Source organism: Salvelinus namaycush, chromosome 27, assembly GCF_016432855.1.
Source record: "Salvelinus namaycush isolate Seneca chromosome 27, SaNama_1.0, whole genome shotgun sequence".
NCBI classification, from domain to species: domain Eukaryota; kingdom Metazoa; phylum Chordata; class Actinopteri; order Salmoniformes; family Salmonidae; genus Salvelinus; species Salvelinus namaycush.
In genome coordinates, this window is record NC_052333.1 from 36,988,939 (window position 1) to 37,049,886 (window position 60,948).

At 42.5% G+C, this 60,948-nt stretch overlaps 3 protein-coding genes, 3 non-coding genes and 1 pseudogene across 6 annotated transcripts in view; 1 reads left to right on the forward strand and 6 right to left on the reverse strand.

Annotated features, from left to right (window-relative positions):
* Positions 1–7,024, forward strand: part of LOC120022556 (N(G),N(G)-dimethylarginine dimethylaminohydrolase 2-like) — an 11,966-nt gene extending 4,942 nt beyond the window's left edge. The window contains exons 4-6 of the mRNA XM_038966506.1: positions 2,812–2,931; positions 5,547–5,690; positions 6,020–7,024. Coding sequence (XP_038822434.1) covers positions 2,812–2,931; positions 5,547–5,690; positions 6,020–6,136 — 381 coding nt within the window. The 3' untranslated portion in view covers positions 6,137–7,024. The remainder of the gene's footprint in view (positions 1–2,811; positions 2,932–5,546; positions 5,691–6,019) is intronic.
* Positions 7,025–13,380: 6,356 nt separating this feature from the next.
* LOC120022607 (40S ribosomal protein S5) lies at positions 13,381–16,772 on the reverse strand. Its single transcript, XM_038966580.1, has 6 exons — positions 16,682–16,772; positions 15,511–15,620; positions 15,010–15,219; positions 14,135–14,263; positions 13,680–13,778; positions 13,381–13,507 (listed from the first exon to the last, which is right to left on the reverse strand). Coding segments are annotated over exons 1-6 (618 nt in total). The 5' UTR covers positions 16,683–16,772; the 3' UTR covers positions 13,381–13,438.
* Positions 13,873–14,003, reverse strand: LOC120022881. The gene has a single exon (XR_005472655.1). It is a non-coding gene; the product is annotated as a small nucleolar RNA SNORA3/SNORA45 family (small nucleolar RNA).
* On the reverse strand, positions 14,724–14,850 carry LOC120022876. Its single transcript, XR_005472650.1, has one exon. It is a non-coding gene; the product is annotated as a small nucleolar RNA SNORA65 (small nucleolar RNA).
* Positions 15,310–15,441, reverse strand: LOC120022882. The gene has a single exon (XR_005472656.1). It is a non-coding gene; the product is annotated as a small nucleolar RNA SNORA3/SNORA45 family (small nucleolar RNA).
* Positions 16,773–20,767: 3,995 nt separating the features above from the next.
* LOC120022656 (lysosomal thioesterase PPT2-A-like) lies at positions 20,768–32,352 on the reverse strand. The gene is made up of 8 exons (XM_038966641.1): positions 31,863–32,352; positions 29,993–30,146; positions 28,680–28,775; positions 28,453–28,560; positions 26,462–26,545; positions 25,096–25,180; positions 22,074–22,128; positions 20,768–21,966 (listed from the first exon to the last, which is right to left on the reverse strand). Exons 1-8 carry the CDS (start codon positions 32,037–32,039, stop codon positions 21,823–21,825), a joined length of 903 nt encoding a protein of 300 aa, XP_038822569.1. The 5' UTR covers positions 32,040–32,352; the 3' UTR covers positions 20,768–21,822.
* Positions 32,353–34,006: 1,654 nt separating this feature from the next.
* On the reverse strand, positions 34,007–52,148 carry LOC120022405 (annotated as a pseudogene).
* Positions 52,149–60,948: the final 8,800 nt, after the last annotated feature.

Here is a 60,948-nt window from a genome sequence, read left to right on the forward strand (position 1 = left end):
CGGTCCCTGAAGACCCTTTCTCGCCTGAAGGCTCTCCTCAGCACAAGTGCTTCTTCATCCACCACATCTCGCACGAATGGGCATGCCATTGTCAGAGCAGAAAGGAACACACAATTTTGGGCCTTCATATAGGCTAGTGGCCACACCTGGTGCTGGGGGGGTGGGCAAAAGAGGGCGATGCCTTATAACGATGACTTGGTTGTACTGATTGCTGGGAAAATAAAAAAAAACTTAGAAAGATGCCACCGTCCTGTGTGCTCACAATAAGAGCTCATATGTCATGGCTCACTTGACTTTACGAGAATATACCTAATTTTTATTTTGAGCTGTGTCATCTTCTTGGAGCTGGGGGAGGAAAGAAAAATAATGATTAATACATTTGTGTTAGAGTTAGCATACAGTGTACATTGAAGGCATATCTCACCTCCCTCTCAAGTTTTTTTATTTCAAGGTCCAGTTTCCTAATTGTCCTCTTTTTTATTTCAGACTCCAGTGCAAGATTTTCCATCTTTTTCTTCTTGTACTGAATGTCTATGTCTGCCAGTTCTATTTGGCGCCGGAGGTGGTTGCCATACAACTTTCTGATAGCTTGTGAGCTCTATGAACACAATACAATTAGCGCAGCTGGAATTTGGCAGGATGTGGTGTCCTTTTATTAATACGCACTATGTTGCCAGGCTGGTTTTCCCACTGTATAGCATCTGGGTCCTGTAAAAGAAATTAGATTTTTTGATTTTGATGAGGACTCCTCACCATTGTAGAGTAAATAGTACTTTCACAGTCTTAACATGATACCTCATGCCTTCTGGAATCCAGAGAGATGGTCTCCTCCTCATCATCGTCTCCATCATGTGCTGTTGCTGCTGCACTGGGGCCTTCACCCTATCACATTTAATCGGATTCATATTGAAGCTAGTAGACAAGACATGCCAGGCCTACAGTATGCCTTTGATGGAGTACTCACTGGATCAGCATCGTCTGGTGCTTGTGCTGGTGGCTCTAACAGGAACACAGTGCTGCCAGACACTGCAAGGCAATAGGTAAACCAAAGTCAGACAGTCCAAATTGATTCAATATGAATGTGGTTGTATCCCATGTAGAGATGGAAGGACATACCTTGAATGAAGCGGGTGGCATCTTGGGAGGAACCTATGCTCGTCTCTTTCCCCCCAGGGATCCCCTCTAAGACGGGCCTGCCTTTATTTAGCTCCAAGGCCATGTCCTCTGCTGGGGTAAGGTCAGCCTTTGGTGACCCACCACCCGTGCCTTGTCTGTGGGTATTCTTTTTCACTGCTAAAACAGTACAGACAATGTGTGAGCAGGCACCTTCTGGGTACAATATATGCTTGTGCTTTGTTAAATATTAGTCAGGGACCATACCATTCTGCAGAATGTTCTTGTATTTGATTTTGACCTGCTGCCATGTCCGTTTTGGCCCGTTCATGTTTAATCTACACACACACACACACACACACACACACACACACACACACACACACACACACACACACACATTTAATGGAGTCACACTGCAAAAAATTACTTGGTATTTTTGTCTTGTTTTCAGTAAAAATATCAAACAATTTATCATAGCTTTATACAGTGTGATGGAGTTACTTTACACAATTTCACTCATATCTGCAGTGCATTTCAATTAAAAATTTAACCGTTTCATAATTACAGTACAACTGCATTTTTGGAGATGTGAATTAAATATTTGAATTGTAATTGTGATGTTTCAGCGGAGCGGTGAGTGTGTAATTGTGCACTACTTACGCATTCAGGCGGTCTGCAATACTTTGCCACGCTTTTTCTCTTTGCTTTATCACTGTGGCGGTGTTGCCTTCTTAATTATATCTTTTACCTCCTCGTATGCCTCCATGAGGATTTGTGCTTCCGACGGGGAAAAGTACGCGGCTCTAGTTGCCATGGTAAATCAGTTAATCTGTGATCTGTGGCGGGGTCTATTTGAGTGAGCCGTGAGCGCGCACCTATCCAGGATTGGTTTCACCTGGCTTAATGAATCCGTGTCTGCTCATCCTGGCTTGGTCTTTGTGCAACCAATTAAGCCTGGACGCACATGTTTTGGCTTCATTGAGCTCAGCTGAGTCATTTATCCCGGATGTCTTAATTCTACTTTTGTGCAACAGGCCCCAGGTGGCTATTGTATTATGAGATTCATGGCTCAAAGACAGCTTGCTCTTCCATCATTTATGTCCCCATTGGTCAGGGATGGTGGTGATCATACCAGGAACCCTCTTGAGATTTTACATGGTCCACAGTAGTGCCATTAGTATTGATGGCTTCCTCTTGCTAAGTGCATTTATGGCAAGTTATGTGTGTGTATATCTGTCCACGTGTGCGTTCACTTGTGTGAGAAAGCGACAGATGGGAAAGTATGAATCTACAAAATGCATACTTAATTTTCTACCATGCTCCTGTAAACTAGACAAAATTAGATTTTTCACAGTCAGGTCTGTTTATTTTAATGGACTTATAATGGTCGTTAATACCATAACCTGTTGGATTTCGATATTCAATATCACTCAGGGTGTGGCGTGCAAACTACACCATTGTGTTTGTCTGTCTGCTTTCCTGGTGTTGCTTTACATGCAATATTTAGAGTATTTATTATCTAATCTATCTGATGAATTACTTGATTTGATGTCCAAGTACATGACCATATTAAAAAGTAATTCAAAGATAAATAATTTTCTTTGGGTCCCTGTGTACACAATAAGAATAACATTTTAGAATCTACACCATTTTATAGGCCACTTAATGTTCTTACCATCTCTGTCCTCGTTTTAGGACTTTACTGTGTCCACGGTGCCAGTGTGTGAGGGAACTCGTCTAAAGAACATATGCTCTATGGGTGGTCCTGATACTATCATCATCAGCAACAGTGATGGGGCCAAGAAGACCCTCCGGGTGAGTGTCAGAGAGAAAGATGGTGAACTAATATACTGTGTAAGTCGGAAGATTACATACTCTTAGGTTGAAGTCATTAAAACTCGTTTTTCAACAACTCCACAAATTTCTTGTTAACAAACTATAGTTTTTGCAAGTCGGTTAGGACATCTACTTTGTGCATGACACAAGTAAATTTTCCAACAATTGTTTACAGACAGATTATTTCACTTATAATTCACTGTATCACAATTCCAGTGGGTCAGAAGTTTACATACACTAACAGGCTGACTACACCAGCGTGAGCGTTGCAAAATAAATTTAGAAATCTATATTATTCAATTATTGCACCACACGGCTTGCGCGCACCAACGAGCGTCTGCGTTGCCAAGGTTAAAATAGAAGTCAGTTCTATTCGTGACGCAGATCGCGCTGCAAGTCCTGCCTCTCCCATCTCCTCATTGCTTTATAGAAGCAGGTACCCACGTGCCATCTCCTCATCGGTTATACCCACGTGGGTGATTGAAAGACGAAATAAGTCAGTGGCGGTAATGCACCTAATTTAGAAAGTTGCCAATCGCAATATAAAGTCCAGAGAAGAAAAAGCCTGGAAGGAGGAGAGATGACTAGAAACAATTCAGATGACCGTTTTATGTGTGGATTAATTGTCGGATTAGAGGACTTTGTGCATTTCAGGTAAAATAACAACTCAATGTTTGTCCCAGGACAAATTAGCTAGCAACAGCAAGCTAGCTAAATAGGACAAATTAGCTAGCTAGCTAAATTGCCATATATTTTTAATGCTTTTCGATCTGTCCCCAAATTAATGTAATTGGTTCAGAGTTTGTTTTTGGTATTTTAACCTGCGTGTCGTGATCGCGTTTGGTGTGGTGGGACAAAATAAATTTATGCACGATGGCGCACGTGCGCAGCTGGTTTGGGTTCTGTAAGTTGACTGTGCCTTTTAAACAGCTTGGAAAATTCCAGAAAATGACATCATGGCTTTAGATGTCAATTAGCCCATCAGAAGCTTCTGAGTCAATTGGAGGTGTCCCTGTGGATGTATTTCAAGGCCTACCTTCAAACTCAGTGCCTCTTTGCTTGATATCATGGGAAAAACCTCAGGAAAAAAAATTGTAGACCCCCACAAGTCTGGTTCATCCTTGGGAGCAATTTCCAAACGCCTGAAGGTACCACGTTCATCTGTACAAACAATAGTACGCAAGTATAAACACCATGGGACCACGCAGCCGTCATACCGCTCAGGAAGGAGACGCGTTCTGTCTCCTAGAGATGAATGTACTTTGGTGCGAAAAGTGCGAATCAATCCCAGAACTACATCAAAGGACCCTGTGAAGATGCTGAAGGAAACGGGTACAAAAGTATCTGTAGCCACAGTAAAACGAGTCCTATATCGACATAACCTGAAAGGCCTCTCAGCAAGGAAGAAGCCACTGCTCCAAAACTGTCATTAAAAAAAAAGCCAGACTACGGTTTGCAACTGCACACGGGGACAAAGATTGTACTTTTTGGAGAAAGGTCTGGTCTGATGAAACAAAAATAGAACTGTTTGGCCATAATGACCATCGTTATGTTTGGAGGAGAAAGGGGGATGCTTGCAAGACGAAGAACACCATCCCAACCATGAAGCACAGGGGTGGCAGCATCATGTTTTGGGGGTGATTTGCTGCAGGAGGGACTGGTGCACTTCACCTAATAGATGGCATCATGAGGAAGGAAAAGTATGTGGATATATTGAAGCAATATCTCAAGAGATCAATCCGGAAGTTAAAGCTTGGTCGCAAATGGTTCATCCAAATGGATAATGACCCCAAGCATACTTCCAAAGTTGTGGCAAACTGGCTTAAGGACAACAGTCAAGGTATTGGAGTGGCCATTAATCCTCAATCCTATAGCAAATTTGTGGGCAGAGCTGAAAAGGCGTGTGCGAGCACGGTGGCCTACAAACCTGACTCAGTTACACCAGTTCTGTCAGGAGGAATGGGCCAAAATTCACCCAACTTATTGTGGGAAGCTTGTGTAAGGCTACCTGAAACATTTGACCCAAGTTAAACAATTTAAAGGCAATGCTACCAAATACTTATTGCGTGTATGTTAACTTCTGACCTACTGGGATTATGATGAAAGAAATAAAAGCTGAATTAAATAATGCTCTATTCTGACATTTCACATTCTTAAAATAAAGTGGTTATCCTAACTGACCTAAAAATTTTTACAAGGATTAAATGTCAGGAATTTTAAAATAAGTTTAAATGTTGTTGGCTAAGATGTATGTAAACTTCCGACTTTAACTCTACATTCTGCTTGCCACAACCAACTGCCATTCAGACATGCAAAGTGATCGACTGAAAATTCTCCGTCTCCAGCCCAGTATTTATGTCACTGCTCAGATGAATAATGTAAATGATAAAGCAAGCTTTGTTGGGCTGTCTTTAAAATGTTATTGTGTTTAGAGCCCTATTAGCCTACATTACCCAAGTGTATTTGGTCCCCATCCGGAAATGATTGGCTCTTGCCCAGTTCAGCTTCTCCCTGTGTGGGCTACTCAAATGTGAACAGATCCTGGCCCCTGCTGTCATGCTAATTTTGTTAGCACCGCCTCTGTGTTTGTGTAGATGATGGAGCAGCTGACTGATCACCACTACGAAGTGCTCACGGTCCCGGATGGCGCAGCAGCTAACTGTGTCTATGTCAGGGGCCCCTCCAAAGTGGACTACCTGCTTCACCCGCCCACTGAGGAGTGCCTTGACAGTGTCCCTGTGAGTGAACAGCTGTCTTTAGGCTACTTTACGAAGCTATACTTTTTTTATATCCACTGTATTGGGTCTTTGGCATATAAGAGAAACAATTTTATTTTCAATACAAAATCCCCCTCCACTCAATCCTAAATGTGCCATGATATAGGCATTAATTTTCCACCCTGCTGCAATACACCATGAAATAATCACATGAAGTGCACTCGTATAGAACAAGGAACGCAAGATGAACAGCAGGCGAAACACAAAAGCTTGTCAAGGACACCGGCTGAAGCTTCTCCCCATAAATGGGAATGTAATAAAACTGTATTCTCTCCACCCCCACCCCACAGGCTTTCCAGAAGCTGACAGACTACACCCTCCTCCCTACAGCGTGCAGCGAGGCCTCCAAGCTCGGCGGCCATCTATCTTCATTCTGCCTACTTATCAATAGGAAGCCACACTTCTGAATACCCTTCCCTGCTCCCATAGTAAACACATAGGCCTTCATTGGCTATAGGAAAATACAAATGTGAACATAAAGAAAATGGCCAACTGTTGGGCCGGGGGCTAAAGGGAAAAGTCTAAACTGTGTCCTTGGGACATCCCAACTCTGACGTCACCCCATTTTGAAGTTGCCATTTTAAAACTGTTACGGTAAGGGCTAAGGTTAGAGGTATGGTTAAGGATAGGTAAATTGTATGGTTTAGGGTAGGTAGGGACGTCTCAAGGATCCCGGATAGCACTAACTGGGGCTAAAGAGGGTTCAATGTGCATATTCTGCACAACTGCTCTCCCTTCTGTGGAAAGAGTTCAGTGTGGCTTGAGGAACTTTAATAGGCTCTAGATTTGAAATGTAGGCGTACTGTATACGGGCCCGGCTCTACAGAGATGCTCTCTGGAGACAAAAGCATAGCCAACTCAGTTTTATGTCCCTATATTATATAACAAGACTTGCTGCGATTATCCAAAATGTCTAATCCATCCTCCGAACCACACTCTCTGCGCTCAAGAGTAAGTAGGCTGTTACGTTGCGGCCATAGAAATATAATCCATAGAAGGGACTTGCCACCTCTAACCCTGGCAATTTGACTGGTGAACACATGGGTACACTCACAGTGGCTGCCAGTCCTGACATAAATGGGCACGTTCGTTGTATAGATTCTGTCTATGGTTGTATAGGCCTTTTGAAAATGTCGAAATACAATCGTGGGAAAAAAATAGTTTGTCAAGTAAATTACCAGTGGCGACCTGTCATACAGGGCAGGTAGGGAAGAGCACTTTTGTTGTTGCATGTTATCAGTTTGCAAACAATGAAAAAAAAAAAATATATATAATTGAGTAAATAAAGCTGCATACAAACATGGTCTCCTTTTTGCTTTCTTAAGGCAGATCCAAAATGCAGGTGTTTCAGCCTAGCTCAGTGCTTTCTGTGGTGTAGGGACAGCCCATGGAAAATACAGAGCGTAGGGGTTCGTAATCTTCTAGTTGCGCCGTGATTGGTTCAGTGTTCTCACTCATGGGGACAATATGGCACCACAATCTACAGGGAGAGCTAAAGTTCAAGCCCTCTTGGGTGCCGCCATAGATTTACATTAGAAGTGCCCATTAGAAGGCTCAAGGTCATTGGCCACAGATAAAATTACGTCAAATCACGTTATAGTGTTGAGTCATCCGCATACATAGACACACTTACTCAAAGCCAGTGGCATGCCGTTAGTAAAGATTGAAAAACGTAAGGGGCCTAAACAGCTGCCCTGGGGAATTCCTGATTCTACCTGGATTATGTTGGAGAGGCTTCCATTAAAGAACGTCCTCTGTTAGACAGGTAACTCTTTATCCACAATATAGCAGGGGTGTAAAAGCCATAACACATGTTATGTGTATTTTGTTATATGTATCATGTTATATTTCCAGCAGACTGATTGATCATGTCAAAAGCCACACTGAAGTTTAACAAAACAATATTATCATCAATTTCTCTCAGCCAATCATCAGTCATTTGTCTAAGTGCTGTGCTTGTTGCGGGAAGTCCATTGTCAATTGGTTTCCTGTAAAATAGCATTGTATCTGGTCAAACAAATTATTTTCCAAAAGTTTACTAAGGGTTGGTAACAGGCTGATTGGTCAGTTATTTGAGCCAGTAAAGGGGGCTTTACTATTCTTGGGTAGCGGAATGAATTTTGCTTCCCTGAAGGCACACACTTTGTAGTATGTTTTAAATTGAAGATGGCAAATAGTGGGAATATTGTCCGCTATTATCCTCAGTAATGTTCCATCCAGGTTGTCAAACCCCGGTGAATTGTCATTGATAGACCACAATTTTTTCACCTCTTCCACACTTACTTTACGGAATTCAAAAATACAATTCCTGTCTTTCATAATTTGGTCAGATATACTTGGGTGTCAGTGTTTGTTGCTGGCATGTCATGCCTAAGTATGCTAATCTTGCCAATGAAAAATCATTAGTGGTTGGCAATATCAGTGGGTTTTGTGATGAATGAGCCATCTGATTTAATGAATGATGGAGCAGAGTTAGCCTTTTCTCATTTATTTTTGTTTCATAGTACATTTTTAGTTTAGTCACATGATTTCTCAATTTGTGAGTTTGCCAATCGGTTGTACTACCAGACTTCTTTGCCATACCTTTTGCCTCATCCCTCAAACATACCATTTTTCAATTCCTCATCAATTCAAGGGTGTTTAACAGTTTTTACATGGGTGCATGCTTATTAGTAACTGGAATAAGCAATTTCATAAATGTGTCAAGTGCAGCGTCTGATTGCTCCTCATTACACACCACAGACCAGCAAATATTAACATCAACATATGAATCACTACAAAACTTATTGTATGACCTCTTATACACTATATTAGACCCAGCCTTTTGAACTTTGGTTTTCCTAGACATGGCTACTATATTGTGATCACTACATCCTATGGATTTGGATACTGCTTTAAAGCTAATTTCTGCAGCCTTAGTAAAGATCTGATCAATAGATGTTGATGATTTAATTCCTGCGCTGTTTGTAAGTACCCTGTTAGGTTGACTGATAACCTGAACCAGGTTGCAGCCAATGGTTACAGTTTGATGTTTTTTCTTGAGTGGGCAGCTTGATGAAAGCCAGTCAATATTTAAATCACCCAGAAATTATACAGTGGCAAGAAAAAGTATGTGAACCCTTCGTAATTACCTGGATTTCACAACAATAGACAGTGTGCTTAAACTGATAACACAAATTCTTGTATTTGTGTTGTATATATTGAATACTATTCACAAGAAGCATTGCCTGGTGTGAACCATGCCTCGAACAAGAGATCTCAGAAGACCTAAGATTAAGAATTGTTGACTTGCATAAAGCTGGAAAGGGTTACAAAAGTATCTATAAAAGCCTTGATGTTCATCAGTCCATGGTAAGACAAATTGTTCAGCAAAGGTTCAGCACTGTTGCTACTCTCCCTCGGAGTGGACGTCCTGCAAAGATGACAAGAGCACAAGGCAGAATGCTGAATGAGGTTAAAACGAATCCTAGAGTGTCAGCTAAAGACTTACAGAAATCTCTTGAACATGCTAACATCTCTGTTGACGAGTCTACAATACGTAAAACACTAAACAAGAATGGTGTTCATGGGAGGACACCACGGAAGAAGCCACTGCTGTCCAAAAAAAACATTGCTGCATGTCTGAAGTTTGTAAAAGTGCACCTGCATGTTCCACAGCGCTACTGGCAAAGTATTCTGTGGACAGATGAAACTACAGTTGAGTTGTTTGGAAGGAACACACAACACTATGTGTGGAGAGAAGAAAGGCACAGCACACCAACATCAAAACTTCATCCCAACTATAAAGTATGGTGGAGGGAGCATCATGGTTTGGGGCTGCTTTGCTGCCTCAGGGCCTGGACAGCTTGCTATCGTCAGAAAAACGATTTCCTAAGTTTATCAAGACTTTTTGCAGGAGAATGTTAGTCTATCTGTCTGCCAATTGAAGCTCAACAGAAGTTGGGTGATGCAACAGGACAACGACCCAAAACACAGAAGTAAATCAACAGAAGAAAATAAGCCTTCTGGAGTGGCCCAGTCAGAGTCCTGACCTCAACCCGAATGAGATGCTGTGGGATGACCTCAAGACAGCAGTTCCCACCAGACATCCCAAGAATATTGCTGAACTGAAACAGTTTTGTAAAGAGGAATGGTAAAAAATTGCTCCTGACCGTTGTGCAGGTCTGATCTGCAACTACAGAAAACGTTTGGTTGAGTTTATTGCTGCCAAAGGAGGGTCAACCAGTTATCAAATCCAAGGGTTCACATACTTTTCCCACCCTGCACTGTGAATGTTTACACAGTGTGCTCAATAAAGACATGAAAACGTATAATTGTTTGTGTGTTATTAGTTTAAGCAGACTGTGTTTGTCTATTGTTGTGACCTAGACGATCAGATCCCATTTTATGCAGAAATCCAGGTATTTCCAAAGGGTTCACATACTTTTTCTTGCCACTTTACCTCTGTTGATATCACATACATTATCAAGCATTTCACACATATTATCCAGATACTGACTGTTAGCATTTGGTGGTCTATAGCAGCTTCCCACAAGAATGGGCTTTAGGTGAGGCAGATGAACCTGTAGCCATATTACTTCAACAGTATTTAACATGAGATCCTCTCTAAGCTTTACAGGAATGTGGTTCTGAATATAGGCCGCAACACCGCCCCCATTGGCATTTGTCTTTTCGGTAGATGTTATAACCATGTATTGCTACCACTATCATCAAAGGTATTATCTAAGTGAGTTAAAGAGATCGTCAGAATGAGTGTCATCTGTTACAAGTTAATACCTTTATGAACCTTGTTTCATAGAATGTTATTATGGGCTATTTTTTTTTAGCACTTTTCTGGGTTGGTTGATTGTTTTTAATGCTTTACTGGGAAGCTTTTCAGAGGTAGACTTACTCATGTTATTTATATTTGAGCTGATAGTGCACCGTGTGCTGCTCACCGTGGACTTCCTACTAGGGAAAGGAAATCAGGCACTGCCTCAGTGCTAGCCGCAACTCTGGTTCATAGGCACATGATTACTGCATACAATAGCTGTAGGATCAGAGGTGTTCAGGGCAGTTAGGGGGACATAAATTAAGTTACTTACATTGCGTCTGCCAACACCCCTGAGATAATGTACATTTAATTCAGCATTTAGACAACTGCGGTATAACGGTAGGGATTAACTGAGCCTTGAAATTCGCGGACAGTCTAGGAGCCAAGATGATTTGGATGGATTCCATCATCCCTATAGAATATTGTGTTCCCAGAAGGTGTCAAAGTGATCTATAAAAGGGATTACAACCGAGCTACAGTAGTATTTTAGCCACGTGTGTAATGCCAGTAGCCTGCTGAATCTTCCACACCCGCAGCCCAAAGATGGTACCGGACCCGAATTTGGCCACATTTAAAATCTTCCCGTACTAGAATTAGTTCTTTAAATCTATTTTAATAAGGTCAGAGCTGGCCCTTGTCATTTGACCCCACATGGACTATGAGAGCGTCACCTACCAGCGTGTCGTAGAACAGCCGGAAGCAGGCTTGTAATGTCCTGTACTCGTGCTCCTGGGTAGCACAGGGGTTTTGCCCCGGGAACCCAAGATGTTTCTTACAATAGAGCTGCCGATGACAACAGCTGAGGTCCAGACGTTCTTTCGCATCAAGTTTTTTGCAAACCCCGAGGACCGAAGGGCCCGAACCAGCTGTAGTATCCATCGCAGATGAGGAATGGGCAGATCTCTAAGGCAGCCTCACAGTCTGATGAGGGCAAGTGTTGCAACAGAGGACAGAATAGTAACAGTATATACACTGCTAAAAAAAATATAAAGGGAACACTAAAATAACACATCCTAGATCTGAATGAATGAAATATTCTTATTAAATACTTTTTTCTTTACATAGTTGAATGTGCTGACAACAAAATCACACAAAAATGATCAATGGAAATCAAATTTATCAACCCATGGAGGTCTGGATTTGGAGTCACACTCAAAATTAAAGTGGAAAACCACACTACAGGCTGATCCAACTTTGATGTCATGTCCTTAAAACAAGTCAAAATGAGGCTCAGTAGTGTGTGTGGCCTCCACGTGCCTGTATAACCTCCCTACAACGCCTGGGCATGCTCCTGGTGAGGTGGCGGATGGTCTCATGAGGGATCTCCTCCCAGACCTGGACTAAAGCATCCGCCAACTCCTGGACAGTCTGCGGTGCAACGTGGCGTTGGTGGATGGAGCGAGACATGATGTCCCAGATGTGCTCAATTGGATTCAGGTCTGGGGAACGGGCGGGCCAGTCCATAGCATCAATGCCTTCCTCTTGCAGGAACTGCTGACACACTCCAGCCACATGAGGTCTAGCATTGTCTTGCATTAGGAGGAACCCAGGGCCAACCGCACCAGCATATGGTCTCACAAGGGGTCTGAGGATCTCATCTCTGTACCTAATGGCAGTCAAGCTACCTCTGGCGAGGACATGGAGGGCTGTGCGGCCCCCCAAAGAAATACCACCCCACACCATGACTGACCCACCGCCAAACCGGTCTTGCTGGGGGATGTTTCAGGCAGCAAGAACGATCTCCACGGCGCCTCCAGACTGTCACATGTGCTCAGCGCGAACCTGCTTTCATCTGTGAAGAGCACAGGGCGCCAGTGGAGAATTTGCCAATCTTGGTGTTCTCTGGCAAATGCCAAACGGCCTGCACGGTGTTGGGCTGTAAGCACAACCCCCACCAAAAACTGCATTTTTCATGTGGTCACCACCTGCAGAATCACTCCTTTATTGGGGGTGTCTTGCTAATTGCCTATAATTTCCACCTTTTGTCTATTCCATTTGCACAACAGCATGTGAAATTTATTGTCAGTGTTGCTTCCTAAGTGGACAGTTTGATTTCACAGAAGTGTGATTGACTTGGAGTTACATTGTGTTGTTTAAGTGTTCCCTTTATTTTTTTGAGCAGTGTATATATATTTATTTTACACTCGGCAGTCCCGTTCTGTGAGCTTGTGGCCTACCACTGCACGGCTGAGCCGTTGTTGCTCCCAGATATTTCTACTTCAGTAACAGCACCAGTTGACCAGGGATGCTCTAGCAGGGCAGAAATATGAACTGACTTGTTGGAAAGGTGGCATCCCATGACAGCGCCACATCATAAGTCACTGAGCGCTTCAGTAAGGCCATTCTACTGCCAATGTTTGTCTATGGAGATTGCGTGGCCGTGTGCTCGAATTTATGCACCGCCAGCAACTGGTATGGCTAAACTAGCTGAATCCACTAATTTAAAGTGGTGTCCACATACTTTTGTATACATAGTGCAGTAACTCAAAATAAACTGGCCTCGTTTGTCACAGTACTTAGGTGTTGTTGCGAAGTCCTCATTAGCGATAAAGCACTGATATTTACCTTTTACTTGAGTAGTCCAATCAGTAGTATGCACCTAAAATGCAGCATTATATTCAAGTAACTACATATCTGGTGACTCAGTTGAAACAAGTGAACTCAAGTTCTACACATTAAGCATTTTAGTGTAGCTTTTGAATGTGATGATTATTGCTCTACTAAGTAGATCAAATAAATGAATTTAAAACCTTTGACTCATTCCTCAACTGTCCTGTATTCAGGCCTTTATAAGTGTTACTAAACACCATACCACATTCAACTTTTTTTTAAACAATGGAAGTTCTCAAATTTATTTCCTCATTTTCTTTTTTTTTTTAGAAAGGAACAAACAATTTTAACGGTTGGACTTGGCGACCCTCTCCAACTCGTCCTTCTTCTTGATGGCGTAGGAGTTGGAAGAACCCTGACAAAACACAATCAACACATTGATCAACCCTGAATAAATTGACACGAACACTGGTGAACAAAACCCAACATAACAGCAGACTAGAAAAATCTGATTAAAACTGGTTCGAAATCAAATCTGTATAATACTGAAATCGCAATTGAGACTACACTTTCAACAAACGTCTCACCTTAGCTGCGTTGATCAGCTCATCGGCAAGGCACTCTGCGATAGTCTTGATGTTCCTGAAAGCAGCTTCTCTTGCTCCAGTGCATAGCAGCCAGATTGCCTGAGAGACAGGAGGCAAGACAGTGAGCAGCCATAAACAGAATATAAATAAACTATGTTGTGAATCTTTACAACAAAACAAGTCAAAATGTAGGTTCTGTATCTGAGCTGGTGATTGACTGGGCCACAAGAGACTACAGCCAATGAATAGGCAAAGATGTTTACTCTACGAGCACTCTAGCACACCAGGACAATGAGTTTGTAACGGCGTGACTCTAGCCTCGTGTACACAAAAACAAAATGTACAAACAAGTTTTATATTCCTTGTAACGTCACTTGTGATGTAGCCTAGATTTGGCAGTGAACCAAGTGGCAACAGGCAGAGTTGGAGGAGAATGTGGCAGCAGTCTCCTTCACCTGGTTGACTCTACGCAGAGGGGACACGTCCACGGCTTGCCTCCTCACGGTACCAGCACGACCAATACGGGTGGAGTCCTCACGGGGCCCGCTGTTTATGATGGCATTGACGAGCACCTGCAGGGGGTTCTGAGAGGACAAGGCAGAGGGAAGACAAGGTCAACCACCACAACCGTACTGGAATCCATATTCAGGGGTACAAATTTCACAGGCAAAGACTCCGAGCGTACCGTTGGATTCGACATTTTGAACATTGAGATATTAAAGACATGATAGATCAGACGCCTAGTATATTAAGGAGTGAAAGACTGGGTCTCTGTAGAAAGACATAGCTGTGGAATGTGTTGGGTGACAAGAGAGCAACGTGTTGATACAGGGGAGACAGATGGACATCTGTGGATTAGATGGAGGGGTTGAGGTCAGGAGGTGAGGACAGATTCTCTTAAAGCTTCTCTAGTGTCCATGAGTTATTTACTCTGAAAAATAAGAACCCAACAGTACATATGGGACATAGATGACCAGTAAAATTGGGGTGATAACAATAACAGGAGAGTAGGCATGGACTTAAGTAGAACAATTTCCATGTGGCGTTTGTTCCAGGCCTTTCGGCACAGAGTTGCCCATTTGTTTAGGCAGCCCTGCTTCCTAGAGCTGGGTCTATCTGAGCCTCCACTGGATTATACTCAGTCACTAAAATAGACCAGCATAGTGGCGGGAGGCTGACAGGCATGGAGTTCAAGGCTAAGTCCGCATCTCAAATGGGACCCTATTCCCCATTTAGTGCACTAGTTTTGACCAAGGACCATAGTAGTGCACTATGAAGGGGACGGGGTGACATTTGGGACGCAAAAAACAATGTTGAATAAGGTACGTACCTCCCCGGTCAGCAAGTGGATGATCTCGAAGGCGTGCTTCACAATGCGACAGGTCATCAGCTTCTTGCCGTTGTTGCGGCCATGCATCATCATAGAGTTGGTGAGACGTTCCACAATGGGGCACTGGGCCTTGCGGAAACGCTTAGCTGCATAGCGGCCTCCAGAGTGTGGCAGGTACTTAGCGTACTTCTCCTTCACAGCAATGTAATCCTGAGTTGAAGGAAAAAGCATCATCAATACTAGTTCCCTTCCCAATAACTAAGGTTTCAACGTCCAGGTTAACAGGGAATACATAGATGTTCATGTTTCTGAGCTGGTGATTGACTGGGCCACATGAGACTACAGCCAATGAATATGCAAAGAAGTTTACTCTGCGAGCACTCTAGCACACCAGGACAATGAGGGTCGTAAAGGCGTGACTCTAGCCTCGCGTACACACAAAAAAACAAATAATTATGTTTTATAGTGCCTAGTCACAAGTCAAACATTGAAATGCCCTACTTGCAGGGAGATGTCATTGATCTGAACATCGTCTGTGCTCCATTTCCCGAAGAGCTTGATTTCTGGCGTTTCAGCCACTGCAGGGGCAGTCTCCCACGACTCTGAAGTCACTAATGAAAAACAGATGATTTGGTCCGGTTATATTGATTGATTTAATTACGAGAGTTAAGGTACCACAATGTCTGACCCCAGTTCCATGGCAAAAGACCTTGTAATAATGGTATCCCACACTAATCAATGCTTACTAAATTGTAATTATTTCACCACTGTGCCACATTTATTGCCTACCTCCCTTATCTTACCTCATTTGTACACTGTATATAGACTTTATCTATTGTATTATTGACGGTATGTTTATTCCATGTGTAACTTGTTTGTCACACTGCTTTGCTTTATCTTGGCCAGGTCGCAGTGTAAATGAGAACTTGTTCTCAACTAGCCTACCTGGTTAAATAAAGAATACATTTAAAAAAATATATTTAAAAAATAACCACATCACGGCTCAACTAGTTAGCATAATGCTAGAGGAAATGAGAAACGGCTTCATCAACATCAGCAAGGAATGGCTGCCACTGTTAGTAACACACGAATAACTAGTTAACTTGCTAGCCAACGTTATCCATTATACAGTCAACATTAGTGATGTTAGCAACGTGGGCTGGGCTACACACGGACAGCATAAATATATTGGTTTAAGTAGTTAACGTTAAATTATGTTATTTGAAACAGTCGGGATAAAACGTAAAGGCAATGTGAATGAGCGCAGACACCCGACAGTAGGCCCAAAAGGCTAAAGTTAGCCCGAGTCAACTAGCGAACGATAGTTATATGGCTAATGTCATTATGAGCAAAACATGAGATAAACATGTTTAACACCAAACTGAACATCTTGCATAGCAACAATGTTCCGAGTGGTCCCGGGAGGACGCTAAATAGGTAGGTAGCTAGTTAGCAATGTCGCACGTGCTAGCATGAAGTTAATCTGCCCCGGCTGAAGGAATTTGAGCAGAGAAAAAAAAAAACACTCGGATGATTTAAAAACGACTTTGGACAATAAACTGATATACTTCTGACTCAAAGTCAAACAAGCAATGTTACACGTACGATAGTTGGACATTGTGCTTTTTCATGCAATTTTGGGCTTGAAAATTGTAACATTTTTTTCACTCACTTGTGTCTGCCGTTCTGCACCACACTTCTCAAAGCCGGAAAAGGGCCTGTTCAGGGCGCATCAAACAGATATACAGTGAGGCGGAAATGAGGCATCTAGATTGCAAGGCTTTTATGGAATTGTAGTTCAATGGCAGAAATCCCATCTCCGATATGTACAGTGCATTCGGAAAGCACTCTGACCCCTTTACTTTTTCCATATTTTGTACGTTACACCATATTCAAAAATGGATTAAATGGCTTTTTCCCCCCTCATCAATATACACACAATACCACATAATGACGAATCGAAAACAGGTTTTAATACATTTCTGCTAATTTATTAAAAATAAAGAAACCGAAATAGCTTATTTGCATAAGCATTCAGGCCATTTACTATGAGACTCGAAATTGAGCTCAGGTACATTCTGTTTCCATTGATCATCCTTGAGATGTTTCTACAACTTGATTGGAGTCCACCTGTGGTAAATTCAATTGATTGGACATGATTCGGAAAGGTACATACCTGTCTATATAAGGTCCCACAGTTGATAGTGCATGTCAGAGCAAAAACCAAGCCATGAAGTTGAAGGAATTGTTCGTAGAGCGCAGCGACAGGCTTGTGTCGAGGCACAGATCTGTGGAAGGGTACCAAAACATTTCTGCAGCATCGAAGGTCTCCAAGAACACAGTGGCCTCCATCATTCTTAAATGGAAGAATTTTGGAACCACCAAGACTCTTCCTAGAGCTGGCTGCTCAGCCAAACTAACCAAACGGGGGAGAAGGCCCTTGGTCAGAGAGGTGACCAAGAACCTGATGGTCACTCTGACAAAGCTTCAGAGTTCCTCTGTGGAGATGGGAGAACCTTCCAAAAGAACAACCATCTCGGCAGCACTCCCCCAATCAGGCCTTTATGGTAGAGTGGCCAGACGGAAGCCACTCCTCAGTAAAAGGCATATGACAGCCTGCTTGGAGTCACCTAAAGGACTCTGAACATGAGAAACAAGACTCTCTGGTCTGATGAAACCAAGATTTAACTCTTTGGCCCGAATTCCAAGCGTTACGTCTGAAGGAAACCTGGCACCATCTCTATGGTGGTGGCAGCATCATGCTGTGGGTATGTTTTTCAGCGGCAGGGACTGGGAGACTAGTCAAAGGTGCTTCAACAAAGTACTGCGTAAAGGGTCTAAAATACTTATGCTATGTCTTTTTATTTGCCAAAAACTTATACAAACCAGCTTTTGCTTAGTCATTATGGGGTACTGTGTGTAGATCGATGAGGGGGGGGAAAGCAATTTAATCAATTTTAGAATAAGGCTGTAATGTAACAAAATGTGGAAAAAGTCAAGGGGTCTGAATACTTTCTGAATGCACTGTTTAAGACTTCACAGGTCATTTGATTTATCAGGTGCAACAGATGCACTCGTGGAACAAAACCGTTTGTTTCGTATGAGAACATTGAGCCTACAAGTCCTTTGTGAGCTAACTACAGTTGAAGTCGGAAGTTTACATAAACCTTAGCCAAATACATTTAAACTCAGTTTTCACAATTCCTGACATTCAATCCCAGTAACAATTCCCTGTCTTAGGTAAGTAAGGATCACCACTTTTATTTTAGAAATGTCAGAAATAGGAGAGAATTATTTTTATTAAATACAGAGCGTTGCACCGTGATTGGCTCAGTGTTCTGTCACTCATGGGGACACTACATCACCACCAAGTCTAAGGGTAGACATAAAAAATTCTAGGCCCTTGGGTGCTGCCATAGAGTTACATTAGAAGTGCCCATTCAAGAAGGCTCAAGGTCATTGGCACAGATTAAATGTCAAATCACGTTACATGTACAGTAGCTTTGATTGGACTGATCATGTCAACATCATACTTTCAAAATCTTAGCTAGCAGTCATCATCATGAATCAAGTTGACAATCTACTGGCAAATCCTTTTTAATCCTTGTCATATGAAAGCGGTCTAAGGCACTGCATCTTAGTGCTAGAGGCGTCACTACAGACCCCGGCTCGATTCCAGGCTGTATCACAACCGGCCGTGATTGGGAGTCACATAGGGCGGCGCACAATTGGCCCAGCGTCGGCCAGGTTTGGCCGGGGCAGGCCGTCATTGTAAATAAGAGTTTGATCTTCACTGACTTGCCTAGTTAAGTACAGGTTATATAAAAATAAATGAGAAATAATGAAGAGAAAGTATAGATAAAACGTATTGGTGATCATCGGCCATTGGACATAAGCATTACACAACGAGTTGGAAATTGCAAATTCAACAATGAGTGGTTTGGAAGGAATCAGTGACAGTGGCTAACTCCAAAAGCATTGCAAAGCAATCACTCGCCTGCTATTCAGTGGAGTGGCTGTGTGGTCCCAAATCTGTGATTAAGGGTCTCGTTTCCAAATTTAAAATGATAAACATTCAACATTGGCCATGCTGTCAATGAAGCATAATTTGTGCTGCGCTCAAAACAACTGTTAACTCAGAACTGTGAAAACTTGACTTCAGTGAGTTCAAGACAACTGGGAAGTCGGGAATAAACGAGCTCCGACTGGGAATTGGAAATCCGGCCTCTTTCTAGAGCTAGGATCTCAGACCAGCCACCCGGACAGCTGATGAATCTGTGGGTTTGCACAACCAAAGAATTTCTGCAAACTGTCAGAAACCGTCTCAGGGAAGCTCATCTGCGTGCTCGTAGTCCTCACCAGGGTCTTGACCTGACTGCAGTTCAGCGTCATAACCGACTTCAGTGGGCAAATGTTCAACGTCGAACTGTACCAGGCAGATGACAGACAGCGTGTATGGCGTTGTGTGGGCGAGCGGTTTGCTGATGTCAACGTTGTGAACGGAGTGCCCCATCGTGGGGTTATGATATGGGCAGGCATAAGCTACGGACAACGAACACAATTGCATGTTATCGATGGCAATTTGAACACACAGACATAATGTGAAGAGATCCCGAGATCCATTGTCGTGCCATTCTTCTGCCGCCATCACGAAAATGCACAGCCCCATGTTGCAAGGATCTGTACACAATTCCTGGAAGCGGAAAATGTCCTAGTTCTTCCATGGCCTTCAGCGTATTTGTATATTTTTACCCCTTTTTCTCCGGTATCCAATTGGTAGGTAAAGTCTTGTCTCATCGCTGCAACTCCCGTACGGACTCGGGAGAGGTGAAGGTCGAGAGCCATGCGCACTCCGAAACACAACCCAACCAAACCACACTGCTTCTTGACACAATGCCCGCGTAACCTGGAAGCCAGCCACACCAATGTGTTGAAGGACACACCGTACACCTGGCGAATGTGTCAGCGGCCACCACAGGAGTCGCTAGAGCGCAATGGGACAAGGACATCCCTGCCGGCCAAACCCTCCCCTAACCCGGACGACGCTGTGAAAGCCTGGACTCAAACCAGGAGCTCTAGTGACACAGCTAGCAACTGTGATGCAGTGCCTTGCGCCACTCGGGAGCCTTAAGTGTATTTAGATAACTTTTTTGGTTTGGCTAAACCGTTTACAATCCCTTTAGAGTTGCTTGCTGGCTAGCTACAGTGGTTAGCTGGCTAGTTAGCTACAGTAGGTAGCTACTGCCATCAGTTGTTATATTTGACCTATTATACCATTTGTAGAATACATAGTGGCATTTGAATATAGCTTGGGAAAAGGGAATCCGAACACAATGTGGACACGGTAGACATATTTACAGCCGAAGGGATGGTCACCGTCAGAGCATTAAAACCCTTGTAATTTTGTCTTATGTTGCACCTACCCCACATTTTCCAAGAATAGCCTTATGTTACTAAATGAATCCAGAGTATTTTCAGATTTTGTTATCAACAAATGCAGACGAAAGTACAGTAAATGTAAAATGCACAAATTCAAGCGTAACATTTGGATTCAGTCTTGTGAACTGTTGTGTCCTCACCTTTGGTCTAATGATTTCCCCATTACCTTCAAACTGTTCCCTTTCAATTGCTACTATGGTTATGCATTTAACATTTATTCTGTAAGAAACATTTCAATTTACCCCAATAGGCCAATTCTCACAAGTGTTAAACCTTAACAGATAAATGCAATGTAAAGAACTCACAGAACACAGAAAAGTATTCCTTTTAGTAATCTATTGATTTATGCAATGTCAATTTTAAAACTTCCCTTAGAAGCAGAACATAAACCAGGAAGTGTGTGACAATATTAAAATACACACTTAATACTGCAATGTCAACGATAAAAATATAACAATCTGAGTCTCATTTTAAGTTCACATCAAATTACATTTTAGCAGATAACATTTTCAATCTTTGTGCAATGCTTGCCGTCTTAATTCACATTGTAACTTAGTGAAATTACTCTATCGTAAAGGCAATCCCCTGTGTCATACAATAAAAACACCTATAACAAACAGTCAAGTTAAAAATAAATCATTCCTTTGACAAAAACACATAGGTTTGATCAAAAGCCTGAGATACCTAATTGCAACGAGAGGTACAGGTATGTCACATACATTATGCTCAAGTGGACAGGTAAATTACCTCCTGGCACTCTACTCCCCTTCCATCCATTCCTAAAACCTCCTTCCTTTCTCATTCTTTGGTCTCCAGTAGCTCTTCCCTTTTTTCTATCCACTCCCCCCTTTTAGCACAATCACTAGAGGCAGTGTGCCATAGCACTTCAGTTTGTAAACACATAATGGAACACAGAGACATGGGTAACACAAAACTAATGGCATGATTTCTACTGCAGCGGTCTGCCGGGTGGCTTAGCAATGACCAACGGTTTACTTTACAGGTTAAAAAGACATTTGTTAACAGCTAAAACCAATGGTAAAAGTCACTTTAGCAATGAGATGAACTGAGCAGTGGGTCTGCAAATGTACCGGATGTCACTCAGTCAGGCACTGTTGTGTGATACCTCAAAGTATGTGTGGGTAAAACACACACACACACACACACACACACTAGGGTAAGGATGTTGAATCATTCTCACAGAAATGTAAGAACATAAGATGTAGTTCACAATGAAAGTTTCACACACAGTGGAAATATGAGTGCCACACTGCAGAAGTAAAACTTTGTGCATGAGTAGGTGTGTGCGTTTCACTGTCACGATCGTATGAAATGGGACTGTTCTTGTGATGCTGTTTGGTGGAGTAGTCAGCTCTAGACAAGCCACTTTTCAATGCAGGCGTTGAACACTGTGTAATTGGAGTGCCAATTGATGTGCTCTACTCCAGCCATGGAGCACAGGAACAGGTCCCCGCGAGCATTTAGGGTCTTCAGGCCAAACACATCTCTCAAATAGAACTGGGAAAGAAGAAGAGTGCAAGGAATCGTTATAAGATAACGGCAAGCATCAATACACATAGCATCTTGTGTCATATTTAGGCACAACCATGGTCTAAAATACTTACATCCTGGTCCTTTATCTCAACGACAGTCTCGTTGTCATCGAAAAATCCAAACTGACTAAAAAGTAAAAAAGAAGGGAGGGAACCAGTGAGTGGATGACCTTGAATGAATAACATACACATACACAGTTGAAGTCGGAAGTTTACATACACCTTGGCCAAATACATTTAAACTCCGTTTTTCACAATTCCTGACATTTAATCCTAGTAAAAATTCCCTGTCTTAGGTCAGTTAGGATCACCACTTTATTTTAAGAACGTGAAAATTCAGAATAATAGTAGAGAGAATGATTTATTTCAGCTTTAATTTCTTTCATCACATTCCCAGTGGGTCAGAAGATTACATACATTCAATGAGTATTTGGTAGCATTGCCTTTAAATTGTTTAACTTGGGTCACATGTTTTGGGTAGCCTTCCACAATAAGTTGGGTGAATTTGGGCCCATTCCTCCTGACAGAGCTGGTGTAACGGAGTCAGGTTTGCAGGCCTCCCTGCTCGCACACGCTGATGGCCACTCCAATACCTTGACTTTGTTGTCCTTAAGCCATTTTGCCACAACTATGTAAGTATGCTTGGGGTCATTGTCCATTTGGAAGACCCATTTGCGACCAAGCTTTAAAGTCCTGACTGATGTCTTGAGATGTTGCTTCCAAATATCCACATACTTTTCCTCCTCAAGATGCCATCTATTTTGTGAAGTGCACCAGTCCTTCCTGCAGCAAATAACCCCCACAACATGATGCTGCCACCCCTGTGCTTCACAGTTCATTGAGTTTGAAGGTAGGCCTTGAAATACATCTACAGGTACACCTCCAATTGACTCAAATTATGTCAATTAGCCTATCAGAAGCTTATAAAGCCATGACATCATTTTCTGGAATTTTCCAAGCTGTTTAAAGGCACAGTCGACTTAGTGTATGTAAACTTCTGACGCACTGGAATTGTGATTCAGTGAAATATAAGTGAAATAATCTGTAAACAATTGTTGAAAAAAATTACTTGTCATGCACAAAGTAGATGTCCTAACCGACTTTCCAAAACTATAGTTTGTTAACAAGAGTGGTTCAAAAACGAGTTTTAATGACTCCAACCTAAGTGTATGTAAACTTCCGACTTCAACTGTTTGTGTGTGTGCATGTATTACACACACACAATCAGCAAAAAAAGAAATGTCCCTTTTTCAGGACCCTGTCTTTCAAAGATAATTGGTAAAAATCCAAATAACTTCACAAATCTTCATTGTAAAGGGTTTAAACACTGTGTCCCATGCTTGTTCAATGAACCATAAACAATTAATGAACATGCACTTGTGGAACGGTCGTTAAGACACTAACAGCTTACAAACGGTAGGCAATTAAGGTCACAGTTATGAACTCTGAAAAACACCAAAAGAAAGATGCCCAGGGTCCCTGCTCATCTGCGTGAACGTGCCTTCGGCATTCTGCAAAGAGGCATGAGGACTGCAGATGTGGCCAGGGCAATAAATTGCAAAGTCCGTACTGTGAGACGCCTAAGACAACAGGGAGACAGGACGGACAGCTGATCGTCCTCGCAGTGGCAGACCACGTGTAACAACACCTGCACAGGATCGGTACATCCGAACTTCCCACCTGCGGGTCAGGTACAGCATGGCAACAACAACTGCCCGAGTTACACCAGGAACGCACAATCCCTCCATCAGTGCTGACTGTCCGCAATAGGTTGAGAGAGGCTGGACTGAGGGCTTGTAGGCTTGTTGTAGGCAGGTCCTCAGACATCACCGGCAATGTCGCCTATGGGCACAAACCCATCGTCGCTGAACCAGACAGGACCGGCAAAAAGTGCTCTTCACTGACGAGTCGCGGTTTTGTTGTCATTGCAGGCAATCTCAACGCTGTGCATTACAGGGAAGACATCCTCCTCCCTCATGTGGTACCCTTCCTGCAGGCTCATCCTGACATGACCGTCCAGCATGACAATGCCACCAGCCATACTGCTCATTCTGTGCGTGATTTCCTGCAAGGCAGAAATGTCAGTGTTCTGCCATGGCCAGAGAAGAGCCCGGATCTCAATCCCATTCAGCACGTCTGGGACCTGTTGGATCGGAGGGTGAGGGCTAGGGCCATTCCCCCCAGAAATGTACAGGAACTTGCAGGTGCCTTGGTGGAAGAGTGGGGTAACTTTCACAGCAAGAACTGGCAAATCTGGTACAATCCATGAGGAGATGCACTGCAGTACTTAATGCAGCTGGTGGCCACACCAGATACTGACTGTTACTTTTGATTTTGACCCCCCCTTTGTTCAGGGACACATTCCATTTCTGTTAGTCACATGTCTGTGGAACTTGTTCAGTTCATGTCTCAGTTGTTGAATCTTGTTATGTTCATACAAATATTTACACATGTTAAGTATGCTGAAAAGAAATGCAGATGACAGTGAGAGGACGTTTCTTTTTTTGCTGTGTATATATATATATACACACACACAAAAGTATGTAGACACCCTTTCAAATGAGGGGATTCGGCTATTTCAGCCACACCCGTTGCTGACAGTTGTATAAAATCGAGCACACAGCCATGAAATCTCTATAGACAAAGAACTTGACTGGCCTGCACAGAGCCCTGATCTCAAACGTCTGTGGGATGAATTGGAACACCGACTGCGAGCTGGGCCTAATCGCCCGACCTCACTAATGCTCGCAGCTGAATGGAAGCTAGTCCCTGCAGCAATGTTCCAACATCTAGTGGAAAGACTTCCCAGAAGAGTGGAGGCTGTTATAGCAGCAAAGGGGGGAGGGGAACAACTCCATATTAATGCCCATTATTTTGGAATGAGATGTTTGACAAGCATACTTTTGGTCATGTAGTGTATAATCTCTCTAGGAACCAAATGCCTCATACATTAAAGTGGAGAGAGAAGATTCTTCTTAGAGGTGTCCATTTAAAACAAAACACATCTTGTTAAGCAGATAGAATGGAAACAATGCTTTAACAGAATATAGATTAGTAAGAATATTACACTCTTTAGGAAAGAGTAACTACTCACCTGGACTGCCAAGGTGTGATGACTCCATCGTCTGGCCCCCCGATTAAGACCAGCTTCTTGATACGTAGGAAGTTCTTCTTCCACACTGTGTGAAAGAGAGATAATATCACATCCTATCTACACTGCCTCCAGAAATGATTCATACCCCTTGAATTATTCCACATTGTTGTTACAGGCTGAATTCAAAATTGATTATAACATATTTGTTTTTTTACCCTAACCTATCTACACACAATACCCCATACTGATAAAGTGATAATGTGTGAGATTTTTGCAAATGTATTGAAAATGAAATACAGAAATATCTCATTTACATAAAGTATTCTACCCCGAGCCAATACATGTTAGAATCACTGTTGGCAGCGATTACAATTGTGAGTCTTTCTGTGTACGTCTACAAGCTTAGCATACCTGGATTGTGCAACATTTGCCCATGATTATTTTCAAAATTCTTCAAGCTCTGTCAAAGTGGTTGTTGATCATTGGTAGACAACCATTTTCAGGTCTTGCCATAGATTTAAGTATGAACTGTGATTCTGGTGGAAAGCAGACAGCCAGGTTTTCATCTAGGATTCTGACGGTGCTTAGCTCCATTCTGTTTTGTTTTTTTATCCTGAAATGCTCCCTAGTCCTTAACCATTACAAGAATACCCATAACATGATGCAGCCACCACTATGCTTGAATATATGGAGAGTGGTACTCAGTAATATGTTGTGTTTGATTTCAATGTCTGCTTTTTATTTTATATTTTGACCCATTTACCAATTGGTGCCCTTCTTTGTGAGATATTGGAAAACCTCCCCTGTCTTTGAGGTCGAATCTGTGTTTGAAATTCACTGCTCGACTGAGGGACCTAGATACGTGTATGTGTGGGGTACAGAGATGAGGTAATCATTCAAAAATCATGTTAAAAACACTTATTGCACACAGAGTGAGTCCATGCAACTTTTTAAACAAATGTTTTACTGGTGAATTTATTTAGGCTTGCCATAAGAACTGGGTTGAATAATTACTGAAGACTTTTCACCTTTCAATTTTTAATTTGTAAAGAAATTAAAAATATAATGACATTGTGTGGTATTGTGTGTAGGCCAGTGCCAACAACATCTCAATGTAATCCATTTTAAATTCCGGCTGTAACACAATGTGGAAAAAGTCGAGGGGTGTGAATACTTTCTGAAGGTACTGTATATAACATTGTAATTACATAACAGCAATGCTGTACAGTGAGCAAAGGTTTCTTATAAAATCCAGAGTAATACAACCCCTGACATTGCCTCAGCAGCAATAGAGTAGTCAGACTAACCCTTCTCTGAAAGAGTGGATTAATATAGAACCCACAGTAATGTGGGAAGAGTTGCTGACCTGTTGAATTGGGATTTGTCCTCTCGCTGTTCAATAAAGCCAGATAATCACTGCTGTTCACGTACATGTCCATGTGATGGGGGTCTGCAAGAGAAAACAAACACTTTAGTCGAACAAAAACTTCAACTCCAACCACATATCATCAATATTAGAGGTCGACCGATTATGATTTTTCAATGCCGATACCGATTATTGGAGGACCAAAAAAAAGCCGATACCGATTAATTGGCAGATTTTTAAAATGTATTTGTAATAATGACAATTACAACAATACTGAATGAACACTTACTTTAACTTAATATAATACATCAATAAAATCAATTTAGTCTCAAATAAATAATGAAACATGTTCAATTTGGTTTAAATAATTCAAAAACAAAGTGTTGGAGAAGAAAGTAAAAGTGCAATACGTGCCATGTAAGAAAGCTAACGTTTAAGTTCCTTGCTCAGAACATGAGAACATATGAAAGCTGGTGGTTCCTTTTAACATGAGTCTTATTCCCAGTCAATATTCCCAGGTAAGAAGTTTTAGGTTGTAGTTATTATAGGACTGTTTCTCTCTATACGATTTGTATTTCATATACCTTTGACTATTGGATGTTCTTATAGGCACTTTAGTATTGCCAGTGTAACAGTATAGCTTCCATCCCTCTCCTCGCCGCTACCTGGGCTCGAACCAGGAACACATCGACAACAGCCACCCTCGAAGCAGCGTTACTCATGCAGAGCAAGGGGAACAACTACTCCAAGTCTCAGAGTGAGTGACGTTTGAAACGCTATAAGCGCGCACCCCGCTAACTAGCTAGCCATTTCACATTGTTTACACCAGCCTAATCTCGGGAGTTGATAGGCTTGAAGTCAAAAACAGCGCAATGCTTGAAGCATTGCGAAGAGCTGCTGGCAAAACGCACGAAAGTGCTGTTTGAATGAATGCTTACGAGCCTGATGGTGCCTACCATCAATCAGTCAGACTGCTCTATCAAATCATAGACTTAATTATAACATAATAACACACATAAATACGAGCCTTAGGTCATTAATATGGTCGAATGCAGAAACTATCATCTCAAAAACAAAACGTTTATTCTTTCAGTGAAATACAGAACCGTTCCGTATTTTATCTAACGGGTGGCATCCATAAGTCTAAATATTCCTGTTACATTGCACAACCTTCAATGTTATGTCATAATTATGTAAAATTCTGGCAAATTAGTTCGCAATGAGCCAGGCGGCCCAAACTGTTGCATATACCCTGACACTGCGTGCAATGAACGCAAGAGGAGTGACACAATTTCACCTGGTTAATATTGCCTGCTAACCTGGATTTCTTTTAATATGCAAGTTTAAAAATATATACTTCTGTGTATTGATTTTAAGAAAGGCATTGATGTTTATGGTTAGGTACGCAGAACACGCTAGATAAACTAGTAATATCATCAACCGTGTGTAGTTATAACTAGTGATTATGATTGATTGATTGTTTTTATAAGATAAGTTTAATGCTAGCTAGCAACTTACCTTGGCTTCTTACTGCATTCGCGTAACAGGCGGGCTCCTCGTGAGGCAGGTGGTTAGAGCGTTGGACTAGTTAACCGTAAGGTTGCAAGATTGAATCCCTGAGCCGACAAGGTAAAAATCTGTCGTTCTGCCCCTGAACAAGGCAGTTAACCCACTGTTCCTAGGCCGTCATTGAAAATAAGAATGTGTTCTTAACTGACTTGCCTAGTTAAATAAAGGTGTAAAAAAAAAAGAAGACAAAACAAACAAAATCGGCATCCAAAATTACCGATTTCCGATTGTTATGAAAACTTGAAATCGGCCCTAATTAATAGGCCATTCCGATTAATCAGTCGACCTCTAATCAATATATCCACGTTGACTCCTTGAGAAACCCGTGGCATAGGTCATCGGATATAGAAAATCCCTCTACCTTCAGCGTTGAGGGAGTCCACAACCCTTGTATTGCCCAATCCTCTGCTCAGCCTACTAACCTTTCCAGAAGTTGCAGATAGATATCCTTTGGCCCACTGAGGTGTAGCAGAAATGGAACAGGTTGAACTTCATGAACTGGGGGAAGAGGTACTTCAGGTAGTTTGTGTCTGAACAGAAACAAGAGAAAAGACCAGTCTCTGTTTAGTTCAGGCCTCAGCATGTTTCAAACAATGATGTTGGCTGTTGAGCACAAATATCAAGTTGATGGCTTCTAGTGAACGCTTACCTCCATACTGCCCAGCCTGAGGTGAGGACAGAGAGATGAAGGAGTGGACATTGTGATCAGGGAGAGTAGATAGGATCCCTCTGCAAATCAGTCCACCTGGAACAGAATGAGAGTGGCGGTAAATACAGGTAAATGCCAAAATAGAGGCAACACCAACATAAAGTGTAATAATAGGGTATTGGGCCACCACGAGCCAGAACTCATTCAATGCTCCTTGGCATATATTCTACAAGTGTCTGGAACTCTGTTGGAGGGATCAGACACCATTCTTCCACAGCAAATTATGGTATTTTTCGTTTTGTTTATGGTGGTGGAAAACGCAGTCTCAGGCGCCATTCCAGAATCTGCCATAAGTGTTCCATTGGGTTGAGATCTGGTGACCGATGGCCCTGCTACACTACAGCCATGGGGCGTCCGGCATTGCCATCAGCCATTGAGGGAATGCAGCCTTTGAAATCAATGAAAGCTGCTATACTGCCCGTGTTGCGCTCGCGTTGTATCACATCCAATTGCAGCTTCCAAGCTCAAGAAATGCAGATGTTCAATTCTCTATAGCCAAAGAGTGTGTTCATTCAATCTTGAAGTAATGAAAAATAAAGTTGAAAATAAAGTTGATTTTGGTTGCATATGGCCTCGTCTATACACCACTGGTTATTTTACTAAGATCTATGAAGTCAAGAAGCTACTAGCAGAAACTCTAGCTAGCTAGCTAGCTACATTGACTATGTTCACAATGTTACTGGGATAATTAGAGGACAACCACCAGCAACAATTGAATGAGTCTTTGCGAAAAACTGAACCAAAGCTATTGTACTTACGCACAATATATGAATGTGGTACAGTAGGGGAAAATAGAATAAAGAAGCTCTCCCCCTCTGCTCTCAAAACATCAACTCTGTGTAGCAGGTAGAACGTCGCATTGACGCGACACTGATGGCAAAGCAACATGGCGTGTACAGTGGAGCTGAAGTGTAAGACGTCCATGGCATATGGTTTACATCATTTTCATGCTCGTCAAACTGCTCAGTGACCACTCGTGCCCTGTGGATGGGGGCATAGCCATGCTAGCCAAAATAATGGCCCATCCAGCAATTTCATACATGACCTAAAGCTTAACTAACTCAGGAACCACACTTGTGTGAAGTTTGCTTTCAATATTCTTTGTATCCCTCATTTACTCTCATTTCCAAGTGTTTCCAGTAGTCAGTTACCTGTACATGCGTTCCCATTTCATTGTAGAAACACGAGGTGAAATTAAACGTAAAAAAAAGATTCAAAATGGAACCAAACAAATGCAAATTATACACCCAAACCTTGAGAGTAGCAGATGAAGTGGACCCCATCTGCAGCGTTTTGCATGATGGGATAGATGGCAGCCTTGAAGCCCTCCACTTGTTTCCATAGCGGCTGTAGGCTGGCGCTGCGGTCAAACAGGTCGAAGACTGACACATTGGTTCCTGGGTGAGCCTTTCAGAAGAAGATGAGGACGGGACAGATTAAAGCACCATAACAAAGAGAGCCTCATCAATTAACGTTCTATAAAGCTAGGAGTGTGGGAGCATCAGACAAAATGAGTGAAAATATTATGTTAATAAATGACAAAATAATGCCTCAACTGACAGAATTGATTATACAAAAACAAAGCCAAGACTTATTCGTTTTTCAGCAGGGGTCAAACAGGCATACTTACTTATATTGGTTGAAATGCCTCAGCTTGTTGTGTTATCACATAAGTCTATCCTTTGGAAATGTATTACTACATTACTAATTAATAAGAGTCTATTAAGGTGATGTTTCGAATATTGTTTGTCAGGCAGTTTGGAAGTAGCGGACCACACAGTGTATATAAAAACCCCTGAGATACTTTGTACATTCTCACACCTGCAATCCAGTGTGTATTGCCATCAAGTTACATATTAACTTCTGTCCAGTACAGTAGTTTCCACTTTGACATTTAAGCTCTTTATAATCATTATAAAATGTGGTTAGAGGGTGGGGAACCGCCCGGAAGAGATCATCTTCAAGGAGAGGGGAAAACACGTGAGATGTTGCTATGTTGAAAACTGCCAGAGCATGCATATCTCCTGTTTAGTCTCCTCCCCATCTTATAACAGTCAGCTAAAAAATTCCCCCCGGAGCCATGTAAGTATTTTCAGGTTCAATGAATTGTTGATCATTAAAAAAAAGGAGAATGATCCCAAGGATCATAATCCTGAAGATTGTTTTCTTGTGCGCACACACCAAGGCCAGGGGGGGATGATTAGGCAACATTATGCCAGGAACATTTTGCTCTGCAATCTGGCAACAATCAACAGCCTATTTCCCTAGTATTCATGAAGAACTCAGCTGATAAGACTGGTGACAAACAGCTGATTTCATATTATAAACGGGGTGGTTCGAGCCCTGAATGCTGATTGGCTGACAGCCGTGGTATATTTAAGCAAAAAGGCACGAGGGGAAAAGCGGAGTGCATGGATACAGCCGTCGTATATTGACTATATCACAAACCTCAGAGTTGCCTTATTGCTATTAAAACTGTCTGTCTGCATTCAGGGCTCGAACCACCCAGTTTATAGCAGATGGGTATGACAAAAAAAATTATTTGTACTGCTCTAATTATATTGGTAACCAGTTTAATAGCAATACGGCCTCACGGGGGTTTATGGTATATGGTCAGTATACCACGACTGTATGTATTTGCTGTATCCATGCACGCCAAGTTGCGTCGTGGTTAAGAACTGCCCTTAGCCGTGGTATATTGGCCATATAGCACACCTCGGACCTTATTGCTTAAATATAGCCTTCATAAAATAACAAGGTGACATGACACTTGCACTAGCCCTAACGAAAATGGAAACATTGTAACGTTAGCGACCAAAGTTCTCATAAAACCCAGTAGTCTCCTGCTATTCTCAAGCAGACCGCAGTAATGTTTGGTATGAGTAAACTGAGGCGCGTGCCCAGCTTCCAGAAGCACAATGGAAACAATGTACAAACATGGAAATTACCCAAAGATTGACAGTTTAAGATGATGGTATGGGCCTTACACATACAGTCTACATAACTCAACCTGCCAGATCTGTTCTGTAGTTACATAGCCTAACAGGCGTTCGTTATGACCCATAAGCAATCTTTCTTTAGCTAGATTTGTGGACCGTGGTGATATATTTTCAAAACACTTACCTGATTGATGAATCGAAGCAATTCCACAAATTCCCCAGAGCTGTCGAACAACCCATGAACTATGACCACCGGTTTGTACCCGATGACTGCAGCAACAAGGCATGCACCAAACAGTGACCACAACAGCCTCGCACCACTCCTCCTTCGACTAGAGACTGCATAAGAGGGCCCTTTCATAGTTATTCTAAAAAAAAAAACATAAAATATCGGTAAAAACAAACAAATAACGAATACTAAAATATCTTACACTGTTGTACACAATGTCCTACGAATCCGGTTACAATATTGTTGCTTGCTTTGGCGGTATTCCCTTTTCTTTAGACAAATGTTACAAATACATACAATTGATATCGCATGTGCTACTCTGTACTCTTATTCCCCTTCATAGATCCTGTTTTAAATTAAACGAACACCCATGCTGAATGTCTGCATATGACTGGCGATGCTTAATCACAACACCGCTTGACATTTGCTTCGTTTGTTTGTTCCGGTTCGTGATCAAAGACGCGAGACCACATGAAGTAATTTCCGGTTTCCATAGCTCCTCAAAGTAACCGCATGGCTCAACAAGTCAGCAAAATATAACTCGACTGAAAAAAATACAGAAAGCACCTTTTCCCAAATGAACACACTTGGGACAACATATCCATTGTAAACGGGGTTGCAGTTCACAGTCAGGACATACTCAAATGATAATTCAAGATCTGCTGAATGTTCCAGATGTAGCCAAGGCCTGGTCATTATACCAAAATACAAGTACTGAATTATGTCTCACTCGTTACTATTTTGCTCACCCACAAAATCAAATTTTCAACACAGTATTTCCATTTAAAATGGTCTTTACTAACAAAACAGGACAAGCTGGATCGTAGAAGTAGAATTGAATTGTATTTGTTCCAATCACACACAAAAAACAGGACAAGCTGCGGCATGAATAGAGCTCTGCTGAACAAAAATGCTGAATGACATGAAATTTCAAAGTGAATACTAGGAATTGCATTACAAAAGCACAGGAAGAACCACCATGCCATAGAGCTGATGCATCCAATGGTGCAAGCAGGGGATGCTCAGCAACAATACTCGGAGTACCAGCTAAAGCTTCATGTAGATATCGGCATGTTAACATTTGGTCCTTTTTCAAGAATCTACCCACAAAATGAATAAGTCATGTACAGACTGGACAGTTGACAGGCATTCTCATTGACTGCAAAAGCATTGCAGCAAACAGGATGCCAGATGGTATTAGATACCATACAGTCAAATCATCCCATGAGATGGCATTAAAGAAAGATACCTACCATACAGTCAAATCATCCCATGAGATGGCATTAAAGAAAGTTACCTACCATACAGTCAAATCATCCCATGAGATGGCATTAAAGAAAGATACCTACCATACAGTCAAATCATCCCATGAGATGGCATTAAAGAAAGATACCTACCATACAGTCAAATCATCCCATGAGATGGCATTAAAGAAAGATACCTACCATACAGTCAAATCATCCCATGAGATGGCATTAAAGAAAGATACCTACCATACAGTCAAATAAATCATCCCATGAGATGGCATTAAAGAAAGATACCTACCATTCAGTCAAATGATCCCATGAGATGGCATTAAAGAAAGATACCTACCATACAGTCAAATCATCCCATGAGATGGCATTAAAGAAAGATACCTACCATACAGTCAAATAAATCATCCCATGAGATGGCATTAAAGAAAGATACCTACCATACAGTCAAATCATCCCATGAGATGGCATTAAAGCATTACAAACCTCTAGCAAGACAAACCTAGCTTATAAAGTACATTCTTATGGCTTTAGATTCTCCTTAAGTAGGTACACAAAAGTGTCCTAACAGTAGTATTCAATTGCCCTTAAGTACAATCAGTAGCTTAAACCTAGCATCAAATTAAGCTAATGCTAGCACATACAACATAGGCCACATATACCTGACTCAGATGTTTTCCACAGCAGTCCTGGGTTATATTCATTAGGGCACACAACTGAACACATTTTAAAGCGCTTTGCAACGGAAAACAAAAATGAGCGTTTCTTATTGGACAAGACCTGGTAGTCCCTCCCAGTTTGTCTCTTTTCTTATATTTGGTGTCTGATGAATATACCCCTGTTGTGTCAGACAGCACAGCGATATACAGTAGGCTGCAGTAGCTCCTGGAGCTGGCAGAGGGTACTGTGCAGTGTGGCGGCCAGTGTCTCAGCCTGGGTTTCCACACAGCAGTTGAAGGCTGTTATGGAGAAGTGGACATGGTCAGACTGGGGGTTGTCGCACACAGCATATCCGTCGGGAACGAGAGGTTCAAAACACATCACAATGTCCATGTTTGCAGGCACCTAGTGTAGGGGGTTTTAATGTAGTTTAGAAGTTGGGGAGAAGAAGGAAGACAAGGTATAAAGTTACTTTCACATAATTTAAAAAAAAGTAGTTTTACTGATGTAGTTTTGCAGTTACTGATCAAACTATTCCTTTACTTTAAATTGGTATGCACAATAGTTTCCTAAATGTGTGTCTTGCAAATGATCTGAAAATGATAAACCACAAATGAGGTGTTGATAACCAATAAAAAAAAAATGTAATACTTTAACACACACATATATATAACATCCAACAATTTCAAAGATTTTACTGAGTTACAGTTCATATAAGGAAATCAGTCAACTGAAATACATTAAATTAGGCCCTAATCTATGGATTTCACATGACTGGGAATAGATATGCATCTGTTGGATGCAGATAACAGATAACCTTTTTAAAAAGGCAGGGGTTTGGATCAGAAAACCAGTCAGTATCTGGTGTGACCACCATTTGCCTTATGCAGCGCGACACATCTCCTTCACATAGAGTTGACCAGGCTGTTGATTGTGGCCTGTAAACGTTGTCCCATTCCTATTCAATGCCTGTGCGAAGTTTCTGGATACTGGCGGGAACTGGTACACGTCGATCTAGAGTATCCCAAACATGCTCAATGGGTGACATGTATAGTGAGTATGCAGGCCAGCTGGGACATTTTCAGCTTCCAAAAATTCTGGACAGATCCTTGCGACATGGGGTTGGGCTTATCATGCTGAAACAGGAGGTGATTGCGGCTGATGAATGACACGACAATGGGCCTCAGGATCTCGTCACGGTATCTCTGTGCATTCAAATTGCCATTGATAAAATGCAATTGTGTTAGTTGTCCGTAGCTTATGCCTGCCCATACCATAACTCCACCATGGGGCCCTCTGTTCACAACGTTGACATCAGCAAACCGCTCTTCCACACGGCGCCATACATGTTGTCTGCCATCTGCTCGGTACAATTGAAACCGGGATTAATCCGTGAAGAGCACACTTCTCCAGCGTGCCAGTGGACATCAAAGGTGAGCATTTGCCCACTGAAGTCGGTTACGACGCCAAACTACAGTCAAGTCAAGACCCTGGTGAGGATGACGAGCACGCAGATGAGCTTCCCTGAGACGGTTTCTGACGGTTTGTGCAGAAATTCTTGGGTTGTGCAAACCCACAGTTTCATCAGGTGGCTGGTCTCAGACGATCCCGCAAGTGAATGAGCCGGATGTGGAACTCCTGGGCTGGCATGGTTACACATGGTTTGCGGTTGTGAGGCTGGTTGTAGGTACTGCCAAATTCTTTAAAATGACGTTGGAGGTGGCTTATGGTAGAGAAATGAACATTCAATTCTCTGGCAACAGCTTGTGGACATTCTTGCAGTCAGCATGCCAATTGCACACTCCCTTAAAACATCTGTGGCATTGTGTTGTGTGACAAAATGGCACATTTTAGAGTGGCCTTTTACTGTCCCCAGCCCAAGGTGCACCTGTGTAATGACCATGCTGTTTAATCATCTACTTTATATGCCACACCTGTCAGGTGGATGGATTATCTTGGCAAAGGAGAAATGCTTGCTAATAGGGATGTAACATTTGTGCACAAAATGTTTGAGAAATAAGCTTTTTGTGCAGATGGAACATTTCTGGGATCTTATATTTCAGCTCATGAAACATGGGACTAACACTTACATGTAGCGTTTATATTTTTGTTCAGTGTACTTGCAGATCCAAAACTTTGTAAGCAAAATGTTTAGCAACTTTATAACTCAGTCCTACTCCAGTACTGTCAACACTATTCTGATATAAGGGCTCAATCACAAAGCTAAGATTATTATTTTGCTCTATGCAATCTGCACCCATTGTGAAAATCAAAATACAATTGGAACAATGCCTAGATTGTACACTGTCATATAGGGTCAAATTCTGTAAAAAATGCACTCTTCCTCTAGCTGGCTAGACAGTCTCATTGAACTTAAACTAATACATTGTATGCCAGGCAAGGTTATTATAGTTTTGTGATTTTCTATTAAAAAAAAGTTTAAATATCTACCCGTTTTTAGATTTTCATTTCAAATTCAGTTTAGTTTGTTAGTTTTCAGACTTGATTTACTAGTTTTTATTGGGTTTGATAAAAACATTTCTATTTTGATATTTATATTATTTTGTTTCTGTTTTAGTGTTAGGCACAGAAAGTATTATGCATGAGCGGCTAGGAGCCAATTTAGACACTGAGTGTACAAAACATTAGGAACACCTGCTCTTTCCATGACAGAACCCCCAGGGGTACGCGCAATGCAGTAGGGGGTACGCCAAACAAAAATGTGATTCACTTTTTTTTTTATTATAAAAAATAGTTTTCTTTTACATTTTTCATTTTCCTCTCATTTTCAAACAGTACATTTATATTTTCCAACTGGGATATACATTTGGGCGTGTATTTATTTTTTATTTTTGCCTGAGTAGCCTTGTTTCACTGCCAAAAATTTAATTAAACCATCTAGTGTTCAGCAAAATAACAACAATGTCAAAGACAGGTACCCTATTCAAATTAACATCCAATCACATTAACCGTTACTTTCTCGCGGGAAACCTTCACTTTTGTGCAGACATTTAGAAACGAAACATGACAATTTGAAAAATTAGCCATGGCAGTTTTTGAGCGAGAATAAAGATTACTTTTGAGTAGTAAGACATGTATAAAAGCAACAGATACCATTAATAAGAAGGGGCTAGAAGCGTCTTATATAGTGAGCTACCAAGTGGCTAGGACAGGCAAGCCCCATACTATTGTGGAGGACTTAAATTCTTCCTGCTGCTATGGATATGGCTGAGACAATGCTGGCGGAAAAGTACAAAAAAACTATACACACAATTCCTTCATCAAACAACACTGTTTCACGACCCATCACTGACATGGCAGGAGATGTTTTTAAACAATTACTGCTTCGCATACAAGCCAGTGAATTACAGTTGAAGTCGGAAGTTGACATAATGTGAGTCAATTGGAGGTGTATCTGTGGATGTATTTCAAGGCCTACCTTCAAACTCAGTGCCTCTTTGCTTGACATCATGGGAAAATCAAAAGAAATCAGCCAAGACCTCAGAAAAAAAATGGTAGACCTCCACAAGTCTGGTTCATCCCTGGGGGCGATTTCCAAACGCCTGAAGGTACCACGTTCATCTATACAAACGATAGTACGCAAGTATAAACACCATGGGACCATGCAGACGTCCTACCGCTCAGGAAGGAGATGCGTTCTATCTCCTAGAGATGAACGTACTTTGGTGCGAAAAGTGCAGATCAATCCCAAAACAATAGCAAAGGACCTTGTGAAGATGCTGGAGGAAACAGGTACAAAAGTTTCTATATCCACAGTAAAACGAGTCCAATATTGACAAAACCTGAAAAGCCGCTCCGCAAGGAAGAAGCCACTGCTCCAAAACCGCCATAAAAAAGCCAGACTACGATTTGCAACTGCACATGGTGTAACGGCTTTCTTCCAGGGGTGAAGGAGAGGACCAAAGTGCAGCGCGGCTAGTGTTCAACATGTTTAATTAAAGAACAAGTGAAACACTACAAACAACATACAAAATAACAAATGTGAAAAAACCGAGACAGACCTATCTGGTGCAGACAAAACACAGAGACAGGAAACAACCACCCACAATCCCCAACACAAAACAAGCCACCTATATATGATTCTCAATCAGGGACAACGATTGACAGCTGTCTCTGATTGAGAACCATATTAGGCTGAACACAGAAACAGACGAACTAGACACACAACATAGAATTCCCACCCAGCTCACGTCCTGACCAACACTAAACAAGCAAAACACATAAGAACTCTGGTCAGGACGTTACACATGGGGACAAAGATCGTACTTTTTGGAGAAATGTCCTCTGGTCTGATGAAACAAAAATAGAACTGTTTGGCCGTAATGACCATCGATATGTTTGGAGGAAAAAGGGGAGGCTTTCAAGCCGAAGAACACCATCCCAACCGTGAAGCACAGGGTGGCAGCATCATGTTGTGGGGGTGCTTTGCTACAGGAGGGACTGGTGCACATCATGAGGAAGGAAAAGTATGTGGATATATTGAAGCAACATCTCAAGACACCAGTCAGGAATTTAAAGCTTGGTGGCAAATGGGTCTTCCAAATGGACAATGACCCCAAGCATACTTAGAAAGTTGTGGCAAATGGCTTAAGGACAACAAAGTCAAGGTATTGGACTGGCCATCACAAAGCCCTGACCTCAAGCCTATAGAAAATTTGTGGGCAGAACTGAAAAAGCGTGTGTGAGCAAGGAGGCCTACAAACCTGATTCAGTTACACCAGCTCTGTCAGGAGGAATGGGCCAAAATTCACCCAACTTATTGTGGGATGCTTGTGGAAGGCTACCCGAAACATTTGACCCAGGTTAAACAATTTAAAGGCAATGCTACCAGATACCAATTGAGTGTATGTAATCTTCTGACCCACTGGGAATGTGATGAAAGAAATAAAAGCTGAAATAAATCCCTCTTTACTATTATTCTGACATTTCACATTCTTAAAATAAAGTGGTGATCCTAACTGACCAAAGACAGGGAATTTTTACGAGGATTAAACGTCAGGAATTGTGAAAAACTGAGTTTAAATTTATTTGGCTAAGGCTTATGTAAATTTCCGACTTCAACTGTATGTGCGTTATAGCTGGATGAGTCAATAGACGTGGCGGGCCTGGCACAGCTCCTCGTATATGTCCATTACGTTTATGGGGGGTCAATTTAGGAAGACATCCTCTTCTGCAAACCACTGGAAACCAGGACAACATGAGAGGATTTTTAAAATGTACTGGACAGCTTTGTGACATCAAATTAACTTTGTTGGTCAAGATGTGTTGGTATCTGTACTGATGGCGCAAAAGCCATGACATGGAGACATAGTGGAGTGGTAACGAGCATGCAAGCAGTTCTCAAGTGCAGTCAGGTTGGATGGGGAGCGTTGCTGCACAGCTGTTTTCAGGTTTCTCCAGAGATGTTCGATCAGGTTCAAGTCTGGGCTCTGGCTGGGCCACACAAGGACATTCCGAGACTTGTCCCGAAGCCACTCCTGCTTTGTCTTGGCTGTGTGCTTAGGGTCGTTGTCCTGTTGAAAGGTGAACCTTTGCCCCAGTCTGAGGTCCTGAGCGCTCTGGAACAGGTTCTCTGTACTTTGCTCCGTTCATCTTTGCCTCAATCCTGACTAGTCTCCCAGTCCTTGCAGCTGAAAAACATCCTCACAGCATGATGCTGCCAGCACCATGCTTCCCCGTAGGGATGGTGCTAGGTTTCCTACAGACGTGACACTTGGTATTCTGGCTAAAGTGTTGAATCTTGGTCTCATCAGACCGGAGAATCTTGTTTCTCGTTATCTGAGAGTCTTTAGGTGCCTTTTCGCAAACTCCAAGCGGGCTGTCATGTGCCTTTTACTGAGGAGTGGCTTCCGTCTGGCCACTCTACCATAAGGGCCTAATTGGTGGAGTGCTGCAGAGATGGTTGTCTTTCTGGAAGGTCCTCCCATCTCCACAGAGGAACTCTAGAGCTCTGTCACAGTGACCATCGTGTTCTTGGTCACCTCCCTGACCAAGGCCCTTCTCCCCCGATTGATCAGTTTGGCTTGGCGGCCAGCTTTTGGAAGAGTCTTGGTGGTTCCAATCTTCTTCCATTTAAGAATGATGGAGGCCACTGTGTTCTTGGGGACGTTCAGTGCTGCAGCCATTTTTTGGTACCCGTTCCCAGATCTGTGCCTTGACACAATCCTGTCTCGGAGCTCTATGGACAATTCCTTCGACCTCATGTCTTGGTTTTTGCTCTGTAATGCACTGTCAACTGTGGGACATTATTTAAACAGGTGTGTGCCTTTCCAAATCATGCCCAATAAATTGAATTTACCACAGGTGGACTCCAATCTAGTTGTATTAACATCTCAAGGATGATAAATGGAAACAGGATGCACCAGAGCTCAATTTCAAGTCTCATAGCAAAGGATCTGAATGCTTACGTAAATAAAGTATCTGTTTTTTGTTTTTAATACATTTGCAAAAATGTCGGTTTGTCATTATGGGGTATTGTGTGTAGATTGCTGTCACACCCTGGCCTCTGTTATATTGATTTTCTTTATTAGTTTAGTTAGGTCAGGGTGTGACATGGGATGTTTGTGTGTTTTGTCTAGTTTAGGGTGTGTGTATTGTTTAGGGGGTTTTGTATAGTGTATGGGGTTGTGTTCAGTAGAGAGGTTTAGGAAAGTCTATGGTTGCCTGGTTTGGTTCTCAATCAGAGACAGCTGTTTATTGTTGTCTCTGATTGGGAGCCATATTTAAGGCAGCCATAGGCTTTAGGTGATTGTGGGTAATTGTCTATGTCTAACGTTAGTAGCTATGTGTGCACTTTCGTTTGTAGCTTCACGTTAGTGGTTTATTGTTTTGTGTACTAGTTTGTATATTGTTCGTTTCGTCTTCGTCTCTAATAAAAGAAGATGTACTCATATCACTCTGCGTATTGGTCCGATCCATGCTCCTCCTCAGACGAGGAGAACGAACGTGACAATTGCTGAGGAAATAGTTTCATTTAAACCATTTTAGAACAAGGCTGTAACGTAACAAAATGTGGAAAAATTCAAGGGGTCTGAATACTTTCCAAAGGTACTGTAAACCAATACGACATACTCCTATTGTAAAACTATCTCTCAAGTGCTCCATAATGGGACTTGAGAAATAACCCTGACACCCTTGGAAAGGTGTGATTCCACTCTATTCAACATTGTGACAAATATTCTAGCCTAATTGACAAATACCTCATGCTGTTAATAGATCATCTGAATATTTTAGGTTATAGATTAACATGCCTTAGTTAGTTACCTTGCTTTGAAGTAGCCATTTGATCCCTAATTCATTGAATGAGGGAATTATTTTATAAAGACATAAAAAAGTATTTGGTTGTAATTGTAATTTTGCAGTAGTAAGGGGGCCCAACCACCCTTCAGGAGCGCCTTAAAGGGGCAGTGTTGTAGGCTTGAATATGCAAATAATAATGCATTTTATTTTGTAAAGTGATTCCTTGCATCGTACAATGATGTAAAAATAGTGTTATAGAGCACTTTTTAACTCACCGGAGCTTCCTCTCCCACTTGTCCGTCAAGCCCTGAGTATGATTCTCACCGAGATAGTGGGGTCGTCAAAGGCAAGCACAAACTTGAGCATTTGATTGGTGGGAGAGCGGATGTAGTCTGTGCGGCCCCCTCGAAACATCCTTTGGGAGGCGATATCACAGGAGGCACAGACCTCATTGTGAACTCTGATGGAGAGAAGCAGAAAGGGAGAGCAGGGGTGCGTTCAGTTTGCTTCAACGTTTGCTACGTTCCGTGACGCTTTGAACTGAATGACCCGTTTCCCCAAAACGGCGCACATTAATCTTTGACAGCCTTTAAGGTATGCTTGCTCCCATTTGGTGAGTGTGCTGAGGTATGGCCTTATCAATATGGGTGTGACCATATGAAATCGCAAAACTCATCCAGCACACCATATAGTTACTTCCCTTTGGGACCACCATAATCACATCGTTTTTAAACCGGATGTTCAGTACAGTACCGTTTCAGTTGAATTCAATGTTGCACAACGTTCTGTCGTACTGAACGCAATTCAGATATTGGATATGGACACAATAATTGCTGCTAATCACAATTCATTTACAGAAAAGTTTTGATTTGAAAATGCAGATATTCCACATTTTCAGAAAGTTGGCTGCCAAGAACATATATTGTCTCATTTATTTACTATGAGAATATAATGCTTCTTGTATGAACATTTACTAGCACGTCTATGAAAATCAGTACCACAAAAGTGTGAAAACAACATCAACTGCACAGATATTATCCTTATTATTGCATACAGTATCCTGGTTTGAGGCTGAATGCCCTTTGTAAGTGATTCCTATGGGCTCACTTGTAGTAGGCCAGCTGCAGCGCCACCTGGATGAAGGAGGTGGGACTTAGGTTGTGCCGTTTAGGCAACTCCTTCCCAAACCTCTGAAAGTTGAAGCACCGGATATCCAGGTCGTTGATCAGTCTGGGGGGAAAAGTATGGCAAAATTAAAATGACAAATTCAAATCCCATGAATAAAGCATCAATGTGGAAGTGCTGATCTAGGATCAGTTTTTGCCTTGTAGATTATAATGAATGGCCATGATCCAAAATCTGCTTTCTTGCTCTGAGACACCTCATGTATACGGGCCCAGGTTGGCTGTTCAATTCAAATTATAAAGATGAATCTTCACTCTAATGGGATACAAATGTATCGACAGTTGTCAGTTTGGCCACAGGATGGCAGCACATGGTCTGAACCCAGGATAACACAGCCAGCTCAGGATCACAAACAATTACTTAAAATAGAATAAGGAGGTTAGGGGGCACTAAAGCCAACCAGAGCCGTCTTACGCCTCTGACCGTGTTTTGTAAAGGTTAAACCAACACTGAGGGCAGATAATCGTGTTTACACGCCTCCATTTGCTTTGGTCCGTGTAACTTTCATTTCAGTTCAGAGCAGTGTTGAATTTCATAGCAAAGCAAACATCGACTACACAGAGGCTAAGTGTTTCCTTATCATTGGCATGCTCGATATCTCTGTTCATCTCACAGTCAATGTTGAAGTAAAGCTTCTTGGGCATCTGAAGTGGGATCAAAGGGGTTTTCTTTGGGTCAGGTTTCTTACTGAAGAGAGAAGACCAAGGATAAATGTTAATTGGAATTGTGTGTGTGTGTGTTTGTTAGTGTTTTTTATTGTTTGACTCATTGTTTCTCTTCTGATAAGCCTCAACTACACATTTTTTTTGCAATCTTGAGAAACTGAGAAAATCTCGAGAAAATCTATCGGACCAGTATTGTAGAATGTGATCCAGAAGAGTAGCTATTGGTGGACCTTCAGCCGTGGCCTGCTCATACAGAAGCCCCCATGAGCCATCCTCACCCACCACAAACTAGGAGAGAGGGAGGAATAGTGGAAGAGAAAGATAATTCATTAATTTACCAACAACTGTTGCTCAGTCCAGGAACTTCTTTGCTGATTGATTGGTTTTATTTCAGTCTCATACACCATTTGGTGCCCAGCCCATAAGGGCTAACAAGACACTATTTATAAAGTACTTCTGCGAAATGTGATCTATGATTGGTTGGTCATTCGGTTAATTGCACTGCTCCACTCACCTGGAGTGTTTTGTCAAACCAACGATTGCCGCTGTTCAAGTGTGTCCCGCCCCCACGCAGGATTTGAGCTGCCATGCGACTGGAGTGCCTGTCAGTCAAGGTCAAAGTAACATAGAACTGCATGACTAATTCATCTCATAATCCAAAAACACATCAGTCAGACGTAACCAATGAAGTGCTCAACAAGTCCCTGGTGTGTCAAATGTAAATGAGCAAAAATAATTCATACTATACAGCAGTTACAAAAATAGTAACAAAGGATGGGTGAAATAATAATAATTTGGTTGTATAAATAATTGAGAAGAGGAAATGGAGAGAAAATACATAACAACAATAATTAGGAGGGTGCTTACATTTGTCCTATTTCATACATGTACAAGTGTGTATTATACATGTGAATTGGAAATAATTGTTTGGCATGTCCCACTCCCCCAGAGACACCCTCGGAGAGTTATTGGCGGCGACCCTGGAGAAATTAGGGAAAAGGGAAAGGGGGATACCTAGTCAGTTGTACAACTGAATGCATTCAACTGAAATGTGTCTTCCGCATTTAACCCAACCCCTCTGAATCAGAGAGGTGCGGGGGGCTGCCATAATCGACATTCACGTCTTCATTGGATGGGGAACAGTGGGTTAACTGCCTTGCTTAGGGGCAGAACGACAGATTTTTACCTTGTCTGCTCGGGGATTTGACCCAGCAACCTATCGATTACTGGCCCAACACTCTTAACCAATAGAGCGCGGGTGGAGGAGAAAGAGAGAAGAACATGGCTCATACCTATCATCTGAGACCCTCATGACTGGAGAGTCCAGACACAAGGTGAAAAGTCCCTTCTCAATCGCTCGCACTGACTTGTTCAATTTATATGTGTAAGAAAAAGAGGGAGAACATGAAAGAAAGGTTAAGAGGTGAAGCACTGAGCGAACAATCGCCCTAAGTCCTTACTGAAGGTAATAAAAAATGACTTTTCGGACTTCAGAGACCTAGCATTTGAAAACAGTGTCGTGCCTCGGCATTCCACACCCTGGATGTTAGAGCCGATTTGGACATATTTGTATAAAAGACAGAACATACAGCGCTCCATGTACATTTGTGTAAATATATTAAATATGAATGTATATGATGAAATATTAGGTACGTACCTTTATGATTTATATTTACCTGATTGAGATATAGTCATTTGTTGTTAGTGTAACTTTGTTTTTGGCCCCCCCTCTTTGCCCATTCATTGTACTGCGTTAAGTGTTTTAGGATAAAGGCAGGAAGTTGGGCCTTCGGGGGGAGGAGTACTTGCTAGACGTGGGAGCGGTATAGTTTTTTGACCATACAGACAGGTCATATTATGTATTTTCCAAATCAAGTAATCTATGATTTAAGTTGATTGGAGAATAATTTTTTTGTTAGATATAAGAAGAATAAACCTTTTTGTTGCACCATATCCCTGGATCTCATTGAATGTTTTGGCCGTTTGAAAACTTTGAGTGTGGACTGTGTGCGTACGATAACAACCCCGCTTCAGGCTTGGGCAGTGGCTATGGTAAAGAGGAAAGGAAGCCACTACACTGGACGTCCCATACTTTAAGTATTTTTATGGGTATGTATAGTATAGTGCTGTGTTCTATCATCTGTCTACCTTTGAGCAGGCGGCTGCAGGCCTGGCCGCAGGTCTGGCGGTGCTCACTGGTCAGGATGCTCATGGGCTCCTTGTCCGTCTTCCAGGACTCAGCCCTGATTCACAGGAGCTGGGCATGGATCTGGCTCTCTGTCATCCGGGAGCCGTCACTGTTGTACACGTCCAGCTGAAAGCACTTGGGGAGCAGAATAGAGAATTGAATTGTGATACGGAAAAGCCATTCCATGCTTTTGTCACTTCAAGATTAGATTACAGGAATGACCTACTTTCCGCCTACCCAAATATGGCACAAGCCTTAATAAACTTCAGTTAGTGCAGATTACAGCTGCAAGAATCTTGACTAGAACCCCAAAATTCCAGTACATTGCTCAAGTGCTAGCCTCTGGCTTCCTGTAAAGGTTAGGGCTGATTTCAAGGTTTTACTTTTAACCTACAAAGCATATGGATATTCTTGGTACCATTTGAAGTGAAAAGCTTTGAAGTTTGTGGAAATGTGAAAAGAATGTAGGAAAATATAACACAATAGATCTGGTAAAAGATAATACAAAGAAAAAAACAACCATTCTTTTGTATTTTTTTGTACCATCATCTTTGAAATGCAAGAGAAAGGCCATCATCTATTATTCCAGCCCGGCTGCAATTTAGATGTTGGCTACTAGATGGCAGCAGTGTATGTGCAACATTTTAGACTGATCCAATGAACCATAGCATTCCTGTTCAAACTTTTGTATTAGGACTGCCCAAATGTGCCTAGTTGGTTTATTAATAACTTTTCATGTTCAAAACTGTGCACTCTCCTTAAACAATAGCACGGTATTCTTTAACTGTACTAGCTACTGTAACTTAGACAGTGGAGTTAGATTAACAAGAATTGAAGCTTTCTGCAAATATCATATATGTCTATGTCCTGGGAATTTTCTTGTTACTTACATCCTCATGCTAATCACATTAGTCTAAGATAGCTCAACTTCCTGCAGGGGACCCACCGATCCTGAAGAAGTTTTAACCAACAATACAGTTAAGAAAATAGAGAAAAAAAGTAAGAAATAAAAGTAAGAAATAATTAAAGAGCAGCAGTAAAATAACAATAGCGAGGCTATATACAGGGGGTCCAGTACAGAGTCGACGTGTAGGGGCATCGGTTAGTTGAGGTAATATGTACATGTAGGTAGAGCTACTAAAGTGATTGTGCATAGATAATAGCAGAGAGTAGCAACAGTGTAGGGGGGGAAATGCAAATAGTCTTGGTAGCCATTTGATTAGATGTTCAGGAGTCTTATGGCTTGGGGGTAGAAGCTGTTTAGAAGCCTCTTGGATCTAGACCTGGTGCTCCGGTATCGCTTGCCATGCGGTAGCAGAGAGAATAGTCTATGACTGGGGTGGCTGGAGTCTTTGACAATTTCTAGGGCCTTCCTCTGACACCGTCTGGTAAAGAGGTCCTGGATGGCAGGAAGCTTGGCTCCGGTGATGTACTGGGCCGAACGCACTACCCTCTATAGTGCCTTGCGGTTGGAGGCCGAGCCGTTGCCATACCAGGCAGTGATGCAACCTGTCAGGATGCTCTCGGTGGTGCAGCTGTAGAACCTTTCAAGGATCTGAGGACCCATGCCAAATCTTTTCAGTCTCCTGAGGGGGAATAGGTTTTGTCATGCCCTCTTCACGACTGTCCTGGTGTGCTTCGACTATGTTAGTTGGTTGGTGATGTGGACGCCAAGGAACTTGAAGCTCTCAACCTGCTCCACTACAGCCCCGTCGATGAGAATAGGGGCGTGCTCGGTCCTCCTTTTCCTGTGGTCCACAATAATCTCCTTTGTCTTGATCACGTTGAGGGAGAGGTTGTTGTCGTTGCACCACACGGTCAGGTCTCTGACCTCCTCCCTATAGGCTGCCTCGTCGTTGCTGGTGATCAGGCCCACCACTGTTGTGTCATCGGCAAACTTAATGATGGTGTTGGAGTCGTGCCTGGCCGTGCAGTCATGAGTGAAGGAGGGGACTGAGCACGCAGCCCTGAGGGGCCCCCGTGTTGAGGATCAGTGTGGCGGGTGTGTTGTTACCTACCCTTACCACTTGGAGGCGGCCCATCAGGAAGTCCAGGATCCAATTGCAGAGGGAGGTGTTTAGTCCCAGGGACCTTAGTGATGAGCTTTGAGAGCACTATGGTATTGAACGCTGAGCTGTAGTCAATGAATAGCATTCTCACATTTTCAAGGCACAAGGCAAGACCCAAATGCAGACACAGGAGGTAGATTGTTGGAGTCTTACAATGTTTATTAATCCAAAGGGGTAGGCAAGAGAATGGTCGCTGACAGGCAAAAAGGTCAAAACCAGATCAGAGTCCAGGAGGTACAGAATGGCAGACAGGCTCATGGTCAAGGCAGGCAGAATGGTCAGGCAGGCGGGTACAAAGTCCAGAAACAGGCAAGGGTCAAAACTGGGAGGACTAGAAAAAAGAGAATGCTAAAAGCAGGAGAACGGGAAAAACGCTGTTTGACTTGGAAACATACAAGACGAACTGGTACAGTAGTCTGTAATAGTTTGCAAACCCTGCCACATCCGACGAGCGTCGGAGCCGGTGTAGTACGATTCGATCTTAGTCCTGTATTGATTATTTTCCTGTTTGATGGTTCGTCAGAGGGCATAGTGGGATTTCTTGTAAGCTTCCGGGTGAGTCCCGCTCCTTGAAAGCAGCAGCTCTACCCTTTAGTAATCCATGGCTTCTGGTTGGGGTATGTACATACAGTCACTGTGGGGACGACGTCATCGATGCACTTATTGATGAAGCCAGTGACTGATATGGTGTACTCCTCAATGCCATCGCAAGAATCCCAGAACATATTCCAGTCTGTGCTAGCGAAACAGTCCAGTAGTTTAGCATCTGCTTCATCTGACCGAGTCACTGGTGCTTCCTGCTTGAATTTTTGCTTGTAAGCAGGAATCAGGAGGATAGAATTATGGTCAGATTTGCCAAATGGAGGGCGAGGGAGAGCTTTACACGTTTCTGTGTGTGAAGTAAAGGTGGTCTGGAGTTTTTTTCCATCTGGTTGCACATTTAACATGCTGATAGAAATGAGGTAAAACTGATTTATGTTTCCCTGCATTCAAGTCCCCGGCCACTAGGAGCATCGCCTCTGGATGAGCGTTTCCCTGTTTGCTTATGGCAGTATACAGATCATTGAGTACGGTCTTAGTGCCAGCATCGGGCTGTGGTGGTATGCATCGGGCTGTGGCTGTTGTTTACAAATATACATAGACCGCCACTCCTTGTCTTACTAGAGGCTGCTGTTCTATCCTGCCGATAGTGTATAACCCGCCAGCTGTATGTTATTAATGTCGTTGTTCAGCCGCGACTCTGTGAAACATAAGATATTACAGTTTTTAATGTCCCGTTGGTAGGATATGTGTGCTTTTAGTTCATCCCATTTATTTTCCAGCGATTGTACGTTGGCTACCAGTACGGATGGGAAAGGCAGATTAGCCACTAGTCGCCTGATCCTCACAAGGCACCCCGATCTCCTTCCGCACAATCTCCGTCTCTTTCTCCTGCGAGCGACGGGGATGAGGTCCTGTTCGGGTGTCTGCAGTAAATCTCTCCCATCCGACTCATTAAATAAAAATAATTTGTCCAATTTAAGGTGAGTAATCGCTGTTCTGATGTCCAGAAGCTATTTTCGGTCATAAGAGACAGTAGCAGCAACATTATGTACAAAATAAGTTACAAACAATGCAAAAAAAAAAAAAAAAAAAGCATGGTTAATTTAAAGTCAATAAAACGGCAGCCATCCTTTCCGGCGCCATTATACAGTAAAGAAGGATTTTTCTTAGCCTTGAGACAATTGAGACATGGATTGTATATGTGTGCCATTCAGAGGGTGAGCGGGCTAGACAAAAGATGTAATTGCCTTTGAACGGGGTATGGTAGTAAGTGCCAGGCACACTGGTTTGTGTCAAGAACTGTAACGCTGCTGGGTTTTTCACACTCAACAGTTTCCTGTGTGTATCAAGAATGGTCCACCACCCAAAGGACACCTAGCCAACTTAATACAACTGTGGGATGCATTGGAGTCAACATTGGCCAGAATCCCTGTGGAACGCTTTCGACACTTTGTAGCGTCCATGCTCTGACAAATTGAGGCTGTTCTGAGGGCCAAAAGGGCGGTGCAACTCAATATTAGAAAGGTGATCTTAATGTTCTATACACTCCGTGTAGGATACAGATCTATGAAATAACATCTCTAAACCAGAGGAGCCTCAACTTAGAAGGCAGCCATCAGCCCTTTCATGTGACAATCTGTCAGTAATTGTACCGGAGTAGGTTGTGCTCACACTCTACTCAGCAAATCCACAGGTGCAAATGCTGAGTGTGTGTACATCATCCATCTAGAATCATGTCAACACTGTCTGTGACTGTCTGTGACTCTCTGTGTACACAGTAAACCGGCCTGCTCCTCTCGTATCTCACAGGGACATTGTGCCTACAGCTATGGTAGTATGCTGCCGGCTGGCACTCACACACGCTGGCCCCTCCAGTCTGAGAAGTCCCACTTAGGCAGGGAGATGGCTGGGTTAGAATGCATGGGCAGGGGCTGTCTGCTCTCCAGGTACGCCCACTGCACCTGTAACGGATGTGAATTGGCTAGCTAGTTAGCGGGTACGCGCTAGTAGCATTTCAATCAGTTACGTCACTTGCTCTGAAACCTAGAAGTAGGGTTGCACCTTGCTCTGCAAGGGCCGCGGCCTTTGTGGAGCGATGGGTAACGATGCTTCGTGGGCGACTGTTGTTGATGTGTGCAGAAGGTCCCTGGTTCGCGCCCGTGTCGGGGCGAGGGGACGGTTTAAAGTTATACTGTTACATTGGTGCCGTGACCCGGATCACTGGTTGCTGCGGAAAAGGAGGAGGTTGAAAGGGGGGTGAGTGTAACGGATGTGAAATGGCTAGCTAGTTAGCGGGTACGCGCTAGTAGCATTTCAATCAGTTACGTCACTTGCTCTGAAACCTAGAAGTAGGGTTGCACCTTGCTCTGCAAGGGCCGCGGCCTTTGTGGAGCGATGGGTAACGATGCTTCGTGGGCGACTGTTGTTGATGTGTGCAGAAGGTCCCTGGTTCGCGCCCGTGTCGGGGCGAGGGGACGGTTTAAAGTTATACTGTTACACACCCAGCAGTCAGATATCTACAATAGAGGACAGAGAAGAGAACAACAGCAAAATAGCTATCAATCATGCTGGACAGTCCATAAAGGAGGGCAGCTGTGGAAAGGCAATTTGAGCCATAGAGTTAACTTGAAATTAGCATCATGCATTGTGTGTACTATAAGGTGTCATCCAAAACTGATATTTTCTTATCTCAGTCTAGTTACGTGAAAATCAGTCGGTTACAAATTGTGCACAATTTCCCACATTGTTTGCATACCCAAATGTTTAAGTGTCTAGCTCGTCTCTCCAGTCCCTCTTGAAGTTGCGGACCGAGTCCCCCCTCTCCACAAAACTTTTGGATCTTCTTGCGGGTGTGGACCAGCTCTTCTTCAGGTATCAGGGGCTCCAGTGCTCGTAGGTACCCCTGCAGAGTCTGGGCCAGCGGGGGCACCAGTTGGGAGGGCACTGAGGAGTAAAAGCATCACTCCTGGCTGGATCCAGACACAACCTACATGCATGTCCAGATAAACAATGATGAGTTGATATGTGGTTTGAACATTTATGTTATTTGGGGTCACCTAGGGCTATTACTTTAATAAATGGGGAAACTCCATTTGATTCGTATTAATGTCCATTCTGTACGTTACCCGTACCTTTTCAATGGGCCGCTTGGTGCATTCTGGGTACACTCCTTCAAGGAGTCAATTGAATGCTAGCTTAAAAACCCAACATTTGCATGAATTACTTGAATTACAAGAAGCACAACATTACAAATCTTTTCCCGAGATGTGAGATAATAAACTTCTCTGTGATATCGTATATCTTTGAAATCGTGGCATTATGAACTTTAAAGGAAAATAGGCAGGTTTCTCGACTACTGCTGCGTTCACAACATCTCATAATTTAAATATCAGCATAAGACTGAGGAAAATCCACTTGATCACCCCTCCAACTGGTAATTACTTTAGGGAAACTGGTCGATCATCTCCGTGCTCTGAGTTTCACACTTGCACCTCTGACATCATTTGTAAAAAAAAAACACAAAAAAAACAGCAGGATCTTCAGTAGTTGTTTTTGTATGGTAAGAAAATAATTCAAATTGTTGATCCAAAATTGATTCTGTTCATCTTCCTTTTGATTTAGAAAGTGAAAGGAGCTCTGGATAGACTTTATACAGTGCATTCGGAAAATATTCAGATCCGTTGACTTTTCCCACATTTTGTTACGTTACAGCCTTACTCTAAAATTGAATCAATAAAAAAAATCCTCAATCTACACACAATACCCCATAATGACGAAGCGAAAACAGGTTTTTCGAATTTTTTGCAAGGTTATTAAAAATCGGATTACAAATCTATTCATGTTGCGACAGAATTGCCTGAAATGCTTTGGCCGTGAAGTCCTGCAGATCCAATAACCTTTAAGCTGCATTCACAAAGATATCCAATTTCTCCGACTTCTTATTAGTTTGGCGCATACAGTTTATTACCTGCGCAATGAAGCTAAACAATCCACCCTAGTTAAAAAAAATCCTATAGGATTAGTGATTTCTCCAATAGAATTCTATAGGATTCTCACAATCCTATAGGATTTTGTGTCACCTCTATCAGAATCATTTTGGTATCCTATTGGACTAATGTTTTCCAATTGGAAATGAAAAGTATTCCTATTGGATCCTGTAAGATTCTCGCAGTCCTATAGGATTTTGTGTCACCTGTATCGAATCCTATTGGAATTCTATTAGACTGCTTTTTTCCCGAATTGGAGATCAAAAATAATTATATCGGACCCTATATGAGTCTTGCAATCCTATAGGATTTTGTATCACCTCTATCAGAATCCTATTGGACTTCTTTTTTTTCCTAAACACTGCACTAGATGACTGACAGGGGGCGCTGTGCTGAAGCCACCGTGGCTCCATCTGGGCCCTCCACCACCATTGTAAAAAATATTTTGGAAGCTATAGAAATGCACTTATTAATGTCTACATTTGTTTTTGACACGTTTATTATTTTACGGACAACTCAGTGCATACTTCTAAATTATATTATGAGAGCTAAAAAAAAAAAATTAAGAAAAATATTAAAACATTTTCCTTAAAGTAGAATTTTTGAAAGTACTAACGTTACTGTCCGTACTACAACACACAAAATACTTAAATACATCTAATTTTGTCATTTAAACATTTAATTGAAATAGCGTAGAATTCTATTCATTCCTGTGGATGACTTATTTTCGGAGGAGTGTCAATAAGGCTGACCGGTGTCTTCAAAGCCTGTCATTGGTCAGTACATAGCAACAGTAATCCAGGATTTATATACATCATTGGTTTGGACAGCCAGGCTGTAACCTCTGTGCTGTGATTGTAAATCATTGCATCGATGCAGTCACGTTTGTGCACTAGAAGTCCCACCATGACATGATAATATCACATACTCTCTAAATATCCTTGAAACATAAACGTATGCATAGTCACGTCTACACAACCCATCATGACACTTCAATTGGTTTCAAATAATTTATTTGATGTTTTTCTCTCATGAAGCCAGCTTCTTCGACCACAATAAAAAACAGAATAAATCCAAATATTAAAATTGCACACGTGGGAGCATAAATCAGATATACCATAAATCCGATATTCTTAATTTAGATTATTTTTCATCTAAAATTGAGATTACAGCATCCCATGGAGCCATTATAACGTTTGTCCCCTTATTTGGGATGTCGGTGATTCCTCACAAAACCAGGATGAAAAAATACCATGATTTGGGAGATTTTCACAACATTTATCCATAGAATGCTTCTTTGGAGGAAGGATGGTTGACATATATTTTACATTTGTGTTTAAAAGCAGAATTGAGAAATACTTAATCGAAGTTGTCCTATTTATGACATTTTGGCCTTACCCAGGCCTCCTTTAAGACGCCATAATGTTTCATATGTAGGTGCTACAAAAACCTGTGTCTTATAAATATTTTGGTATTTTGGTATTTTGATTTCAATAACAATTTTCTTACATGAATGAATGAATATAATATAAACAAGAATATAGAATATAGAAAAAAATATTTGGCAAATCTTTCAACATATTGTACATCCTGCAAATCACCAGCAGTGGGCAACCATTTTGAATCAATTTTCACATTCACTCTGTTCTTAATGCTTACAAATTGGATAGTAACTCTAAAAGTAGCAGAGAACTTTGATATGTCCATAGAGTATATATATTACGTTCAACAATATATAGAAAAAATGGCTAAATCAAAAAATATACTTATTTTTCAGTATTCATAAATTAATGCAAGAAAATTGTTATTGAAAACAAAATACTACTCATATTACAGAGCAAGCGGTAAAGCTTCATATGACACCAATGTTTGCTTTGTAGCACCTACAGAAAAACATAATGGAGTCTTAAAAGAGACCTGTGTAAGATCAACATTTCATAAATATGCCAACTTTGATGAATTATTTCTCAATTATGCTTTTAGATACAAATGCCAAATATATGTCACCAACCCTTCCTCCAAAGGACCCTTCTATGGATTAAATGTTGTAAACATCCCTTAAATCCTGTTTTCACCCACATCACCCATGTGCTGTAGTCTCACATAATAACACCAGAGACACAAACATAATACCTTTTCCATTCAAAACTATGCAGTCAAATTAGTACAGATACAGTAGATATACTACTCTTTTTCATTCTACCACATTAATTCCACTAAAGGGCAAACAGTGAAACATAAAAAAATATATTATAATAATGTGTATTGGTGATTATTCCATAATGTATCATCAGTATTTTCAATAATCTGCATTAAGGCTAGCTGAAATCCATTTTGTGGTTCAAACAGAAACAGTAATTGAACAAAAGAGAATTGTCATGATGTTACATATAGCCATGGTTCGCCAGAAACTACATATGAGGGGTGTTCACAAGGCTCAAAATTCATCTTGGACTTGTAGATGACCTGTTCTTATATCATCTGTATGAGCAAATCCAGCAGGCACAGGGACCAGATGATATACTGTTAGCATCATTGAGGATGCGTCCAAAATGACATTCTAATCCCTTTATAGTGCACACTTTTGTCCAGAGCCCTATCGGGAATAGAGTGTCATTTGGAATGCACAGTGAATCGTTACAGTGCTGATGCAGAGTTTATATACAGTAGAGACGTTGTGTTGTTGAACTAAGCTAACTAAAACTAAACTGACCGGACCCTTTTTACCATACATTTGTAATCCACTAACTTGCATAGACATGTGATCATCACCCAATAGTACACACCTGATAGTAAAAATACAACAGGTGTATATAGTAAAACTTATAGGCTACAATATGTACCATGTTTTCATATTGTCTTTACACATTTACACTGAAATAGAGGAGTTGAGGCTCCACCATTCTGTCACGTGTGCTCCCTCTTCAGCCTCTTGGTCACCAGGCTGCTCGTTATGGCGCACACCTGTCACCATCGTTACGCGGACCTGCGCATAATCAGACACACCTGGACTCATCACTTCCCTGATTACGTTCCCTATATGTCACTGCTGTTGGTTCCTTCCCAAGGCGTTATTGTTTCTGTTTCAGTTTCTTGTCTGTGCGTTGTTCGTGTTTCTTGGTTTGTATTATGTTGCATATATTTATTAAAACACTCACTCCCTGAATTTGCTTCCTGACTCTCAGCGCACATCGTTACACATTCATCTCACAAACTACATAAAACGGTTATTTTTTATTCAAAACCAATAGTCCCTGATCCTATGTAAAATAAAACATTGTACATCAAAAAAGATTACAAACATTAAATGAATCATTTCAAAGAAACAAAATACAGGAAAACAAAAGTCATATTGCAAGATAAAATCTAATCTTAACCACATTACTTGAGCAATTTGGCGAGCCGACTGATGTCTACCGATGGCAAGACTCATCTGTAAAATAGAGAGATAAAGAGGAGTTATGAGACACAATTCAGACTGGACAACCACATTTCAGACTGGACAACCACATTTCATGACTGGACAACCACATTTCATGACTGGACAACCACATTTCAGACTGGACAACCACATTTCATGACTGGACAACCACATTTCAGACTGGACAACCACATTTCATGACTGGACAACCACATTTCATGACTGGACAACCACATTTCATGACTGGACAACCACGTTTCATGACTGGACAACCACATTTCATGACTGGACAACCACATTTCAGACTGGACAACCACATTTCATGACTGGACAACCACATTTCATGACTGGACAACCACATTTCATGACTGGACAACCACATTTCAGACTGGACAACCACATTTCATGACTGGACAACCACATTTCATGACTGGACAACCACATTTCATGACTGGACAACCACATTTCAGACTGGACAACCACATTTCATGACTGGACAACCACATTTCATGACTGGACAACCACGTTTCATGACTGGACAACCACATTTCATGACTGGACAACCACATTTCAGACTGGACAACCACATTTCATGACTGGACAACCACATTTCATGACTGGACAACCACATTTCAGACTGGACAACCACATTTCATGACTGGACAACCACATTTCATGACTGGACAACCACATTTCAGACTGGACAACCACATTTCATGACTGGACAACCACATTTCATGACTGGACAACCACATTTCATGACTGGACAACAACATTTCAGACTGGACAACCACATTTCAGACTGGACAACCACATTTCATGACTGGACAACCACATTTCATGACTGGACAACCACCCGTTGCTGACAGGTGTATAAAATCGAGCACACAGCCATGCAATCTCCATAGACAAATATTGGCCATAGAATGGCCTTACTGAAGCGCTCAGTGACTTTCAACATGGCACAGTTTTCCAACAAGTCACTTCGTCAAATTTCTGCCCTGCTAGAGCTGCCCTGGTCAACTGTAAATGCTTTTATTGTGAAGTGGAAATGTCTGGGAGCAACAACGGCTCAGCCGCGAAGTACTAGCAGCGCCGTCTCATCGGTCACTCCACCTTCTCGGGAGCCCCACTTACCTCCTTTGGAACGCTTCAATGGAGAGCCGAGCACCTGTCGGGCGTTCCTAGATCAGTGTGTCCTCGTCTTCAAGCTTCAGCCCTCCTCCTTCCCCTCAGATCGCTCCAAGATAGCCTACCTCATCACGCTGATGACCGGGAGGGCTCTCACCTGGGCTACTGCCGTGTGGAAACAAGCGTAGAGTGCTTGGAATCCCACCTTGTGCTTGGTAACGGCACTCAACTGGGGTATAGGGAAACAGGTCTGAGAGGCGCAGCGGTCCCAGCCGAACCCTGGGGGGGCCCTGATAATTGGATGTTTGTGCCTGACGCTGTCCGCTCTGCGGTCCTGGAGTGGGCCCATTCCTCCGGGCTTGCCTGCCACCGGGGGTCCCATCGGACCCTGGCCTTCGTGCGACAACGCTTTTGGTGGCCAACGATGGTTCCGGATGTCGCAGCGTTTGTATATGCCTGTACGGCCTGTGCTCAAAACGGCGCTTCTCGGCAAGCGCCGGCTGGTCTTCTGCAACCACTGCCTGCCCCTCACCGATCCTGGTCCCACATATCCCTGGATTTCGTCATGGGTCTTCCCCCGTCTGAGGGCAACACTGCCATCCTGACTGTGGTTGACCGGTTTTCCAAGGTCGCTCACTACATCACTCTCCCTAAACTACCCTCGGCCAAGGAGACGGCCCAGTTCATGGTGCAGCACCTCTTCTGGATCCATGGACTGCCCGCGGACATGGTCTCCGACTGGGGGCCTCAGTTCTTGTCCCGGTTCTGGAAGGTGTTCTGTGCCCTCTTGGAGATTTCCCATCTTCAAGATTATTAGCCCCTCTGCTGTTAATCTTCTGTTGCCCAGTACTCTTCGTATACATCCCACCTTTCATGTGTCCAGAGTCAAACCTATGTCTCACAGCCCTTTGTCTCCTGTGTTCTCTGTTTGTCTGTTGCCAGTTCGTCTTGTTTGTCAAGTCAACCAGCGTTTTTTCTCAGCTCCTGTTCTTTCCAGTCTCTCCTTTTTCTCGCCCTCCTGGTTTTGACCCTTGCCTGTCCTGACTCTGAGCCCGCCTGCCTGACAACTCTGCCTGCCCCTGACGCTGAGCCTGCCTGCTGACCTGTACCTTTGCCCCACTTCTGGATTGTTGACCTCTGCCTACCCTGACCCTGAGCCTGCCCGCCGTCCGGTACTGTTGCCCCACCTCTGGTTTACTGACCCCTACCTTGACCTGTCTATTGCCTGCCCCTGTTGGAATATTAAACCATTGTCAATTCGACGTGTCTGCATCTTACCTTGATTCCTGATACTGGAAGCAACGTCTTTTCGTCAGGAGCTTCATGAAATGGGTATCAATGGCTGAGCAGCCACACACAAGCCTAAGATCACCATGTGCAATTCCAAGCGTTGGCTGGAGTGGTGTAGAGCTTGCAGTCATTAGACTGGAGCATGGGAAACGCGCTCTCTGGAGTAATCATGCTTCACCATCTGGCAGTCCGATGGATACATCTGGGTTTGGCAGATGCCAGAAGAACGCTACCTGACCCAATGCATAGTGCCAACTGTAAAGTTTGGTGGAGGAAAAATAATGGTTTGGGGCCGTTTTTCACGGTTCGGGCTAGGCCCCTTAATTCCAGTGAATGGTCATTTTAACGCTACAGCATACAATGACATTCTAGACGATTCTGTGCTTCTAACTTTGTGGCAAGAGTTTGGGGAAGGCTCTTTCCTGTTTCAACATGACAATGCCCCTGTGCATAAAGCAAGGTTCATACAAAAATGCTGAGATCGGTGTGGAAGAACTTGACTGGCTTGCACAGGGCCCTGACCTCAACCCCAACTAACACCTTTGGAATGAATTGGAACGCCGTCTGCGAGCCAGGCCTAATCATTCAACATCAGTGCCCGACCGCACTAACGCTCTTATGGCTAAATGGAAGCAAGTCCCTGCAGCAATGTTCCAACATCTAGTGAAAAGCCTACCCAGAAGAGTGGAGGCTGTTATAGCAGCAAAGGGGGGACCAACTCCATATTAATGCCCATACTTTTGGTCATGTAGTGTATTTGTAAGGAAGTGACATATACTGACCCACTCTCAGCACTCTCAGGCCAGCCGCTGCCCCCACATTCCTGCTGCTCCTGGACACAAGCACTCCGCTCTCCTCCTCCTCTTCCTCCTGCACCTCCTCCTCCCTCCCTTTTTCCTGACCAAGTAAGGGGTAGTGGGTGGAGTCAAACATGGAGGTCTCTGATGGGTACTCACACACCTGCTCCAGCTGGGTCTCGTCGAAGCACACCTTCCCCTGGAGGGGGCAAACAAGACAGACACAGGAGAGAGGCTTAGTACAGTGCACACAAATGAGCCACACCCTTACAGACAGCCTGACCACATTGCAGTGTTATAATAATAAGGATGGACATGCTTCAAGAACAATAACAAAAAGATAACCTTTACTTTCAGTGTTGCCCTTATTTCAATTGAAAGGGAGATGGTGAAGGCACCCATAAAAACGACATAATTAGGTTGTACTGAGTCGGACCCTCCCTGCCAAAAATGTGTGTAACCTACAGTTTGTTTACTTAGCAAGGACACTGCGTTTTGGTTAGGTCAGGGTGTGACTAGGGTGGGTACGCTAGTTTTGTATGTCTAGGGTTTTTGTATGTCTAGGGTTTTTGTATGTCTAGGGTTTTTGTATGTCTAGGGGTGTTGTATGTCTAGGGGTTTTGTATGTCTATGTTGGCCTGATATGGTTCCCAATCAGAGACAGCTGTTTATCGATGTCTCTGATTGGGGATCATATTTAGGTAGCCATTTTCCTCGTTTGTATTGTGGGATCTTGTCTACATTGAGTTGCCTGAGTGCATACCAGTAGCTTCACGTTTCGTTTGTTCTTTATTTGTTTTGGTGAGTTTCGATTTATTAAAAATATGTGGAACTCTACTCACGCTGCGCCTTGGTCTCATCTTTACGAAGATCGTGACACCTGGACCCAACAGGAAGTAAAACCTGGCTCCTGGGATGTATGTGTAGGTCGTTATAGTACATTATATTATAGGTCGGTGTAGTACATTTATATTCACAACAGACTGACTGCCCACACACTCCTGATAATAAACTGGTGTGAGAAGTTAGACGAATGAAGCTCAGGCCCAGGAGGCTAATCCCTTACTGAACTGATTAACCCAGGCTAACACAGCAGGGGAGAACATGGAGGACAGACAGAGAACCAGAGAGAGAGAATGAGGAAGAAAGGAGGCGCACTGTGTCAATCGCTGCTCCCAAGTGGCACACAGTCTAAGGCACTGCATCTCAGTGCAAGAGGTGTCACTACAGTCCCTGGTTCGAATCCAGGCTGTATCACATCCGGCCATGATTGGGAGTCCCATAGGGCGGCGCACAATTGGCCCAGCGTTGTCTGGGTTTGGCCGGGGTAGGCCGTCATTGTAAATAAGAATTTGTTCTTAAATGACTTGCCTAGTTAAATAAAGGTTAAATAAATATAAAATAGTCACACCGGGAACCTTTACGAATACTCGAAAAAATGTCTTACACAGGATGTGGGGCAGCCACTGTCGACGAGAATGGTACCTTGGTCTAGTTTGAAAGAAATAGATGTGCCAAGGGAGCCTAGGGATTGAAGAGGGTGGAGAGAAAAGATCTGACCGAGGATGAGGAGGAGAGCATAAGTCACCCCCCTCTGTGAGATGATGCTGTTGCTCAGAGGAGCTGACGGCAAACAGTCTCAAGGACAGCAACGTGAGCAACAGGTGGCCAGGAAACACCAATAGGCTACGGAAGAGTTACGGCAGGACGACTATAGTAAAGGAGATCTGTGCTTAACAGCTAGGAGGAGTACATTACAGGATTTGGTGCCGAACAGATACCAAAGAAACGATTCTTGGGGGTTTTCTCATTACTCAGTGTGGACTGAGTGGGTGAGATTCATTCAGGTGAATGATCCAAATAATCATCCAAATATATCCAAACAATTAGGTTTGGATATCTTTGGATGATTTCGGTCAGAGTATGTCCATTCAGTTACAGAGGGTGATACTTTGTCATAATCCACATTCTGTATCATAGTCTATTAATAAACAACCCTGCATAATTTATTCACTCAAAACCAGTGTCTTTAGGGGAGATCGGGGTATGATGAGACGTTTTTTACATTCAGTGTCACTACGTCAAGGGAAATATGGTATTCTTTCTAACAAAGATATCTATATATTTCAGGATGTTTTGTATCCCTGGAAATAATCTGAATTAATGTAAACATAACAGTTTTGAAAACATAGCTTGTCCAAATAAAGTGGTCTCTTGAGCATAGTGACAGGTAAGTTGAGCAGCCTTGAGGTAAGTGGGTGATGGTGCTGGTAGGTCAAAGTTTAATTAATGAAATGGGGGAGTGGTATATTGTATATCCTAAATGTATACCTACATTCAGATATAGATCTCTCTGTTCAATATCACTTATCCTCCCATTTCTTGACCACTTGTCTGGGACAGGGATGTTGTTTCGATGTGCCAATTTGTAGGCAAGTTCTCTGCATTTGAGGCTACTAAGCCCATGAAACTGGTCCGCGAGAATCTTGATATGTTTATCATCTCAGACTCCGTGTCATCAGATAAGACCTTGTGTGCCTCTGCTACTCTATCATAGCCTCTCTTTCGAACAGGTACATTTCTTTTTTTGTCA

Coding starts and splice junctions, on each gene's coding strand:
- LOC120022656 (XM_038966641.1), bottom strand. CDS start 32,039: ATGAAAGGGCCCTCTTATGCAGTCTCTAGTCGAAGGAGGAGTGGTGCG. Junction 28,561..28,679: donor TCAGGCTGGGCAGTATGGAG/GTAAGCGTTCAC, acceptor GTTTCTGTTCAG/ACACAAACTACCTGAAGTAC. Junction 22,129..25,095: donor ATCACACCTTGGCAGTCCAG/GTGAGTAGTTAC, acceptor TTTACTTTTTAG/TCAGTTTGGATTTTTCGATG.
- LOC120022607 (XM_038966580.1), bottom strand. Junction 15,220..15,510: donor TCAATGACATCTCCCTGCAA/GTAGGGCATTTC, acceptor CCTTCAACTCAG/GATTACATTGCTGTGAAGGA. Junction 13,779..14,134: donor CTCTGCGTAGAGTCAACCAG/GTGAAGGAGACT, acceptor CCTGTCTCTCAG/GCAATCTGGCTGCTATGCAC.